Below are 72089 nucleotides of genomic sequence, written 5' to 3'. Positions count from 1 at the left end.
GATTTTCAACTGACCTGTATCATTATATTGAAATGAGTTTATTGTAGACAGCATGTAGTTGGGATTTGTTTTTTATATGGTAATTTCTCTCTCCAACATCCCTGCCATATCTGAGCCTGGTTCTGATGCTTCCTCTGTCTCTTCAAGCTGTGTTTTTGCCTGTTTTGCCTTGTGATTCTTTGTTGAAAGCCAGACGTAATGAACTGGGTAAAGGAAATTGCAGTCAATATACCATTAGTGATAGGATGGTAAGGGATGAGTAGAAAGGAAACATCCTGTAGTCCTATGATTGCATTTAAGTCTTTTGCTGAGCTTGTGAGCTTTTGCTGAGCTGTGACCTTCACAAGTGCTTCTTACTGACCTTTCCGTTGGTGAACAGAAAGTCTCAGAGGGGCTGGAGTTGGGTATTTTCTTTTCCCCAGGTTATTTAAGGTCTGATAAAACCCCAATAGATTCGGTTCTGATAAAATATTTTCTCTTGAGGGAAGACCTTGTTAAGAACAGAATGCTCTGGGCATGTTTCAGAATAGTTATTTTCTCCCTCATCCTGTGAAAAGCATGAGGTTTTTCCCCTCCAGTCTTCACTACAAGAATTTCATAGTGCTCCTGAAGGTAAAATACAAAAGTATCCCTAATACCAAACCCCCTTGGAGTTTTTAACTCTCAGCCTCATCCAAACTGAGCCTCCAGCAATTTGTAGATTACAATTTATTTTCTGTGGCACTTTCTGCTTTGGTAATTCTGTGTGTCTACTGGGCTATCTTTACAATTTTGAGGACAGCAGTTTGCCCTGTGACTTAAATTCCCTGATGGGGTTAAAAGAGTCGTTGATTCTCAGTTTTCTTCAGCGTTTTCCTTGTTAAGAAAGAGGGGTGGTCTTCAGATCCATCACACGCTCTACTGGAGACTGGAAGCCGGTCTCCTACTTTCCGGTGAAATGTTAGTTCTTTCACATTTAATCATTTATATGGTCGAACGTAAGCTCACTGTCTTGCTATTTGTTTTCTACATGTGCTTTATTCTCTCTGTTCTCTCTTTCCCTTTATTTTCTGCTCTAGGTTTGATTATCTTTTAATGTCTTGCTTCATGTCCACGTTAGCTTATTAGCAATACTTATGTATTTTTATGTTTGTATTTTGTAAAATACTTCTGTATTTTATAAGTTTATAAGATAGTTTTAACTTTAAACACTTTACCTTCAAATAAAATCATACCATTATGTCATTTTATATGTAAGAAACTCACAATAGCAATTTTCCCTTTTTGTTACAGATACTGTCTTAGATTAAACTAACTGTTGAAATATCCATGTATTTTTAGTAGTAGAGAGTGACTCTTTATAAAAGGGAGCAGAAATTAATGAATGATAAAGTAGTCTACTAAAATCTAGCACTTAAATTTTAAGTTTAAATATAAATTATTATAGAATTATTGCATAACAGAATATAATGTATTGAGAATAAAATATATTCACAAACATAGGACTTATATATATATCATTTTTTAATTGTTTGACTCACATTTTTATTATTTTTTCACTCAAATTTGATACAACTGATTCTTCAAACAAGTACTTTTCAATGTCAATTTTATGTTTCACAGGAATAATATTTTATCTCTAACATTTTATTTGCATTTCAGATATTTTATTAGAATAAAATTTATTTCATTTTAAAAAGAAATATAAAGAATAGAATGTCTTTACTATGTAGATTCAGTGTAACATTTCCTAAGCAATTTTATATTCAAAGTATATGGAAAAAAGTTAAGATCAGCTCTAAACTTATATCTCAGTCTCAAGTAGCCTGATTAAATCTCACTGAATAAAATGACATTCTTTCCATAAATTGAAGAAAATGTCTCCACGAATTCAATCTGCATTCTATCCTATGAACATTCTTTGCAATATTAAATTTTGACATTGTAAAGTGTACTTCCTCTACCATCGTTTATGCTTAGTATGGCATAGTTTTTAATCTGCAATCTAGAGTTTCATTCTCCTAGTGTATGATATTTTGTCTAAATTTTTCTGAGAAATGCTTTATTTTGTTAGGAAAGAATAAAATGAAGCTACAGCAATGTAAATAATTTCAGGGAGAAAAGAACAGAAATACTTACTGGTTCAGATACAGATGTGTCCTGTGAAATGTAAAGTAATGCTCCAAAATATGAATATGAATATTTAAACTTAAAAAAAATTCCTTCTCCTACCAACTATTAATACCACCCCATTTCTGTATTCACCTTTTAGTAAAAGTATCCATGAGTTGCTGTATTCAACTTTTTTCCACTTTTCTTTCTTTCTGTCCTCCTCACTCTTTCTTTTGGGAACTTTTTGTTTTGATCTACTTTCTACCATAAGTAAAAGTCAAATGAATAGTATGAGAAACTCCTACATATCTTACATATGAACTCTCTGTTTTTTTACACTTTTGCTTGGTTTGCTTTATTCTCTTTATCTGTCTCTCTACACATCCATCCACACACATACACACCCTCATAGCTTCTTTTTTTCTTAGTCATTTGAGGATCTGCAGCCATCCCCAAGGCTTCCTTTATCTTTGTTGACTTTGTCATCATTCCTAAATGAACTCCTTTCAGAAGTGTTTTCTCTACCACTCTCTTGAAGTAGTCCTCCTTTGTGAATAGTAATAGCCACAGAGTTAATTCTTTCTTTTTCCTGTTTATCACCATTATATGCATATATTCATTCGTTCATTGTTTAGTCAGTAAGTCATGTCTGACTCTCTCATGGCCCCATGGACTGTAGCCTGCCAGGCTCCTCTGTCCATGGGATTTCCCAGACAAGAATCCTGGAGTGGGGTGCCATTTCCTTTTCCATCCACAGTATTAACTCTAATGGGCAATTTTCCATCTCACCTGACAACAGCATTTGACACAACTGGTCACTCTGTCTTCCTTGATTCAAGTTAATAAAATCTTTCAGGACCCCACTGTCTTTTAATGTTTTTCCTGCCTCCCTTACCTCCTAGTCTCAGTTTTTATTGCTGGTTTCTTTCCTGCTCTGCCACCTCTTGCAGTTGGCTAGCCCCAAAGGCTCAGTTCTAAGGCATCTTCTCCTTCACCTACACTCACTCCCTAATGGATCTTATACCACGTCAGTGGCTTTATATTCCACCTGCTTGCTTGGTGTTCAGTTGCTAAAGTTGTGTCTGACTCTTTGAGACCCCGTGGACTGCAGCATGCCAGGCTTCCTTGTTCTTCATTATCTCCCGCAGTTTGCTCAAACTCATGTCCATTGAGTTGGTGATGCCATCCAACCATCTCATCCTCTGTTTAACCCTTCTCCTCCTGCCGTCAGTCTTTCCCAGCATCAGGGTCTTTTCCAATGAGTTCGTTCGAATCAGGTAGCCTAAGTATTGGAGCTTCAGCATCAGTCCTTCCAATGAATATCCAGGACTGATTTCCTTTAGGATTGACTAGTTTGATCTTCTTGCTGTCTGAGTGACTTTCAAGAGTCTTCTCCAGCACAGTTCTAAAGCATCAGTTCTTCGGTGCTCAGCTTTCTTTATGGTCCAACTCTCACATCCATAGGTGAGTACTGGAAGTACTAATCACTTCCAAATGCGCATTTCTACCCTAGAAAATTTTCACAAACTTCAGGCTCAGTTATCTCTCTACTTGACATCTTCATTGGTGCTGAGCTGTCTTCTAGAGTATCAGTGATATTCAGTGGCCAATTACAGTATTTTTTCAGTCCACCTCTCCCTGGATCTTTATATGCACTTGTTTCTGCTGACCAGTGCCTCTGGTTTAGAGCTTCAGTTCTTTGGTGTTTGCTCTGCACTCTTTTTGTTTTCCTCTCCTATAATTCTTTTGCTTAGTAGCTTTCAAGCCTTTTGACTTCCCCTCTCCCCAGCTTCAGCTTTGTTATTTAGCTACTTTTCTGTTTCGTCCTTAGCTATTTTCTTTTCTCCTCAAAAATTTTGGGTCATCTTAACTGAAACTTGTACTTTCCACCATTTTTTATACTGATTGTTTCCAAATATCTCTTTAGCGTCCATCTTTCCTCTGAGCAATAAACTCAAATATCCAATATTTGAGTTTTAGTTTTAGACAGTTTAGTATCTACAGAGCAAAAGCGTCTAAAACTCATTATCTTTCCTCCATTGCCTCTTAACTCTCCACCCGTCTCCTATATTGGAGGTTTTGTCTTAAATAGCCAGTCATTCAAGCAAGAGATTATGGAGCCATCCTACAGTTTTTCTCATCCTTTACACTTAGTTAGTTACCAAGCTTGGTTGGTTCTGCCTCATTGAAATATCTTATTTCCTTATTTTCTCACCATCTTAAACCAGACCTTTATGTTCTCACTAAGACTATGGGATAACAGTCTGTTATTCCTGTTCCTATTGTTAGAAATAAATACTGCTGCTAGAATGAATCCAGATGTTCAAATCGTAGGTTTATCAACAAAACTCATCTGCAAAACCATTTGCTATTGAGAAGATTTTTATTTTAATACAAGATTATTATTTTATTACAAAGACAGTAAATTTCTTTTAATTTAAATAGAGATGATTTGGGAACCTGTGAATTTCTACTCATTTTACAAGGAACAAATTTCCATTTGATTCTTTTTCACATAATCAAGCAATTATGCTGAAATAACTAACATTTCAGTATTTTCCAGAGGATTATTTCATTCAATTCTTAAGTAAAGAATTTGTTTATGTTTAAGCTATGTATTATTTGTTTTAACTGTAAAGCGTAATTAATGTGGTTTCCATGAAAAAACCAATATAATTCATTTAAGGTTTCTTTGGTAGCATGAATAAATAAAATAATGAATTCTAGGAAAGTGAACCCAGGAAGGGGAATTTCTTTTTATGTTTCCTAAAAAAATAATTCTTATGGTGAAAAATAGTTGACAAAAATCTGCAGTTTTGTTTTCTTGGTTTTTTTTCTTCTATTAAAAAAAAAAAAATCAGAGGAGTGCCAATTATCCCAGGAAACCAATGAAATGTTTCTCTTTCAGATTTAGTGTTGGTATCCAGAACAGGCAAATCCTGACAGATGTCCATCAGCAATTGTCAGAGATTGAGGGAGGTGGGACAGGAAGTCACTGCTAATAAGTATGGGGTTTGGGACTTCCCTAGTGGTCCAGTGGCTAAGACTCCATGCTCCCAATGCAGGGATCCTGGGTTCGATACCAGGTCAGGGAACTAGATCTTGTGTGGTGCTACTAAGAGTTCACATGCCACAACTAAGACTTGGCACAGCCAAATAAATATGAAAAAAAAAAAAAGCAAGTATAAGGTTTCTTTTAGGGGCAATGGAAATATTCTGAAATTAGTGTTGATGATTGCACCACTTTGTACATATACTAAAACACATTCAAGTATGCAGTTTAAAATAGTGAACTTAATGGTATGTAAATTATATCTCAATTTAAAAAATTGGTTTTGGTATCAAAATAGTTACATTATGTAGAATTCAAAAAGCACCTTTGGCTTCTGCCAGATTGACAGTCCTTTCAGCAATGAAGAAGTGTTCCTGAGGGCTCACATCTGGGACGCAAGTCACTGAGTGGGTTTAACAATCCTGTAAGGGAGTAAGAGTGCTCATTTGTTTATATATATCAGAATATATATATGTACACACACATATATATTTATACACACATATAAACACACACTTGTATTTAATGCTTTTATTTTTTGATATAATGAAAGCTTTTTTTTTTTTTTTTTCACTTTTTTGCCATTCTATGTGGCATATGGGATCTTAGTTCCCCAACCAGGGATTGAACTTGTGCCCCCTGCAGTAAAAGTGCAGAGTCGTAACCACTGGATGCCCAGAGAAATCCCTTTTTTCTGATATTCTTGACTCCAGCAAAGATACATTCAGTTTCTTCATTTATCAAGTTATGATATGCATCAGTGATAAAAAAATTAGAATTATGAGTTGTTAATAAAACTGTGTATAAGAGTGATTGAAATGTTAAGCTATTTATATCCTGCATGAAGTGGGTAACATTTAATGATTCTTCGGGAAATCCTCTAAAAGCTTAACCTCTGGGCGATGTTACAAAATGGCATAGCTGGTCATTTTGAAGAAATATCACTAGAGCAATCTTTAATGATGACTGTGTACTTTTTTCTTGAGGTCTTGATTCCATAAAACATTTTTTTTTTCCTTTCAAGTGACATTCTGTGAGAATTTATATAAAATTCTGTCATATAAAGGGACACATTAGAGGAGGTTAGTATTATTTTCTAAGTGAGTTCATTACAAGCTTTTTTTTTCTTTTAAGTCAGCTTCTATAGGACATTAAAAAATATATATTAAGTTGGATAGAAGGGAATTACCTAGTGGTGCAGTGGTTAGGACTCTCAGCTTTCACTGACGAGGGCACAAGTTCAGTCCCTGGTTGAGGAACTAAGATTACACAAATGACATGGCCCAGGGGAGGAAAAAGGCAGAAGACCCGAATAAACACGAATACACACACACACACACACACACACACACATATTGTGTGTGTTTGTATATAGTGTCTCCCCACAAGACTGATTCTTCAGAAACACATTCACTGTACATACAGATGGAGACTCCCATTCACATCAAGGAGAATTGCTCTGAAATACCGTGGCTCATTTTACACTTGAAAGGAATGATGTAAAACAATACTTTAGTATTAAGTAAATCTTTAGTCTTTTTTGTTTTTGCAAATTAAGGCATCTCATAGTTTACTGAAATTTATTTCCTAGCCTTCTTGATCACCTCTGACTTAAATCTAAACAGCGTTTCAAAATACAGAATTGTCTTTTCAGACTTGCATAAAATCAACCCCAGTATATTTCCATATACATGCACAGATCAGGATCTTAGTTCCTAAACCAGGAATCTAACTCTAGTTCCCTACATTGAAAGGCGGATTCTTAAACACTGAACCACCCGGGAAGTCCCTGAAATTTGTTGAAATTATCAGAGAATTTCCTTCTTATGTGCTTTGAAATGTCTCATGAATCCTTTAAATTTTTATATTCCTTTTGACTGTTTCTCAGTGCTGATTATATTTCTGTATTTAGATTAAAATCTATACAATACATTTTTATAATGTTCTAGTTTGTTTAACCATAAATTATATGTTGTTTTATAGATTATCATTTCTGTTTTTTCTCCATGCAATGTCTATTTTTTAAAAACATATATTGATAAAATAGTGTCAAAGTTAGTATATATGTTACTATTTATAGTAATATATACAAGTATATATGTTACAAGGCATCAACGGTTTAAATTGATGTCTCTGTGTGTAATTATTTTTATACATTTATATATATTTTTTATAAATATATTTTGTATTTTTATCTCCTCTCTAGATTCCTTAATATTGTGCTCAGAATCAAAATGACTCTCAATAAATGGCTATTTACCAAGTGCAAGTTAGTCAAGAGTAAGAGTTTTGAAAATGAAATAAATGTTCTACCAAAAGAAAGCTCCACATAAATGCTGAGTACAGAGGAAATCTCTGAATTGTGAGAATGTGACACAGCAGGTGGTTTTTACCTTTTGACCTTCAATGATTCCAGTCACTGGAATTAACAGGTTGAGTTTTTGCTGAGCACAAAGCAATTTCTGTGGCAACATTTTACATAGGGCCAAAGAGCAAACTAAAAAGCAGAAAGTGACTTTGTGTGATGTTCTGAGCAGCACAAAGGCATCATTGAATTGTTTCTCTTTGTACAGTGTAAGAAATGTTAGCTCCATTGTAACTCTTACCCCAGGCTTTCTAATTGTTTAGTCAGCAATGGAAGGTAGTTGGCACACTTTTCTAGTGCCTCTTTGGTTTATTTTAATAGGTAATACTTGAGTATCTAACAACACTTGTAGCTCTGAATTACTGAAAATGTTATTTAAATTTTTGAAGATGCAGTGAAATAGGCTTCCCTGTATCCTTTGAGTATTACAATTTTCAGTGGCCTAGTGAAGAGACATACATTTATTTAACTGTAATACTTCAACCTATAACTTTATATTTCATATTAGTTAATTTTTAATTCGGTGCTAGCTTTTGTGATCTGTGAATAGTGAAAACTGGTGGAGGAGGAAAGATTCATACAAAAGGAATGACTGTAACATGCAGGAGGATGCAATTAAACATCTGATTTATGTGGAAGAGAAGTGAATGCATCACGAGCTCAAAGAAAAAGACCCCATACCAGGCAAGGAGTCGTCGTCGAGGTTTTCTAAGGAGTGGTGAAAACTGCGCTAGATCTTAATAGATGAACATAGTTGGATAGGCAGAGGGGAGAGAGAAGGAAAGAATGTGTCTAGGCACAGGAAGTGGAATTCATTTTGCACAAAGCCTTAAGAATTATCTGTCCAACTATCTTAAGTTGAACAGGAGCTTCCTTTAGTTCTGTGGTCATTCTTGCAGTTTTTTTAGTTTAAAAATGACGCTGAAAGTCTCCATTCACGTGCAGTCGAAAAGTGCCATTGACTTCTCTTTTGAAGTGCTACTCCCGTCCATCTTCTTTTCCAGTCGCCTGCTGCACCTGTAGTTGTGATTCTTTCTCCTGCTTGATTTACTCCAAGGGCTTCCTAACACACCTTGCTTCTAGTCCATCCCACCTCACATTTATCCTGCGTCTTGAAATGCACATCCTATAAGTAATCTTAAAATGACTCTCTTTGTCCTATCATCAACCACAGCTTATAAAATTGTCTTAAAAGCCTAAGCTGTCATTTAAGGCTCTCAATATGCTGAACAAAACTGTGATTTTCCTATCACATCTCCCACCCTTATAGGCGTTATCTTCCTTTGGAAGGCTAATGTATATTTTTCTCTAAATATGTCAGACTCTTTCCAGACCTGGTGATTTTTTTCATGCTATGAATGCATTCCTGAAATGTACTCTTATCTCGTCTTCATCATGCTAAATCATATCCAGTTTTGAAGGTACAAGTCTTTCTCTCCATGAACTCATCCAAGACTATACCAATTCTAGTGAATCTTACTTCCCCGAAGTCCTACAATGCTATTAAAAAAAATTTTTTTTTTTTTGGTTTATTTCTTTTGGTCATGCTGTGTGATATGTGAGTTCTTAGTTCCCCAACCAGGGATCAAACCTCTGCCCCCTGCATTGGAAATGCAGAGTCTTAACCACTGGACTGCCAGGGGATGACCTACAATGCTATTTAATTAACTCACGTGGCATTTATACATATTATTCTGTCTTGTTAATTAACTTTTTAATATTTGCCTATCCTGTCTTTGTTTAATTTCCTCCAAGATAAGTACTGAATATCAATAATCATTTATATGAATATTAAGAAATGTCTAATTGAACTCTGTACATAGTAAGTAATTAAATACTTCATGCATTAATTGAGTGGTAAATGAAATTAGCTCTTCTAAGATAGGCCAAATTTGAGCACTTTCAAAATTTCTCTTTTTATGGTACATGAACAGGTAGAGAGAGGTCAGTGTTTTCCAGATTTTGAGTTTCAGATTCACAGACTAAAATCCAAACCCTAAGTGTCACAACTATAGGAAGTGTCAAGATCGTCTGACCTTGTACACTGCAAATTTAGTCAGCCAGAAATGGGAGAAACAACTTTCATTTCTAGCGTTAATGACAAGCAAATAAAAATTTCCTTTTATTACTATGGACTTCCTATCTCCCACACCTTTTCATATGACCTCTGAGAATGGGAGAGGACTTTTTTTTAAATTTATTTTTGGCTGTGTTGGTTTTTGTTGCTGTGCCGGCTTCTCCCTAGTCGTGGTGAGCAGGGGCTCTTCTCTAGTTGTGGTGTGTGGGCTTCTTATGGCAGTGACCTCACTGGTTGCTGAGCACAGGCTCAGGGCCCACAGGCTTCAGCAGTTGGAACATGTGAGCTCGATAGTTGTGGCTCCCGGGCTCCAGAGCACAGACTCAATAGCTGTGGCACACGGGCTTAGTTGCCTTGTGGCATGTGGGATCTTCCCGGATCAGTTGATGGAAACCCTGTCTCCTGCACTGGCAGGTGGATGCTTTACCACTGAGCCACCAGGGAAACCCCAGAGCCTCTTAATGAAAGCACTATTTATTTTCTTTTGACGCAGTCCTATTTGGGTAACAGAAATGCAGTAGCTTTGGTCTCCTTATTATCTGAAGTTGTTTCTATAATTGGGCTTCCCAGGTGGCTCAGCGGTAAAGGATCTGCCTGCCAGTGCAGGAGAAATAGGTTCGACCCCTGGGTCAGGGAGATCCCCTGGAGAAGGCAATGGCAGCCCACTGCAGTATTCTTGCCTGGGAAATCCCATGGGCAGAGGAGCCTGGCAGGCTACAGTCCATGGGGTCACGAAAGAGTTGGACACATTTTAGCGACTAAACAATAGAAACAGTTTTTGTAATTACTTGATTTAGCTACTCATTCAGCGGTTACAGAGTACCTGTTACAGCACTTACTCCAGACCATCCCTCTGAACAGGGATGGAGATACAGGAGGCAAAAAAACAAAGGGATAATTCTTCCTCTTGTGAAACTTACCACAAGATAATTGATATTTAATCAAATAAGTGGTTGGTCATCATGATATCTAATTCATTTATACTTTTAAATACATAATCTACTGACATTCTTATATTTAATGATATGTATCATACCTTGGATAAGATGGACTGAAAATTATTAATTTGTGAAAAAGTTACTCCCAAAGAGTAGAATAATGTGATGGTTGCTTTCAGTGGGAATCAATATATGTTCTTTTGCTTTCTTTAAAAAAAAATATATATATTTATTTGACTGTATTGGGTCTTAGTTGCAGCATGCGGATTCTCATCTGTAGCATGTAGGTTCTAGTTCCCAGACCAGGGATCGAACCTGGGCCCCCTGCATTGGGATCGTGGAGTCTTAGCTACTGGACCACCAGGGAAGTCCCTTTTCCTTTCTTTTTAAGTGCTATCAGTGTGTAATCCAATGTCACAATACTTGAATGCCATAAGATATTAAAGACCGGGCCATATGAATATTACTATCTGCTTTAAGCAAAGTCCTGTCTCCAACCTATTGAACCAATTTGAAGTATTTAAATATGTGTACTCTATCTTCAAATAGATTATACTTTCCTTTATTCCAAATCATATTTTCACATCTCCGTGTTTGGGTCTATGTCAGGTCTGCCTTTCTCTTTCTATCTATCCAGCTTTTGTGAAATCTGCTGGGCCCAACTCAAGTTCTAGTGTTGTTGTAAAGTTTCTCTGATGCTTTTAGTACATAGTACAATAAGAACTGCAGTAGAGCACATTTCCAAATGCTGTTTTGTTTTTTAATTATTTTATGACTTTTAAAAAATCCAGCCAATTTGAAGGCTTTTTGTGGGAAGAGATGTTTTTTCCCTCTGACGTTTTAAAATTTTGTCTTTGTATAACATTGTGCTGTTTACAAAGAGGTCAATGCATATTTCGTTCATAACTAAGAGGAGTAGCTTGGTATTACCAAACTTACGATTATGCTCTTCAGGCATGCTACAAGGCAAAGAAACAAAACAAGTACATAGGTGAAGATTGGAATGAATGTTTAATAATAACAATTATAATTAGTAGCAGGGATTCTTAATGGAAGATATTTATCTTTTTTCCCAGTGCAGTGAAAACCAAGGGTTTCGGAGAAAAGGGATATAAATTTATTGTTTTGCTTTGCTAAATTAAAGGAATCTGCCAAAGGCAGAGTTTCTAGGAAACCAATCTGGTTTTTAAATTCTTTGTGGGTGTGCTTAGTCGTTCAGTTGTGTATGACTCTTTGCGACCCCATAGACTGCAGCCTGCCAGGCTCCTCTGTCCATGGGGATCCCATGGAGTAGGGGGGAATGCCATGCCCTGCTCCAGGGGATCTTCCCAACCCAGGGATCGAACCCAGGTCTCCTGCATTGTTGGTGGAGTCTTTACTGTCTGAGCCATATTTATGTATTATTTTTTTGCTTTAATAAACATCTGCTATCTCATGATGAGATATTCCTTTAATTATCTGGCTTCAGTATGGAAATATACAGAAAACATTAGGTTAAATGCTCCCGTCCTTTTGCTACATTACTGATCAATATTATCAATAGCATGTAACCATAGTGGAAATTGCCAAAAAGAAAGCTGCCAGGGCACATACCCGGACTTACCTGCCGTGAGCATACCTTTTCAGTATTACCCAATTCTGCCAGATATAACAAATTTGAAATTAATTCAACAAGCTGTATAGAAAATTCAAGTGGGTCTATTTAAAACAAAAACACTAGGCCAAAACATAGTTTTCTTTACATAGCTCGTTTGTAAATGTTGGAAGACAATTTAAAGATATTTATTATTTGTGTTTTCTTTATTTCTTTTTCCATTTTTACTTTCTTCAACAACAAAATATGTTAATAAGAAAGATGAAATGTTTTACTGGATTTTTAGAAATATAAACCACTTATTCTCATCAAGTAATTAAAATATCTTATTTAAGGAGATAGTTTAATGATTTCAGGCAGTAAAAATACTGGGTCTGTACTAGTTATAAATATGTGATATATATGCTAAATAATGTACATTGTCTTCAGAGTCTGCACACGCCCTGTCTGCAAACCTTGGAGCAGGCTTCCAGCTTGCAATTATTTTACAGCATCTTAATTAGTATGATCTGTTGAAAACCCTAGTCTCAGTTAATATTTATACAGATGTCTATGCTGAGCAGCTGCCCAGTTATAAACAAGCGTAAATGAACCTTTGGTAAACAATATGTAACATGGTCATTCATTTTGCATGCACTCAAACTATTTTGTAGCATCACTACCTGCATTATTTATCTCTCTCCTATGCCTTGCTGATGTGAAAAGAGCTCAGAGTCAACTGTTTACAGGCTAAATCTCTTAATATATGCTCTTATAATGGGGTGAAATAAGACGGACAAGGTATTGCTAGGCAGTAACTGGTGATAAGCTTTGAGGATGGCATTTTTTGGAAGAGCATTTTTAATGCTGATCATCCACTCTTAACTATGTGCATCGTTTGTGGCACTGATTCATTCACATTTGAAATTTGGTGGAGTATGCCTATATGGGCGCCAGAGAGAAAGTCTCTGTATCCAAACGAATGTTTCTGCTTAGCAGTCCATATCCAACCTGAGGCTCTGCCATAGCTGAACCACTTCAGTGAGGTTACGGATAGCCAGCAGCTGCTCTGGTTCTGGGTCTAGAATTTTTTTCTTGGTCATCAGAGCTTCATCTTGGTTCTGCCTTTAACAGAATCATTGTAAAACTACACAGTGTCTTTTGGTTAGAAATTTGTTCTCATTCTCTGCTGAAATAAATAAATTCTGTAATATGTGTTTGTGTGCACATGGGTATCTACATGTACATAGCTTCATTCATTTTGAAATCTGAAACTGTTAGTGCTCACCTCAATATGAAAGGCTGTGTGTATGTGTGTTTGCTAATGGCAATACTTTTTTTTTTTTTTTAGAAATAACCTGCTCTGGTTCAGTTGAATGCATTTCTTTGCTTTTTGTAGGGACTTTTTCCCCTTCTCCTCTCTCAGTGGGCTCTTTTACCCCATCACAGAAATTTGGAAAAGGAGAAATGAAGCAAAGGTGCAGAGGAGACAAGAGCAGTATCAGCAGGGGCTATTAGCAATAAAATACTGAAAAACAACTGTTCAAAGTATTCTGCATGTAATTATAACTTGATGTAGAAGTTATACAATGCAATAGAATGTAGACCCTAACAGGAGATGCTTTCCAGCATTGTGTTTGTGTGTCTGTGTGTGCAGTTGTCTTCTAGGGGTCATTTGTTAACATTTGAATTAGTATTTTACATTTTCCCTTAAAGTCATATCCAACTATGGAAATTTGAATAGTGCCTTTTTTTCTCCTTTAATAGTCCCTCTGTCCATTCTGTGGTCTTTTATCCTGGCTTTTAAATACAAAAAACTGTCATAGAATGTATCATCCTTGTATCTTAGAATCTGAGATTTCTGAATTCGTATGATTTTGTAATAGTATACAAACTGTGAAAGGAATAATTCACTACATATATTTTATCTCTGTATTTATGGTGGGACAAAAATAGACTATTCTACAGACTGTTCCTCCCCTGCCACCAAGATACAGGGAAGAAATGACCTTAAAAAACTCTAGAAATTATTTTACAGTGTCTATGAACTTTTGAAAACAAATTCAATGGCTTATATTTCTTGGCATTTTCTTTAGCACAAAGCATAGTGCCTTGCTCGAAAATAGTCTTTGTAGTATGAATAAATATATGATTGGGTGGAGAGGTGAATGAATTATGCCTCTGAGTCTTCGGAAAAGGGAGTCTTACAGCCTATGAACAAATGGGATGGTAGTAGTTTTCTTAGGGCCAGCTACGTTAGTAAATGCAGTGGTCAGTTCATTTTGCCCACTCATGTCCTAGATGAATATTTCCTAATTAGTGGTAATTCTTTGTTCTCCACTGAGTGAATTCCTATTTTAACTTTTCTTGCCCTTATTGTGTAAGAAATGTCTCCAATGACACTCAGTTGCTCTTTGCCTAGAATTTGAGTGCAGAAACAAATTATATGCTTAAAATGGATTAGAATATTTCACACATTGGACTTGGATGAATACCCTGCTAGGAGCAGACGGCTGTAATTAGAATGTGCTCCTATGGCAGGGAATTTGATTAGAGATGAGAAAGTTATAAATTCTTCATGGGAAGAAATTATCTGATAAAATTAAAAATTACCTTTATTTCATGGATATTCTTTCTACTTCTTACCCACAAAGTTGCTAATGCTAAACTGTGTGATACAAAGGTACCTTAATAAACATGTAAAAATGAAACTGGCTAGCAGAAAATAAATTTAAAATATAAAAACCTTAGATCCAAAAGTAAAGACAGTGGTTAAAGATAGTGCTCAGAAGCAGCGATTTCTTCTGCAGTTGCTTTACATATAATCTTTTTTATGGCGTGTACACACATATATAAGAACAGCACCTATTTTTTTAAAGTTCTTTTAAAAATTATGTGGTTAGGAACAACATATAATAGGAGCAGTACTGGGGATTATTGAAAAACCTGGTAATGGGACGTATTTAAATATATTTTTGCCTGTAAGAGAAAAACACGCCATACCTACAAAAGACAAAGAGATGTATTCCCTTTTAAAGTTGTATATTCTTTCCATGCTAGTCGCTTTATGCTTCTGATCCTTTGCCAGATTCAACTGTAGTTTCCTTTCCAGCCAAGTGGAGCTTTCATTTGTAATGAAGAATTCAAGAGTTAGAAAAATTGTCCAGAATTTTCATATCATGTCTTCCCACGCAATTGAAGGGATTACAGGTGGTGAAAGTGTCTCTATTACTTAAATAGATGCCTGGGACATTTAAAGCAGATCAGAAAATCCTTTAAGAACACTGGCACTTCAAGAATTTGGAGGGAAAAAAAAAAAGACACTAAAACTTACAGTTTCTCTTTGGAATTGAAGAACCCCACTTTTCATAAAGGACTGTAGAGAATTTGACACCTTTTAGAAGCCAATAAGTAATGAATATTATAAACATTCAGTATGATTAAAGACTCCATAGTCATTATAAGATATTATAAAAAAAAATACCTGTCAACCTTTAGTTTCAAATTGTAGAATCCTGACTCTTAATAGCTAATCCAGTGGTGGGAGTGGAAAAGAGATATGAGGTGCTGGGGGGAGGTGTTCACTGAAGTCTGTGCCAGGCAACTGCTGTCTTTATTACCTGGCGTACTGCTAGCTGCTACCCCCTGACCACCTACTGTCCAAGTGACACCGATTCCCTTCTCTTCCCTTTTATTTTCCTATTGCCTTTCATTAGAAAATTAGCTCTAGGACAGTGGTTCTCAGTGGGGTATTTCCTCCCATCCCAGGGGCTTTTGGTGAATGTCTGGAGAGATTTTTGGCTTTCAGACAGTATGGGTGTTTGTGTGAGTGCTACTGGCATCTAGTGGTAGAGGCCAAAGATTCTTCTCAACATTCTCCAGTGTACAGGACAGCCCCCAAAGACAATTATCTCTCTGACCCATGATGTCAGTAGTACTGATGGTTGGATAAAAACTTCTCTAGGCAGAAAAAGCAAAGAATCATAATCCTATCACGTTGTAGAAATGCTCCTGCCAGGAGCATTTTTATGTTTGTTACATGTTGAGTTCCTCCTGAAGCAGACACTAAGATGGAGATGAGCCAACAGAGTATTTTTTAGGGAATAATTTAGGGATTAGCACCTGTGGAAGGATACCTTCCTTCCTTTCTTACCCAGAAAGCATATTGGGAGAAAAAGTTGAGCTGAAATGAAGTTCAGTGAGGGCATCAACCAAATCCACCAAGAACTAGGAAGTCGGGGTGAACTGTGCGGGCTCCAAGTGCTGAGCAGGCCAGTTCTCAGTACCCACCCTGCTGTTTAGTCGTGAGACGTGGGCTCTCCTGGGTGGAGCCATGGTTTGAGTAAAGCAGCATTCTTTGAAACATCCCCCAGCGAGACTTAACAGCCGAGGGCCATCTTTCCAACAGCACTTCCAGCCACTGGGGAAATAGGGACTTCCAGAAATGGGAATTCAGGTGGAGAGGTGCTGATTTTCTACAAAGCTCAATAGTGAAGCTTGTACCCTGTACTGCTCTAGAGAGAGATGATCTTTGTGTAGTTAAGAGCCTGAATCTAAGGTTCAGTGTTTTGATCTTTTGAGATAGTCAAGGTATTTCAAATGCCATTATACTTTTAAGTAATGTGATCATATGCAAAGAGCAACACTTGTTTTGAAGAATATAGGTATGTCAAAATGAAACTGATAAGAAGCAGAATAGAAAGACACAAGGCAAAGAAAATGAAAAATTATTTTCTACCCTATGTAAAACTGTGGTAGATATTTTGAAGAATAAGTTTTGCAGTTTATTTCCAATATTATTAATTCAGTTCAGTTCAGTTGAGTCGCTCAGTCCTGTCTGACTCTTTGTGACCCCATGAATCGCAGCATGCCAGGCCTCCCTGTCCATCACCAACTCCTGGAGTTCACTCAAACTCACGGCCATTGAGTCGGTGATTTTAAGTACTAATGTCACCATATTTTAAACTTGTCACTAATTATATCACATATGATGTCAAAGATACCAACACTGCTTTCTGGAAGCAAATATTATCTATTCATAATAAAACTTTAGCTATTGATGTATTGCTAATATAAACACTAAACATATGTTGGGAAAGACTTCATTAACAAGGGAAATATATAAAATAATACAATAAAACAATACAGTATAATTCAGTTAAATATTTACTGAAAAGCTAAAATGCTCAGGGTAACAGTAAATGTATCTTAGTGAGTAAGAAAGATATTGTTTTTGGTAGAGGAATATTCATAACCCAGCAGCATCATGAAAGGGATGCTTAAAAATAAAAAATATGATACATCAAGGGCTTCCTTGGTGGCTCAGATGCTAAAGAATCTGCCTGCAATGCAGGAGACCTTAGTTCGATTCCTGGATTGGGAAGATCCTCTGGAGAAGGATATGGCTCCCCACTCCAGTATTCCTGCCTGGAGAATTCCATGGACAGAAGAATTTGGCAGGCTAAAATCTGTGGAGTTACAAAGAATTGGAAATGACTGAGCAACTAACACACACATGATACACCCCAGAAGCAATATGAGTCTTGTCTCTGAAGATTTAGAAAGAAGGCTCACTGTTATGTTGAATTAAGGTGATCAGAGAGAATGCAAGTATAGACAGAATTTTGACATATAAAAATGAATGATATATGAGGTTATCTCAGGCAGAAGAAAAAGCATAAGCATTTTATTTAAACAAAGATACGTATTTTGGAGAATAATATTGGCTTTATAGAGAGTTGTTGTCTTTTTCACTTGACCTATCTATTTAATAAAATGAAAACTCCAGAATAGATAGTTTGACAGTTTTAAATATCTGCTGTAAAAAAGCAGTATTTCTTTGGGTTAAAAACCTTTTTCTCCATCTTTATAAGGCAGTACTTCAATGAGTATGTAAATGTTTTTGATTAGATATGGAACATCCACTGGGGAAGATTCATGAGAGGTTAACTTTTTGTTAGCAAGTATATACTTATCAGAACTAGGCTCAGACATTTTCAGGATGAACCAGATCAGAATAAGTTATAGTCAAAAACCCAGGAAGATACCAAAAGGATCAGGAGAACTGGAGATATTACAGTATTGGAATGAGACTTGTGATTGGTTATTCAGGAAATCAGTACAAAGAGATATGTTCCAAAGTCAGTTATGCTTCAGTTAGAAAAACTAAAGGAGAGAGATGTGTTCTAAACATTAGTCTGAAAAGCAGTTATCAGTTTACGAGGTAAATATAGATGTGGTACCAACATTATTGGCGAAAGATACAGACCAAGTTTAAATTCCAGAGTAGCAATCTAACCTGCTGTTGAAGCCAGTAGATGAAGATATAGCAGCCGGAAGTCAGTAAGTGTATACAGGGAGTGTTCATATTGAGAACTCTGTCCTTCACGCATCAATAAATAGAAACTTTGGTTGGTAGGGATGAAGGAAGTATGTATAGGAAATAAGGGCCAACTTAGCAGGAAAGTAGGTCCCCTGGTGGCTCAGAGGTTAAAGCGTCTGCCTGCAATGCGGGAGACCCGGGTTCGATCCCTGGAACAGGAAGATCCCCTGGAGAAGGAAGTGGCAACCCGCTCCAGTATTCTTGCCTGGAGAATCCCATGGACGGAGGAGCCTGGTAGGCTACAGTCCACGGGGTCGCAAAGAGTCGGACACGACTGAGCGACTTCACTTCACTTCTTCATTCAGATATACAGAAGAAGCTTAGAACATAATACTCAAGGAACCAAGCTATCCAGCAAAAGAGAAACAAACAAAAACTAAGAGGGGGCTGGAGAGAGAGAGAAAGTGGGAGAATAAAGTGGTTTACGAGCAGAATGAAATTCCAGGCATCTCATCTGATTTCAGGCTGAAACAGCAGATAGTGAATGAGTGATCTAGAAAAGCACTGTGGCAGTTAGGCTCTGAGAGTCCAGTCTCTTCCTTCTGTTGTTCATGTCCTGCTGTGATCCTCTTCTCCTAAATGTCAGTGGGAACACGTGACAGTTTTAAATATCTGCTGTAAAACCATATCTGCTGTTTCTAACCATAAAATGCAGCAAAGGTGGTCAAACATCACTCCATGTGATTTTGACTTCAGTCTTGCTGTCATACTCTCTCTCTGGCGCTCTCCCTTGCTGGCCCTGATAAAGTAAGCTGCCTTATGAAGAGAGCCATGTGGCGAGAAACCAAGAGTCAGCAAGAACTGTCGGTCCTCAGTTTGACAGCCTCCAAGGAACTGAATCCTTCCAAGACCTATGTACACTTGGAAGTGGTAGAGCTTGAGATGTGATGCCAGCCCTGATGGGCAGTGCAATTGCAGCCTTGTAAAAAACGCTGAAGCAGAGGACAGAGCTAACTGGTGTCCAGATTCCTTACCATAGAAACAGAGGGGTAATAAATGGGTGTTTTTCTGAGCCTAAGTCATGGTAATACATTCAGTTCAGTTCAGTCACTCAGTTGTGTCCAACTCTTTGCCACCCTATGAACTGCAGCACACCAAGCTTCCCTGTCCATCACCAGCTCCTGGAGCTTGCTCAAACTCATGTCCGTCGAATTGGTGGTGCCATCCATGCATCCCATCCTCTGTCATCCCCTTCTCCTCCTGCCTTCAATCTTTCCCAGCGTCAGGAGGATCTTTTCCAATGAGTCAGTTCTTCACATCACGTGGCCACATGAGCTTCAGCCTCAGTCCTTCCAATGAATATTCAGGACTGATTTCCTTATGGATTGACTGGTTTGATCTCCTTGCAGTCCAGGGGATTCTCAAGAGTCTTTTTCAACACCAGTTCAAAAGCATCAGTTTTTTGGTGCTCAGCTTTCTTTATGGTCCAACTCTCATTTCCATACATGACTATTGAAAAAACCATAGCTTTGACTAGACGGAACTTTGTTGGCAAAGTAATGTCTCTACTTTTTAATATGCTGTCTAGGTTTGTCATTGCTTTTCTTCCAAGGTGCAAGTGTCTTTTAATTTCATGGCTGCAGTCACCATCTGCACTGATTTTGGAGCCCAAGAAAATAGTCTGTCACTGTTTCCATTGTTTCCCCATCTATTTGCCATGAAACAATGGGACCGGATGCCACAATCTTCATTTTTTGATTGTTGAGTTTTAAGCCAGCTTTTTCACTCTCCTCTTTCACTTTCATCAAGAGGCTCTGTAGTTCTTCCTCTTCACTTTCTGCCATAAGGGTGTTGTCATCTGCATATCTGAGATTATTGATATTTCTGTTGGCAATCTTGATTTCAGCTTGTGCATTATCCAGCCCAGCATTTCTCATGATGTACTCTGCATATAAGTTAAATAAGCAGGGTGACAGTATACAGTCTTGACGTACTCCTTTCCCTATTTGGAACCAGTCCATTTTTTCATGTCCGGTTCTAACTGTTGCCTCCTGACCTGCATACAGGATTTTCAAGAGGCAGGTCAGGTGGTCTCGTAGTCCCATCTCTTTCAGAATTTTCTACAATTTATTGTGATCCGCACAATCAGAGGCTTTGGCATAATCAATAGAGCAGAAATAGATGTTTTTCTGGAACTCTCTTGCTTTTTCCATGATCCAGCTGATGTTGGCAGTTTGATCTCTGGTTCCTCTGCCGTTTTAAAATTCAGCTTGAACATCTGGAATTTCATGGTTCATGTACTGATGAAACCTTGCTTGCAGAATTTTGAGCATTGCTTTGCTGACGTGTGAGCTGAATGCAATTGTGCAGTCATTTGAGCATTCTTTGGCATTGCCCTCTTTGAGATTGGAATGAAAACTGACCTTTTCTAGTCCTGTGGCCACTGCTGAGTTTTCCAAATTTGCTGACATATTGAGTGCAGCACTTTCACAGCATCATCTTTTAGGATTTGAAATAACTCAGCTGGAATTCCATCACCTCCACTAGAGCTTTGTTTGTAGTGATGCTTCCTAAGGCCCACTTGACTTCGAATTCCAGGATGTCTTGGTGTGATTATCTGGGTCATAAAGATATTTTTTGTATAGTTCTTCTGTGTATTCTTGCCACCTGTTCTTAATATCTTCTGCTTCGGTTAGGTCCATACCATTTCTGTCCTCTATTGTTCCCATCTTTGCATGAAATATTCCCTTGGTATCTCTGATTTTCTTGAAGAGATCACTAGTCTTTCCCATTCTGTTGTTTCCTCTGTTTCATTGCATTGATCACTGAGGAAGGCTTTCTTATTTCTCCTTGCTGTTTTTTGGAACTCTGCATTCAAATGGGTATATCTTTCCTTTTCTCCTTTGCCTTTCGCTTCTCTTCTCAGCTATTGTAAGGCCTTCTGAGACAACCATTTTGCCTTTTTGCATTTCTTTTTCTTGGGGATGATCTTGATCACTGCCTCCTGTACAGTGTCATGGACCTCTGTCCATAGTTCTTCAGGCACTGCCTATCAGATCTGAAGCCTTGAATCTGTCACTTCCCTTTGCCTTTTCTATGTTAGGCAGCAGTAGATAACTAACAGACACTGAGTTGGTGATGAGCCTTAGTGAATATTGTGTTGAATGGCTTCAAAAGCAAACAGGAACTGAGGACAAGGTCATCTATATATAGGATCAGTCACTGTCAGCAGTACAGGGACAGGACAGGACAATTTTCCACAACCTCCTCTCCTTTTCTTGCAGGAGTGATACCATTTTGCTGTATGGACTTCCTGGTTGCAAGGCTGTAAACCAGTGAATGGGCAATGTACAAGGATCTACGTCTCTTTTAAACAAATATCACGTCCAGTTTCACTGCTGTTGCATAGAAACAGCGTTTTGGGTAAAATCCAGTTTTGCAGAATCCAGTGTTAATAAGTGAAAGACAATTCCAGTAATGTTCAAAAATATGTTCAGTGTTGTTAGTGAATTTAAAAATAAGCTTTTTGTGTGATGTTTTCAAGTCCTCAAATTCTTGATTCCAGTTTTCTTTTTCCTCCTCTAATCTTTAATGGAATCAACAATTTTTCATTTAGACCCTTAGAAGGGCAATGTGAAAAGTCTTGATCCCCAAAGGATATTATATTCTAATAGCTTACTGAAGTGAAAGAAGTAAAATGCACTTTTTTTTTTTCTGTGAAACAACACTATATTTTAGGAAATGAGCAGAAATTAAGGGTTTATTTGATACAGGCACGAGTGATCAAATCTGAATTAGGTTTCTTGTTCTACCACTGATTCATTTTGTAACCTTGGTAAACTTCTCAGCCTTGTGTGTGTGTGTGTGTGTGTGTGTGTGTGTGTGTGTTCCATGACACTGTTAGAAACGAAACACTATATAAAGCTGAAAGATTTTTGAAGATCTTTTCAGTATATTATGCTGTGTTTGACTACTTATTTGCGAAAGTTAGATCATAAGTTCTAAGGTGAGAGCAATGACAACCATATATATCATATTAGTTCCTTGTTATAGAACTTTTTTATATTTTTCTGTTTTAGTAACTGGAATTCCCTGGTAGCTCAGCTAGTAAAGAATCCTCCTGCAATGCAGGAGACCCCAGTTTGATTCCTGGGTCAGGAAGATCCACTGGAGGAAGGATAGGCCCCACTCCAGTATTCTAGGTGTCCTAGATTTAAAGGTAATTTCTTTTGTATAAAATTTAGTCACGGGAGCGGAACATCTCTTATATAGGTAATTAAATTCATGCAATGTAGAATTGTCAATATTTAGAAATATCTAATATTAATAGATTTTTCTTGTTTTATCTATTTTTATAAAAATCTTTCAGTTGAAAAATTGTGTCCTAATTATTTTAGTATGTTTGTAAATTTTTACTGTATTAGAGCTTGCCCTTGTTTATATCAAGGACACGTATTTTGTCGTATTGGAACATTTTTATATGGTTAGAGAAGAGGAAAAAGAAAATGAAACTGGAAAACCTAAATTAAAAATTGCTACTAAATCAAATCAGAAGTCATTTTTCACATAAACTAAAAGGCCTTTCCTCTGCAAAATAAACAAAATCTGATAAGAAATCTATAGTGACAAATAGCTTCTTTTCAAAGTATAGTACAATTGGCATTCAGTGTTTTTGGAAGTTGGTTGTAAACAACTTTAAGTAAAGCACTCCTATGACTTGGTTTTTGGTAAAGACTTTTATGAAGCATTGCAGAGAAAAATTCTTGTAGACTAGTAACTAGAGAAGCACAATTTTGAGATAATGTTTTCCTTAGAAGTCAAGCCAACATATATGCCTTCAAGAAGAGGTCTTTTTATTCAAAATGAACCAAGCCTGAAAAAGATATAATTATTAGTTGATATTTTATTTGCATGGAGTGCACCAGGCAGCCAGAGTGCAGATATATCCTAGAAACGATTCTCCGCTGATCTGAAAAATAGCCAGGGATGCTGGTGACTGTGATAACTCCAGACTCCCAGCACATTTCCATTAGTCAGAGTTTTATAGATGGTGATCTGGTGAATGTCTATTAAGTGCTTCTGCAGTACAGAATTCAGGGCAGTGGAGATGAACACTAAAACCCTTCCTGCTCTCCTGTCATGTACAGGTTACAGCTCCAACTCAGACTCCTAAAAAGGACCTGGCAATACAGTTGCTTCTGTGGGACCAGGTCGGACCTGCATCATCTTCTGGCCTATGTGGATTATATTTATAATTTTCTTTCTTGTTTTTCTTTTAAAAAAATTTCTGGCCTCCTCTATTGTTATTATCTGCTCTGTTGAGCCATTTATTCTCTTGTTTGTCTAGATCAGGACTTCTCTAGAATTAAAGTATGTCAGTCACTTGGAGATCTTGTTAAACTGATAGATTCTAGTTCAGTAGGTTTGGAGTGGGGCCTGAAGTTCTGTTTCTTTCATGCTCCTAAATACTGCTGCTGCTGCTCTGTCGCTAGCCAGTCTGAGCCTCGGCTACCCTGTCTGCTTCTTAAATGCTTTCCCATAACATCCTAAAGTGTTTCTCATGGTAGATTTCCCTGAAGCATCCTCGTGACTCCTACACGTGACTGCCCTTTTCTTCCTGATAGTGGGATCCTCTACGTTGACTTCTCAAGTTGTAGCTCTCCTGCCTGCCACTCTCTTTGTTACTGTTTTCATGTAAGTATTCTTCCCTACGGGCTTCCCTGTGGCTCAGATGTTAAAAAATCTGCCTGCAATGCGGGAGACCTAGGTTCGATCTCTGGGGCAGGAAGATCCCCTGGAGACAGGAACGGCAACCCACTCCAGTATTCTTGTCTGGAGAATTCCGTGGACAGAGGAGCCTGGCGGACTACAGACCATGGGGTCTCAAAGAGTCAGACATCTCTGAGCGACTCACTTTCACGTTCACTGCGTTCATTCCTCCATGCTGTAATTTAGTTTTGCTTGATTTCTTGAACTTTTAAATGAATGGTATTAATGAAATAAAGTCACAGGATGGCATCTTATGTGCCTGGCTTCTCTGCTCAGAATTATCCTTTGTGAGATTTATCTGTATTATTGTATACATTTGTTTTCTTTGCTGGATAGTATTCCACTGTAAGGATTATCACTATGTCTTTTTGGACTCTTGATGGGTGTTTGGGTTGTCTTTAGCTCCTACCAATAATGTTGCAATACACATTCTAGTTCATATACTAGAATACCATTTTAGTTTGGTATTTACCTAGGAGTGAAGTATTTATATATATATATATATATATATAGCGTAACTTTATATAGTATTAAGCTGCTTTTCAAAGTGATTAAATCATTTTATTGACACAACTTCTGGGTATAAGTGTTCCTTTTGCTGTATAATCTTATCAACACTTGCTATTGTCTATTTTTAATTTTAGAAAGTCAGGTTATATAAATGGCATCTGCGGTGGTTTTAATTAGCTTATTACTGAAGTTAAACACTTAAAAATATGCTTATTGGTTAGTTATAATATCCTCTTCTGTAAGACTTTGTTCATGTTTTCTATCAGTGTGTCAGTCATTATCTTTCTGCTTTGTAAATGCTATCTTGCGTGTATGTGTTGTAAATATTTTCTCCCACCTGCGGCTGACTGTCTTACTGTATTTCTCTGGATACAAAAAAATTCTTAAGTTAACACAGTTGAACTGAGCAATATTTAATTTTAAAATTCATTTTTTGGGGTCATATTTAGGTAATCTCCTATTCTAAAATCCTGTTGTGTTCTTGCCTGGAGAATCCCGGGAACGGTGGAGCCTGATGGGCTGCCGTCTATGGGGCTGCACAGAGTCGGACACGACTAAAGCAGCTTAGCGGCAGCAGCAGCAGCAGGAATAATTTAAGAGAAGGCAGTGGCACCCCACTCCAGTACTCTTGCCTGGAAAATCCCATGGATGGAGGAGCCTGGTGGGCTGCAGTCCATGGGTCACTAAGAGTCTGATATGACTGAGTGACTTCACTTTCACTTTTCACTTTCATGCATTGGAGAAGGAAATGGCAACCCATGCCAGTGTTTTTGCCTGGCGAATCCCAGGGACGGGGGAGCCTGGTGGCTACCGTCTATGGGGTCACACAGAGTCAGACAGCAGTAGCCTTATATTATCTTCTAGAGGCTTTATAAATTTGTTTCATTTAAAGCTTTTACTATACTTGAAATTATTGTGTATTTATGAAGCAGGAGTGAAGCTTAAAATACTTTTCCATACAGATATCCAGTTGACCCAGCACCATTTATTGAAAAGACCATTTTTTCCCATACTGCTGGTTTTGTCATACACTGAGTGTACATATAAACATGGGACTGTCTGTGGACTTTCTACTGGATTTAATTGATCTCTCTTTAAAAATCCTAGTGCCAGTATTATAACACACTGTATTCATTATAGCTTTCTTTTGAGTCTTGATATTGGGTAGAGTAAGTTCTCCCATCTCGTTTGTATTCAGGAGTGCCTTGACTGTTCTTGTCTCTTTGCATTCATGTATAAATTATCTGTAACTTTATCTGTATCTTAGCTTTACCATGTATAAAGTATCTGTCAATTAAAAAATAGCTGGGATATTTGTTAGAGTTCATTCAATCTGTAGATAAATTTGAAAGAAATGACATCTATACTACATGAATCTTTCAATCTATAAATATGTTGTATCAGTTCAGTTCAGTTGCTCAGTCATGTCTGACTCTTTGCGACCCCATGAATCGCAGCACGCCAGGCCTCCCTGTCTATCACCAACTCCCGGAGTTCACTCAAACTGACGTCCATCAAGTCAGTGATGCCATCCAGCCATCTCATCCTCTGTCATCCCTTTTTCCTCCTGCCCCCAATCCGTCCCAGCATCAGAGTCTTTTCCAGTGAGTCAACTCTTTGCATGAGGTGGCCAAAGTACTGGAGTTTCAGCTTCAGCATCTTTCCCTCCAAAGAAATCCCAGGGCTGATCTTGCTTAGATGTGCGAGCGAATATGTTGTATACCTCTGTTTATTTAGGCTTCTTTAATTTGTTTCAGTAACATTTTAGTATTCATGTAGAAGTTCTGGGTGTAAATTGTTAAATTTATTCCTAACTTTTATTCTTCCATAAATAGAATTTTAACTTCCCTTGTGTTAGAATTTGTTTTTTTATCAGTTATTACAATGTTTTAAAATTATAAATATAAATGGTATTTTTTAACAATTAAATTTTCTTTGTTGCTAATATAATTTGGATCTACTTGTATTGCAATATTTGCTGGTTATTTCTTTTAATTTTTCAGATATAAAACAAGCTTAGATGTGTATTTTTTGAAGAGGTAGGTCAAAGCCTACCATAACATCATTTGAGCGTATTATTCCATGTTTAAGTCGCCTGTTCCTACTCATTTACGTTTGTGCAGTTGCAGTGAAAGTTCATATTTTCTGCAAGCCCTGTTCTTGGGCATCTGCAGTGAAATGTAAGACATTTGATCCATAGCTGGCTCCTCCTCAAAGAGGCAAAGGTTAGTAATGCCAATAAAAACTTTTATACTCCTCTTGACGGATTCCTGCATCAGGTGATTGGACATATAGCAATAATAAATTCGGGTATAAACACATCAGTATATTCTATGATTCCACACTAAAATATGGACCTAGAGGACCAATATGTGTAGATTTAAAGAGAAATATGTCATGATTTAAAAGAAATTTTAGGAGAATAAACATAATAAAATAGAAAATCTTAATTATGTACCTCAATGACTTTATAAACTAATTATATTTTATAATAAAATATATTTAATATATTTTATATATCCATGTAACCCCAGCACATATTAAAATAAATTTACAAGACTACAGAAGTTTATCTTTTGCCTTTTCACCAATTGCATCCTCTAGAGAAAATTACTATTCTGAATGCTGTCTCTGATATATGATACTTGGGTATCATATATTGTCATTTTTAATGCATTGCTGCATTTGGTTTAAAATATTTTGTTTAGAGTTCTTAAAATTTATGTTCTAGCTGGTGAAAAATTTCTTTTGCTGTCCTTTTTTATCTTGTTAAGTATTTTTCAGTTTATTGAGACATATTTGACAAATGCAATTGTTATAATAATATATTTGCATGATGATTTTATATACCTATGCATTGTGAAAAGATCCCCACGACTGAGTTAATATATTTGTCACAGCACATATGTATCCTTATTTTTTGTTTTATTGTTCTTATCAGTTGCATTATCCTTAAAAACCAAAGTTAATTTTACCCCACAAAATGAGATGGGTAGTTTTCTTCTATTTTTTTCTCCTCTGAAAATTTTGTATAAAATAGAAATTATTGACATCTCCACAGACTAAATTTATCTATTATATTATTCAGATTTTTTTCTTGGATCCAATTTAACATGTTTTCTAGAAAATTACTCAGTTCAGTTTTGAAATACTCATTTAAAGTTTTAAAAGAATCCCATTGTGGGTTTTAAAATTTTTTAAAGAATTTCTCATATTATGTATTCTGTCCCTTCTTCTTTGGTTTTCTCAGCTCTCTTAGAATGCTGTATAGCCATATTCCATATTTTCTGTCTCTCTGTAGAACACTGACATACTCTTTCACAATTTTAATTGCAGAGTAGCCAAATCCAGTCCAGTGGAAGCTGCACATTTTTACTGCCTAAGGGAATGCATAGCAGTATGAAAGGAAAGCAGTGTACCACACATCTTCCCTGATACAGTGTTACTTTGGGTAATTGTTGTACCAGAGTCGTTATGTCAAGCTCACAGTAAATGTTAACAAAATTTCCGGCTGACTCTAATAAGAAAAATGAAAATTCTAGTACAGTTAATGGAAAGATTAAGAAGACTAAGGAAAAAAAAGAAGCATTTCAAAAAGTAAGAAAGTGGTGACGGTGGAGTGACTGCTCAATTATACACACAAAATGGAAAAGAAAAAAAGAAATGAGAGTGATGAAATATGGTCAGTGTTACAGTTCTCGAGGTGGATCATTTTAACAGACAATCAAGTCCAGAAAGAAGGGAGGAAGGCGGCTTAACACTCTAAAGTGAAAGTGTTAGTGGCTTACTGACTAACACAACTGTTAGTCAGTTGTGTCTGACTCTTTGTGACCCCATGGACTGGAGCCCACCAGGCTTCTCTGTCCACGGAGATTCTGCAGGCAAGAATACTGGAGTGGGTTGCCCGTCCCTTCCCAAGGGAATCTTCCCAACCATGAAAGAGAGGAACATGAGGAAACCTATCTGAGCAGATACAGAGGTGAGTGAGCCTAGGGATCAGAGGCTGAGGACCTCTTGTTGGAACACAATTTGGGACAATTGTGTTCTTATCAGTTACTTTGTGAGAGTTAAGATGTTACGGGCTGCAGAGACTGTGCCTTGAGAAGTGAGGGGACAACTGAGTAGAGCTAAGAGAGAGCCGAAGCCCTCTCTATTTTTGCTTGACTCCCCTGAGAGCGCCGGCCTTCTGTTTCGGCTCTGAGGGTATTTTCATGTTTACACTCAAGGCACCATCTGTTATTTTGCTGCCTGACTCATTATAAATCCCCCTATGTGCTGGAGCAACTGAAATCTCTGTCCTTTTACCCTCTCTGGGAGTGAACATTGTGAAGAGCTAGGAATTTAGAGCTGAAGGCAGTTTCGCTCCCTGATCCAGCCTGTTTGATGGGCTGGGTCACACGGGGTGATTGTGACTGCTACATCTCCAGCGGGTTGCTGCAGGCTTCTGCCTGGCCTGGCTAACGAGGGGTTGCTTTGGATCGGTGTAGAACCAAATGCAGCAGTGGATACTGGAGGAATGTGACCGACACCTTGCTCTAAGGGATAAGTAAACTGGGACTTTTCACAAGCATCCCAATTACATCTAAGAGCTCGAGTAGGTATTGGAGGTCTTCTCTTAACCATATTATCAATATTGAAGTGTAGCAAAAAAAGACAGGGAAATTAAGCCTGAGCTCCTCTTTCTTAATAAATCCTTAGGATCTCTGAACAGATTTTCCCAAGTCAATGTAAAGATAAATGTTTGCTTTCAAATGATAAACTCATGTAGAGGAGAACTGGGGAAGGAAGGGATTAAAAAGACTATTGGTAAAAATTTTGCAATTAGAGTGTAAGTTGAAGCTTCTTTATGCATATTCTTTAGATTAAGGCTTTTATTTTTCTGTAGGACTGGATAAAGGAATACAAATCATAAGAAGCTAAGGTTTTCTAATCTAATGACCTTAGTTTTAAGTCTAGAGTTTGTCTCATCTTTGAAAGATTAACTATTTATCCTCCAGTTGTTATTGTCTAAGAATTGTATTTCCTGTTTGTTAGAGAGACAGGTCAAAAACCTGAAAAGTTGGGACTCGGCAGTCCAGTAGTTTAGAATCTGCCTTGCAAGTGCAGGAGAAGTGGGTTCAGTCCCTGGTTGAGGAACTAAGATCCCACATGCCTTGGAGCAGCTGAGCCCCAGCCACAGCTAGAGTCCGTGTACTGTAACAAAAGATCCCACATGTTGCAACTAAGAAGCTCCCACAACAAAGACCTGACACGGTCAAATAAATATTAAATATTGTTTTTTAATTTCAAAAGTTCCCTTTTGAGATTTTGACATATATAAAGTACATGTTATATATAATGTATATTACAGTGACATACGTAAATGCCCCAGTGTATACACTGATTTATATATTTATAGGTGCTTCTAAATTTATACAATGCATTCTCCTCATTGATATCTGTATAAACCCTTCTTTGTTGTCTTCCCAGGAGTAGAGTGAGCTAGTATACACTGAGTGATTGAGTCAAATGCTTACACATTTTCCTCAGGATCAGAACCGGGTATTTTGGTCTAAAGGTTTAGAGAATGCTGCTTAACTGGAGGGTAAACATTTGATCTTTGAAAGATGAAAGAAACTCTGGAGCATAGTATAAAGAGATGATATTGTCATGAAATTCTCACAGATGATCATGTTCTACCAAAAAACTGTCTTTAGTTCATTGAATTTTCTATTTTTGATCTGAGATAATTTTCTCTGAAATGGTAGAAGGATATGTCAGCCTCTGAAGACATCCATATCCTCTAAGAGTGATAGGAGTCATCAAATTAGTTTTGCCTATTGATAAACTCTGGCTCCCACCTCCTTGCCATATTACTATGTAACTGTTTTTTCACTCAAGAATTCTACGATACTTTCTGGCCATCAGAGACTTTCCAAAGTCCTAGGAAAGCAGCACATTTCCTTGACTGGAACATAAACTTAGTTCTCATTTTCTTACTGCTTAATTTCTTAGTTCCAGATCAACAGAAAGCAATAAAAATAACCAGTAAACTAAACCAAAACATACATGTATATCTTAGTGTCTAATGAATTAAACAGTATTTTTAATAGACAGGTGGCATTGTGAATTCTGATACTTGCTAGTATGCCTTCTGTGTGCCATTCTGAAGAGTAAAAAATTAACAGAAGCATTTCTGTACTTCCAAGAAACATCAGCAAGAGTGTGAAATAATTCTTCCTTTCAGTCTGCTCAACTTGTACTTGGTTAGTCTATTATGCTATATAAAGACTGAAGAAAAGCACACTTCAAGTGTGGTGTCTGGCACATCCCAGACTGGGAAAGGGTACTAGACTGTTTGCTCAAGGATATAATTTTGCCCTTTGTCTTAATTAGCAGTTGAAAGATTTCAAGGCATAAAAATGGGGTGACATAGAAAAATAAATGCATGTTCACCTGCAGCCAACAGTGTTCTAAATTAAGTTATTTTCTCTTCTTCTGAAACTGACAGAGTCATGCTAGAAAAAGAATGATCTGATTTAAGTGTGAGAGAAAATGTATGAACCAGAAATATAGTACTTTATATAAGTAGAAGATCTTTCCATGAACCACATTAAATTCTTTACTCTCTACATCTTCTTTTTATTAAAGTCACAGTTGAGTAATGTGACTATTCTGAATTTATTTTAAAAAGAGAAAGCACTGCCTCTGACCTTTGAAAACCATAAGATACTGCAGAAATATTGTCAGTATTGTTATTTTGGTTTTTAATTATTATTACTGTTGATGAGATTGTGTCTAGAATCAGATTAGAATCTGACGACATCCAAAGGTTAGTGAAGGCTGGATATCACACCATTAAGTGGAATTGCAAAAAGTGACATTCAGTATTCAAATAGCCTTTATTAAACATTTCTTCTATGACATGACTGTATTTGGCATTTATCTCTAAGTAGTGTTACCAATTTAGCGGAAAGCAAATCAAAATGAAACAAACCAACAACCAGAACAGGCTGCCCAGTTAAATTTAAATGTGAATTTGAGATTAGCAGTGAATTACTTTATAATCATATTCTGTTTCCAATATTATTCAAATACTGCATAGACATATGTAAATTAAAATGATTTGTTTACCTGAAATTCGTATTTAATTGAGCATCCTGAGTTTATCTGGCAACCTTGTTTCAAAGATAAAAGTTGTAATCTCTGAGAAACTTAGTGTATTGAGGCAGTCAGTGTGTATATATTACTTGTTGGAGATGCAGTAGAAATGAAGCAACATGCTTTATGCACACAGAGGAAGGTGTAAACTAACTTGGGTGACCCAGCCCTTGATTTTTTTCTCCTTGCTAGAAAAGTACCTACAGCCTGCTCAAAGATAATTTGCTGTCCGCCAGTTCTACATCAAAGTTAAAGTGAAATTTGCTCAATCATGTCCGACTCTTTGTGAACCCATGGACTATACAGTCCATGCAATTCTCCAGGCCAGAATACTGGAGTGGGTAGCCTTTCCCTTCTCCAGGGATCTTCCCAACCTAAGACTGATTTTTCTCACGAAATCTACTCTTGGTAAGGTAAAGTTCTCAAAAACAACACTCAACTGGAAGTGAATAAGTAGTCAGTTCATCTCATCTCACCAAGTTTCCAAATCTCCCTTCCCTGGGTTTGTGGCTTCTGAAGTCCTATGACAGCAATACTGATCTTAAGCAACATTGAGTACAAAAGCAAATATTTCTAACGGATCTGGAAGTTGTTTCTGGTGACTTATTTCTTACTGTTAAGAATGGATGGTGCTATTAGAACTACATGTTTCTGTTTTTACCACCAACCCCACCAACCCTGGCTGAGTCCCTATCCAAATGCTGAATTTTTGTCATCAACTCCAAACGGCCAGATTGTTGACCTGCAGAGAGGTGGAAGTAGCCTGGAGCTAGACTTAGAATCTCTGCATTCTAGCCTTTTCTTTGCTTAATTTGCAACATGCTGGATTCTAAATTAAATTAGTTGAAATAGATGGTTTCTAAGGATTTTTGCAACTTTAGAAGTTCATAGCTTTAAGATTAAGAAATACAGACCTAGCCCTCTATTTATCCTTGATTTAAAGCTGGCGTCCCCAAACTCAAATGCCTGCAGGGGTTAGTTTGCTAACTAAACAAGTGACAGGCCAAATGGAGCCCACCATGGCTTGGAGAACACATTCAGTTTCAGACTGGGAGGTGACTTATCAGCTCCAAACAATGGTTATGATGAGGGCCTTTTTAGCTAGATCCGGAAAAGTCAGCCAAATATTTACAGAAGCTGAAAATATATATTATTACATGAAATCTTCTGATTATTAGATGAGAGTAATTAATAAAATAATTTTAAAAACTGAAGAAAAATTCTACCTTGTAGATGTGGTCTTTGGACCTTGAGTTTGTCTCTGATAAAAGCATCATTATACATCTATAAGTTTTTTTTTTAACCGCAGGTTTCAAATCACTGCAGTTTCTTGCCATTTATTGCCTTTTCTTATGTTATGGAGGAATATGCAGATTTTAAACAAATACTCTAGAATTTGCATGCATATATTAGTGTTATCTTCTTCCAATTAGTTATTTTGTAGTAATAATTATGATTGACATCTGCTGAACATTTATTTGTTCCAGATTTTGTTCTAAGTATATATATTTTTTCATCTTATCTTTACAAAGCTTCATTAGATACATGTTATTATTAATATTATCCCATTGCGCAATGTTTCACTTGATCCTTGCTCTTTAACAAACTACCCCCAAACTTAATGACTTAAAACAACAATTTGTCAATTCTGTTGATTCTCAGATGGCAGTCTGGATAGTTCTTCTGATACCTCCTGGGAACATTCACATTCCTGTCATCATCTGGTGGCTCAACTGAGGCTGGAGTGACCAAGATGGCCTGAATTTTGTGTCTGGCTATTGACTGTCAGCTAGGGTATTACATGTCTTCTTCACAGGATCTCTCACCCTTCAATAGGCTAGATGAGGCATCTTCACAGCATGATGGTCTGAGTTCAAGGAGGTAAAAATCAAAACTGCAAAGTTTCTTAATTCCTAGGCCCAGAACTTGGATAATGTCACATACTTGCATTATAGTCTGTTGGACTAAGCAATTCATAATGCCAGCCCAGATTCAGTGTGGGGGAAGACTCCATAAGGACATGCATTTAGAAAGGTGTATTTTATCCAGTGTTGTTTTGTAACAATCTACCATATACAGACAGCTAAACTGAGACCTGGAATGTTACTTGCCTTAGATCATCCCATCTGTAAGTAGCAGATGGTTTTACAAATCTGTATAGTACTCTGTGACTTTAGGCCAGAAGCTGTAATACCATTGCTATTTATTCATTGTAACTTTCTTGAAGGGTAACATTTATTTAGAGATATGTTTTTGTATCTTTGTTTCTCAAGTCACCTTATAATTTTTCTTGGAATGCCCATTTACTTAAAAAGCTCCCTAGGGAAAGTTTTAAACAATTACAATTAATATGTAATATTCTGCACTTCGATTTAAATGCCAAGAAAGAGAAAAATACAGATTGACGTTTAGATCTTCGTTTTTACCTTTATAGATAGAAAGAGTGAGTTAAATGATGTAGAATCAATTGCATCCCTTTGTTCCATCTAGAATAAAGTGAGGAAGGGGGAAAAAGGATGGTAGTATATTTATCTTCTATTTTAAACCATAACCATAGATAATTCTCAGAAATACATTATATAAATGTGTCTTCAATGGAGGTAGTGTGTCTTCAATGAAGGTAGGTGTGCATTTTGAAACGTGAATGTTTTATTGGAAATGATTTCTCTAAGCAAATAAAGATTTCATATCCTAGAAAATCAAATTGCTGACCAGCATGTCAGATTAGACCAATATGATATTATTTCTTAATATCCTAGGGAAGATATTGGGATGTTTAATTCAGGATAAAAGTATTCTTTGCTAAGATTGACTAAATGTTCTATTTTGAGACACTAATCAACCTACGAAGTTTAGTTAACAATACTTTATTTAAAGTGCTCAAAAGTTGACCTAATTTTTCTTTATCAAGTCTTAGGAAAACTGGCTTCACTTTAATAGGTCATAAATTATTTATAAATTGCTTGCTTTCTCCAAACAATATTGCATTTTGTGGGGGGGTGTGATTCTATTTTGATTCATATACAGGGGAACAAACTCATTGAGAGAGTTACATTGACATCAGTTTAATAAGAACATGAAAAAGTAGAAAATTTCTAGGGCTATAAGGAATTGTCAAGATTTTTGAGATATCAGAGTTCACAATTTAAGTCAAAGACACATTATTTATTCACTTCTTGGAGAGGAGAAAGCCTGTACTCCTAGGGTAAAGTAATAGAAAAATCAGGGGCTCTGTGTTCTCATTCCAGTGTTATAACTGACAGCTTTGAATTTGTCAAATGACTTTCCTTGACTCCAGTTTCTATCCTTTATAATGGCTGTAAATACCTGAGCTTGCCTTAGGGAGAGAGCATGGTATTTTTGTTCTTCCATAGATTTAAAATAGCCTCCTCAAGTGGCCGGGGGGACAATTATAGGACTCTTCATGGCTTTGCTCTGACACACACCTACCTGTGTGTCATCAGTGGTGAACAGTGATGGGTGGAGGTCAGGTGTAGATTGAGGTGGTGGTACTGTCCCTTCTGAAAGTGGAAGAGTGAACAGGGTCCCTGCAATGGACAGAATGGGGTGAATAGGCCATTTTTCCCCCTCCACTGCTTTGTGAATTTCTGCTCTCTCGTGGAAAAGTCTAGATGCTTCCAAAATGTGAACTTAATTTATGACTGAGGCAGATATGTTTTCTTGTCATAAAACAAGGTAACCTGAACTCTGATTTTTTAAATTAGGAACTATGATTTGGTCTTGTTACTATAGAAAACTCAATCTAGTGTAAAAACTCACACTTAGATTGTAAGAGAGACTTAACAGATTTTGAGGGGAAATGGTGTAGATGCTTTAGCAGTTAAAAAAAAAAATCATGAGAACACCAGAAATCTTTCAACTAGTATTAATTATTCATTTATTCAGCAGCTACTGATAAAACAATTATTTTATTTGGAGTACTAAATTTGACATTGGCGATACAGTTTTAAACAAAACAGAACACAGTCTCCAGGTTCGTGGGGCTTGCACATGAGATGCTGCTTGATTCCGAAGAAGTCTAATCCTTGCCAACATCAGTTGAATGAAAACCATCACCAGGATCCAGTGAATAATAGTCATCGTATAATGTGATTCTAAACTACATCATAATAAATGTGGCAGTATATATACAGAGAATGTTTTGTTTTATGTAACAGGGATATGTACTACAGTTTATTACAGCCTCCATGCAAGTAATTTTTGCTGAGGTATTTCAAAGGACCAGATTTAGGAATAAAAAAGAAAAGCAGCTGTATTCATTTGCATATATTTGCATGAATGCTGCACATCCCATCCTTCACTGGAAATTAGAATTTTTTAAAGTTACCTCCAAAGTGTAATTTTCAAAGTTTTCTTTTCTCAATACCTTCTTAGATACCTATTCATGGTTTCCCAAGTATCCACACTTTGGGCTTGAAATACTTCTTTAAAAGCTTTTCCTCACTAGCCATATTAAAAAGATACAATGTTTCCCTTTTATAAATGGCTTAGATGTGCAAACCTGCTGAAATCTGAGCCCAGAGAAAGGAAGAGCCAGAGTAGTTGGAGAGTATCTAGTGCTGGGGAGGACGAAAGATAAAATAGTGATCCCACATTATATCTTTCTTCCTAATCAGATTCAAAGATGTGATTCCATTTGTAAGTCCCTTTATATCCAGACAGAATAACTAGCCTTCAGTGTATTTTTGGGTAGTTTAGATTTTCATTGATGGTCATTCCTTTTTTTCCCCAACCATTGTGTAATAGTCAACAACAATAACAATAATAGGGTTCATATATCATTTCTAGTATGCCAGTCCCTTTGCTAAGTGCCTTTATCATTTTATTTAATTGATAGAAAAATTCTGTGAGGTGGGCAGTATAAGTATATTTATGTCCAGATGAAAAATCAGAAATTCACAGAAATAACCTGAACAAAGCCATAGAGTTAATAAGTAGGCTAGCCAAGATTCAAAGTGGACCTGCCTGATTCCAAATATCTGGACATTCACTTCTATTTACCCTCCTGAGAGAAGCAAACAATAGGCAATAATTAAAATAGAACAAATCATGCATGTAGGAAAAACAAGCCCAAACCGTTAAGATAGAAATAGAGATATGGTTAATATACATGTAATTTATCTATGTAAAGACACAAATCTTTATATAAATTTTAGTATTTTTGCAGAAATATGTTTTGTTGTTCACTTGCTAAGTTGTGTCCAACTCTTTGGGACCTCATGGACTGCAGCATGCCAGGCTTCTCTGTCCTTCAGTATCTCCCAGAGTTTGCTCAAATTCATGTCCATTGAGTCAGTGATGCCATCCAACCATCTGATCATCTGCTGCCCTCTTCTGTTGCCTTCAGTCTTTCCCAACATCAGGGTCTTTTCCAACCAGCTGGCTCCTCACATCAGGTGGCCAAACTATTGGAGCCTCAGTATCAGCCCATCCAATGAATATTCAGAGTTGATTTCCTTTAGGATTGACTGGTTTGATCTCCTTGCAGTCCATGGGACTGACAAGATCTTGATTCCAGCTTGTGATTCATCCAGGCTGATGAAACATATTTAATAGATAGTAAAATAGATTAAAAAAAATTCTCACCCTCTTTATTGAAAGCAGCAGTTCTGAAAAAAAGCAAAATCTAAATTATTTTAGTTTTTTTTAAAAAGCAAAATCTAAATGAGCCAAAGTGTTGGGAAAGCAGTGTATCTCTAATACTAAATCAGCCTGCCTGCCCCTTTGTCGCTGGTTTTTCAGATTGTAATAAAGCATACCCACTGCTTGAACTGAGAGTTCCAAAACGTATTTGTAGCTTCCATAATCCTTAAAATAAGAGAATCATAAAATTCACATGTTATAAAGAAGAAAATTAAAATAAGATTGCAAATCTAGAACTGTTCCATTATGGCTTGATTTTTAGTCCTTTAAATCATTTTGCTTCAAAAGAAAGTGACAATTTTCATAATGTAGGAACTAGTTGATTTTCTTGGACACTATGCTCAGATGTATTAAAAATATCTTCTTGTTTAAATCTGAATGTTCTTGAAAAAATACAACAGCAATCACCAGCCTGAGAAGCCTGACTATCCTAAAGAAACATTGCTTTTACATCTCCAGTGCTCCCAAACCTACAGTCATCTTCTCTATCAAGTCAGAAATATGGGTCAAGTTTCTCCACAATCTGACTTTGCTATACATGCCTCACCTTTCCTTTCAATCAAGCTAGCATCTTACCTCTGACACTTAGATACACATCCAGTTCCTGCTTCACACCATTGCTTATAACACACAATGTTTATCTATAATACTGATACAATGTTTGTTCTCCTTTCTTTTACCTACTAAAGATTCAGTATAAGTCTTACCTGCTACAGGAGACACATTCTGTAGAGTGCTGTTATAAGTCTTGGTACACTTATAATCATTAGCACAAAGCTTACTGTCTTGTGTGTATTCTGTGCCTCAAACCGACCTTTCTAAGCTCTGCTCCGTGGTACTAGGATGGAAATATGTGACCAATATCGGGTCTTGCCATCAGCTTTCTGCCTACAAAAGGCACCAGAGGGAGACAGGAAGGCGGGAGGCGGTGAGGTGGACATGCTCCTTCCTGTCAGCCTTGTTCAGGAGCAGCATTTGATTCAGCCTTTGTTCCATACCCCAGGCCTTGCTCGCAGTTCTTGAGAGTGAAATACTAGGACCAGCCAGGCAGCAACACCCACCCCTCTCCCCACCAGAAACACCCTCCCTGCCGCCAAACCCCAGCCCAGAGGTAGAAGTTCCAGGTCTCTGCGATCCCTCCTGAGACCTGTGAGGCAGCCTCCATCAATAGTAACTGCCCTTCTCTCACAGGTTTCCCAAGATTCTAGGTTATGATAAGCCCGTGCTCTTCCTTTATCCCAGTCCAGGCATGTTACCTGGGACTCCCCTTATGCCTGCATGTTGTCTTTCCAGGCCTCCAGTAATTTCCCCTGTTAAAATGCTGGCATGGTTTCTCTTTTCATGACACTGCTCTGACTGAAACACTCCTGAAAATGAACCTGAAATAAGATCAAAAGACATTAAAATTGTGAATAATGACAGCACCACTTGAATATTATACAGGAGAAAAGACAGTACATTGTTTTAAACTGCAGGCTTTGAAGTTTAACAGACCAAGTCAATCCTGGGCCAGTTACTTGGTATGGTATGACCCTGACATTTTGAAATATCTGTTTCCACACAGCTAAAATAGGGAAAATGCTTATTTTCTTGGGCAGATATCAACAGTGAATACAAGAGTAGATGTCAAAAATTTAGAAGTGTCTGGTGTGTAATAAGTATATAATAAATTGTATTTAACACACTAGAAGTGAAGAAAAGTTGACTAAATTAAAAGTGAATACGTGTGTTCAGGTTGATAAGTCATAAATTTATATTCTCTCTCTGTGTGTGTATGTGATGTTTCCCTTTAAGGACTTAATAGATTGTTGTATTATCATTAATACTAGATACTCAAAAGGATTACTGTTTTAATTTTTGAAAAACTTAGCACTGAAATTGAATTCTAAAATAATCTATCTAGTGAAGCTCATTTGCATATGTGATAGTTCTTGTCTACCGCTTAACTTGCTTCTCACTGTCTTCTTCTATTTTCCATTTAAATAAATTCTTTCAGTTCATATCCTCCTCCTCTATGTTAGGCATTTATTTGTATTTTTCAAGCCCTTAGTCTCTGTCCAGCATCGTTAGCAAGTACAAATCATGATGTTTGTTGGTTACTTTATCTTTACACCTTGCTAGATGTATTTCAAATAATTCTTTGATGCAATTCACTGAAATAAACTAGTGCTCCAGTTCTCTTTCACATTTGATCTAATCATTCTTGACAGTCCCTCTTCCATAGTTTTTCATAGGAATGGATAAACTGCATCATACAGACAGTAGTTTGAATTTTGGCACTTTTTTTTTTTTAAGTTCCCAGAAATATATATTATGAGCCTCAATACTCATGAAAAACTTGTTGTAGGATTATACATATTTTACAAACAAAGGAACAGTGATATTTTAAGTACCCTTCTCAGGGTCAGACACATTTATTGGAAACCAGTGAAGGCTTCTTTCTCATCATGTAATGTCATTCGATTATCTGCTCCATGAACTCTTAAGGTTACATAAATGTGAGACATTCCTCCTCGACTTTTACAGTCATTGACTTTTACAGTCATTTATAGTTTTTAAAGAAATGATTGAACCAAACTTTTATTTATGTTCAGTTTCTCTACTTTTATGTCTTATTCGAAGTAAGCAAAACAGGCATGTCTGAATCATCTGGGAGATTTTTGTTTTGCCCATGATTTTGGACAGTGTGTGTACATTTGAGGGGTAATTGAGGGGCGAATACAGGCAGGGCTCCGGACTGCTGTGTTAACAGTTGACAGATGAACTTATGGAATGTCCCTTCCTAAAAATGTTTTTAAACTAGACTATTTTGTTGCCTAAACTGGGTTTAAGTATTCTTGATTAAAGTTAGAGAAACCGGTTTATATTAAAACAATTTGAGATACACACACCCACCCTAATGTTTAATCTGCTTTAATATTGCTCTTCTATAAGGGTTTCAGAATACATTTCCAAGATCAAATGTTCATGAAAATTATTCATTTTGCTAGTTAATTTTTATCAGTTCTTCAAAGAGCCAGATGAATAACAATACAATGAATAGGATTATAAGATGCCATTTGTGAGGCAGTGCAGTATGGTTAGAGATAGACTTAACTGAAGATGAAGCAATTTAGATTCTCTTCCCATCTTCATTATTCTTTTTTTTTTTTTTTTTTTTGGCCTTTGGAAGAGAAGTGCTCTCAGTATATTATTTATCACATCTGTAAATTGAGGTGAATGAATGATACGGTGGATGAATAAAATTAGTGCTGAATACCCCAGCACTAATTCTCTAATTTATAACTTAAACAAAAAAATAGGTTTTCAACTACCAGATAAGTTCAGAGACATTCACGGACGTAACTGTCAAAACCCTGTTAACATGCAGAAACCACACACAGAGATACTACATGGGGCTGGTTTTATGGGTTCACATAAGTGAAAGGTATAAATGATTATTGGTTATGATACATATTTTATATTTATCTCTATCTCTATCTCTGTCTCTTGGTATACACACAGAGAGGTCAAACAGATCAGCCAGAGTGCAGTCTTATGAATTCTAATCAACAGATGAAAGGTTTAATTTGCTACCCTGCTCCATTGCCCCCAGAAAATGACTTCTATATGGGGAGCTGTTCTTTTTCTTAGGAAAGAAAAAAAATAACATATAATGTGTTGAAGTAAATGTCTGTGACATAAATGTATATATACCTCCCTGTGTGTATCTATCTTAATATGTTAGATGAACTGAGGAGTTTTCAACATATAGAAAAATTTCTCAAGATGATGTTTAACTAGACATTTCTCTCTCTCTGATATACATGTTGCATATATATGTAAAAAATCGATTGCATATACATATAAATATTTACTATAAAATTTATTTTTTTGTAGTGTAAAAAATTATTCTGTTAAAAGTCAAAAGTTCATTGCCTTTGAAAAATGTGATATAATGTACTTTTATTACATTCTGACAAACATCGTATTTCATATTAAGAGCAACAGAGGAGAGCCACATCAGAAGATAAAATATTTAGTTAGTATAATAATGAAACAGAAAGTTCTGAATTATAGACACTTTTTTATCCAAGCTTTATTTTGATACAATCATCTTCAAACACTCTGGTAAAACTTGGAAAGGGGTCAGAAAGGACATAAATTAGGCTGGCCCCAATTTGGTCTACTCCCAATGGTCCATGTGAAATAATCAGAGGTGATAAAGAGTAGAATTCAATGGAGAGCTCTGAACTCATATGTACAGAACAAGATAAGACTCTCTGCAGGTCTTAGTATTAGTTTATCTCTCAAGTTCCTCAATCATTCTGATAGAACCATTTGACTTCAGTATCAAATTAGATGCATTTATGAACACTATCTCTTTGTTCAGCTTGCTTCCAGTCTGTTTCCTGTTGTATCTTTACTGTTCTTAAGTGTACACAGTCAGGAGTTTTAAGTAATAACAGGATGAATTGTAACGCTTTTAAAATGCTTTATTTATTTGCATTTGAAGATCTTAAAACTAGGCATGTTAAAATATGCTACGCTTCTTGATACAGTTCTTTATGATAACTAAGAAATATCATTGAAGTAATTTGCTGTGAAATATTCAAGAATGACAGCTTAAATATATTTAAAATATTAGTTCTAAATAGTATTTTATAATCATTCTGTAGTTTTGTTTCCCTTTGTGGCAACTTGTCATGGTTTTGTCTCATGGATGGAAAACTTTTTACAGAATATGAAAAACAGTTAATTTCATTTAAAGTACTTTTTGATAAAAGTCTGCACCCAATCAAATTACATGTCTATGCATAGAAAAAAATCTTAATATTTTCTTTCTAGTCATAGCATCTCAATGCTCTGCTGCTTTAAGAGTTTTTGGTATTTTGTGCTTAAATTTATAACTTGACCTTTACCAATAAATGTAGGTTAAGATCTTAAAGATATTAAGAAATAATTATTGAGCCAAATAGAATTTTTTATTCCAGCACTGGAGTTTGAATACTTTGCATTGTTTCAGTTTCCGGCAGAGGTCATATTTACCAAAGAAAGCAGGAGAAACAATGGCTATGTATTTACTGGCAAATAAAATGAAATATCCAACACTGAGATTGAAGAACTATTCTCAACTCACTCTTCAAACTTTCCTTGTAACTAACTTCCCCCAAGACTGAATGAATGATGTTTAGTGTGTGCCATTTGCTCTCTTACCCAGTAGTGTTAGAAATCATTTGTGGGAAATATTTTTGTGTCCAGATATTTCAGAGGAAGAAGGAGGAAGAGGAATACAATCACTGAAATATAACTCAGGGGATTTGATAAAAGGAAGGTTTACTCAGAGTAAAATCTGGGTGGAGAAGAAAGGGGCAGTGGAGTTGAAGAAACAAGGTAAAAAAGTGACGAAGATGTTCAGAGAAAAATGTAAACTTTGGGTCTGAAAAGTTCTTAGTAAAATACGGTGAGAGATGTATAAGGAAGAACAATGGAAATTGCTTTATAAAAAGTAAGTTTCACGTTCATTTGAATGATTGTGAGAGAACTCATGCTTTACCCTTCGGACCTTGGAAGCATTCCTGCATCCAAGAGCTCTAACGCTACGCACACTACCTCCACTTGAAACCTGCTTTTATTACTGTATATTTCATCTGTGCCTCCCAAGTTATTACGATGGTAATTGTTGGATTTCTCATTACAGAAAGCCAGCCCTTCATAAATATTATATGTGGCTATTATTGGCAGACACAGTGTCAGTTTCTAGAGAAATATGAAAATTCTGTAATTTGAGGTGATTCATTATTTATCTTTTTTATAATTTTAATGAATACAAGTATCTCTTATTCATTAAAAATAGAACAACAAAAATATTCATCTAGTCATTATCCTCTTGATTAATCTTCCCCATTAAGCTAAAGATCCAAGCAGAGCACCTGAAAGCACCTTAATTCTTCTTCAGAGATTATCATCACACTAAAATTATTTGCTTCTGGAAATCATTACTTTCTTTTTATGGATATGAGATTTTTTTTTCTGGATTGCAGTATATTAACATTCGTTTTCATTCACCCCATTCTAGGAATTCTTAATAATAAAGCAGAACTAAATGGCACACATTAAACATCATTCATTTAATCTTGCGGGAAGTTAGTTACAAGGAAAGTTTGAAGAGTGAGTTGAGAATAGTTCTTCAATCTCATTGTTGGATATTTTATTTTATTTGCCAGTAAATACATAGCTATATATGTTACTAATACATATCAAGAGGTAACAAATGATCACGTAATTAATTACTCATCATTATTATATGCTAGAAACTCTTGAGATTGGCACGTGAACCCCTTGCTCACCTTCTGAGGCGTCTCCTGGCTTCAGGAGTGTTGCCACTTGGTGATCCTTAGAATGACCAGCCACTTCCAACTAAAGTCAAATGATTCTGCATGAATTGCTGTTTTGACAGTTAAGGAAGGACCCACTTCTAAAGATGGCTGGTGATGGGAAAATAATTCATGTGATTATAAAGAAAATACACAGCTTTTAAAGTAGTAATCCTCACTTCTCATTTCTGTACTTTTTCTTAGTTACCATATGTCCCAAGTATAAAGCGATTGTTTTTTGGCAAAATTATTTTTTGGAAGACAGCACTGTCTGTGTCCTTAAGAAGCCTCTCATATAATAGGTCTCTATCATTTCATTTTAAACAACAAAGTTCAGGTTTGACTGAAATAATTTCAAGTTTCCTAGATTTTGTTGTTTTAAGAGTCACCTTACCTAGTGGGTGAAGAAGAAGGAAATATATATCAAAAAAACAGATTCAGTGATTATTCCTATGGGCAAAGTCTCACAATTGCAAATGTGGATGTGATTGTACGTTAGTCTTTTTATAGTCACTTACTTGAAAATGTTGCAGAATGAAAGCCTTTGTTATTACCGTCTGGATCCTTTGGTTCCTGAGAACTTGGAAGAACAGAATGCTAAACCCCAGTGTAAGAGTAGGACTGTCTTCAAAGAAAATGAAGCCAAAATTTCTTTTTTTGAAAAATTTTTGTTTAGCCAATTTTTGTTGTTGGTTAGTCACTAAGTCATGTCTGACTCTTTACAACCCTGTGAACTGCAGCATGCCAGGCTTCCTGGTCCTTCTCTATCTCCAGGAGTTTGGTCAAGCTCATGTCCATTGAGTTGTGATGGGAATGCCATCCAACCATCTCAGCCTCTGTTGCTCCCTTTTCCTCCTGCCCCCAAATCAGGGTCTTTTCCAGTGAGTTGGCTTTTTGCATCAAGTGGCCAAAGTATTGGAGTTACAGCTTCAGCATTAGTCCTTCCAATGAATATTCAGTATTGATTTCCTTTAGGATGGACTGGTTTGATCTTCTTGCTGTCCAAGGAACTCTTAAGAGTCATTGCCAGCTTGAAAGTTCGAAAGTATAGTTTCTTTGGTGGTCAACCTTCTTTATGGTCCAACGTTCAACATCCATACATGACCTCTGGAAAAAAACCACAGCTTTGATTATTTGGACCTTTGTCGGCAAAGTGACGTCTCTGCTTTTTAATATGCTATCTAGGTTTGAAACAGCTTTCCTTCCAAGGAGCAAGCATCTTAACTTCATGGCTACAATCACAATCTGTAGTGATTTTGGAGCCCAGTAAAATAAAATCTGACACTGCTTCCACTTTTCCCCTTCTGTTTGTCATGAAGTGATGGGAACAGGTGCCATGGTTTTAGTTTGTTGAATGTTAAGTCTAAGCCAGTTTGTTCACTCTCCTCTTTCAGCCTCATCAAGAAGCTCTTTAGTTCCTCCTCACTTTCTGCCATTAGTGGTATCATCTGCATATCTGAGGTGGTTGATACTTCTTCCAGCAGACTTGACTCCAGCTTGTGATTCATCTAGCCCAGCATTTCACATGAAGTACTCTGCGAAGAAGTTAAATAAGCAGGGTGACAATATACAACCTTGACATACTCCTTTCCCGATTCTGAACCAATCCATTGTTCCATGTTCAGTTCTGACTGTTGCTTCTTGACCTGAATACAGGTTTCTCAGGAGGCTAGAAAAGTGATCTATTATTCTCATCTCTTTGTGAATTGTCTACAGTTTGTTGTCATCGACACAGTCAAAGGCTTTAGCATAATCAATGAAGCAGAAGTATATGTTTTTCTGAAACTCTCTTGCTTTTTCTGTGATCTAGTAGATGTTGGCCATTTGATCTCTGGTTCCTCTGCCTTTTCTAAATCCAGCTTGAACATCTGGAAGTTCATGGTTCACATATTGTTGAAGCCTGGCTTGGAGAATTTTGAGCATTACTTTGCTAGCGTGTGAGATGAGTGGAATTGTGCGGTAGTTTGAACACTCTTTGGCATTTATTTTCTTTGGGATTGGAATGAAAACTGACTTTTTCCAGTCCTGTGGCCACTGCAGAGTTTTCCAAATTTGCTGACATATCGAGTGCAGCACTTTCACAGCATCATCTTTTAAGATCTTGCGTAGCTTAATGGGAATTTCACCATACCTTTCCACTACCTTTATTCTTAGTAATGCTTCCTAAGGCCCACTTGATTTCACTCTTCAGAATGTCTAGTTGAGTGACCACATAATCATTGTTATCCGGGTTGCTAGGACATTTTTGTATAGTTTTCTGTTTTTTTGTCACTTTTTCTTAATTTCTTCTGCTTCTGTTAGATCCTTAGCATTTCTGTCCTTTATCATGCCTATCCTTGCATGGAATGTTCCCTTGATATCCCCAGTTTTCTTGAATGATCTCTTCAGTTCAGTTTAGTCTCTCAGCAGTGTCTGACTCTTTGCGACCCCATGGGCTGCAGTACGCCAGGCCTCCCTGTCCATCACCAACTCCTGGAGTTTACTCAAACTCACGTCCATTGAGTTGGTGATGCCATCCAACCATCTGTCGTCCCATTCTCCTCCTGCCTTCAATCTGTCCCAACATCAGGGTCTTTTGCAGTGAGTCAGTTCTTCGCATCAGGTGGACAAAGCATTGGAGTATCAGCTTCAACATCAGTCCTTCCAATGAATATTCAGGACTGATTTCCTTTAGGATGGACTGGTTGGATCTCCTTGCAGTGCAAGGGACTCTCAAGAGTCTTCTCCAACATCACAGTTCAAAAGCATCAATTCTTCAGCACTCAGTTTTCTTTATTGGAGAAGGAAATGGCAACCCACTCCAGTACTCTTGCCTGGAAAATCCCATGGACGGAGGAGACTGGTAGGCTACAGTCCATGGGGTTGCAGAGAGTTGAACACGACTGAGCGACTTCACTTCAGTTTTCTTTATAGTCCAACTCTCACATCTGTAGAGGACTACTGAAAAAAACCATAGCTTTGACTAGATAGACCTTTGTTGGCAAAGTAATATCTCTACTTTTTAATATGCTGTCTAGGTTGGTCATAACTGTTGTTCCAAGGAACAAGCGTCTTTTAATTTCATGGCTGCAATCACCATCTACAGTGATTTTGGTCTTACCTATTTTATTGTTTTCTTTTATTTCTTTGCATTTTCCACTGAAGAAGGCTTTCTTATCTGTCCTTGCTATTGTCTGGACTCTGCATTCAGTTGGGTTTATCTTTCCCCTTCTCTCTTGCCTTTCGCTTCTCTTCTCAGCTATTTGTAAAGCCTCCTGAGACAGCTAATTTGCTTTCTTGCATTTCTTTTTCTTTGGGATGGTTTTGGTCACTGCCTCCTGTACAGTGTTATGAACTTCCATCCATAGTTCTTCAGATACTCTTGTTTACTAGGTTCTAATCCCTTGAATCTATTCAGCACCTCCACTGTATAATCATAAGGGATTTGATTTAGGTCATACCTGAATGGCCTAGTGGTTTTCCCTGCTTTTTCAATTCAAGCATGACTTTTTCAATAAGTAACTCATGATCTGAGCCACAGTCAGTTCCTGGTCTTCTTTTTGCTGACTGTATAGAGCTTCTCTGTTTTCAGCTGCAAAGAATACAATGTCTGACTTTGGTATCGACTATCTGGTGATGCCCATGTGTAAAGTCATCTCTTATGTTGGTGGAAGAGAATGTTTGCTATGACCAGTATGTTCCATTGACAAACCTCTGTTACCCTTTGTTCTTCATTTTGTACTCCGAGGCCAAACTTCCCTGTTTCTCCAGGTGTCTCTTGACTTCCTGCTTTTGCATTCTAATCCCTTGTGATGAAAAGAACATCTTTTCTTGCTTTTAATTCTAGAAGGCCTTGTAGGTCTTCACAGAACCATTCAACTTCAGCTTCTTCAGCCTTAGTGGTTGGGGCATAGACTTGGATTACTTTGGTGTTGAATGTTTTTCCTTGAAAATGAACTGTGCTCATTCTGTCATTTTTGAGATTGCACCCAAATTCTGCATTTCAGACTCTTTAGTTGACTATGAGGGCTACTCTCTTTCTCTTAAGGGATTCTTGCCCATGTAGTAGATGTAATGGTCATCTGAATTAAATTCACCCATTCCCATCCATTTTAGTTTGCTGATTTCTAAAATGTTGATCTTCACTCTTACCATCTCCTGTTTGACCATGTCCAGTTTACCTTGATCCATGGACCTTCCAGGTTCCTGTTGCTTACAGTATCGGATTTTGCTTTCACCATCATACACATCCACAGCTGAGTGTTATTTCCACTTTGGCCCAGCCTCTTCATTCTAGAGTAGTTTATTGACAAGTGAAAGTGAAAGTCTCTCAGTCATGTCTGACTATTTGCGACCCCATGGACTATACAGTCCATGGAATTCTCCAGGCCAGAATACTGGAGTGGGTAGCCTTTCCCTTCTCCAGGGGATCTTCCCAACCCAGGGACTGAACCCAGGTCTCCCACATTGCAGGCGGATTCTTTACCAGCTGAGCCACAAGGGCAGTCTAAGAACACTGGAATGGATAGCCTATCCCTTCTTCGGGGGATCTTCCTGACCCGGGAATCCAATCGGGGTCTCCTGCATTGCAGGCGGATTCTTGGCCAAGTTTATTGACAATGTTGTGTTAATTTCAGGTGCACAGTGAAGTGACTCAGTTTTATATACACATGTATCCACTTTTTTTTTTTAAGATTCTTTCCCTAGATACGCCATTTAAAAGCATTGAGTAGAGTTCCTCGTGCTATACAGTAGGTACTTACTAGTTATCTATTTTCTATATAGTAGTGTGTATGTGTCAATTCCAATCTCCTAATTTATCCCTGCCCACCACCTTATTCCCTGGTAACCATAAATTTGTTTTCTACATCTGTGATTCTACTTCTGAACTTTTAGAAAAAGTTTCTTATTTATTTGCTGCATCAGGTCTTAGTTGCAGCATGTGGGATCTTTTGTTGTGATGCACGAACTCTCTTGTGGCACTCGGGCATGGACTTAGTTGCTCTGTAGTATATGGAATCTTAGTTCCCGGGTCAGGGATCAAACTTGCATACCCTGCACTGCAGGGTATGTTCTTAACCACTGGATCCCAGGGAAGTCCTGTTTTTTTTTTTTTTAAGCTTCTGAATTTCTTATTGTGCATCTCCTCTCCTCAATCTCATTTGAGACATAAGAATCATGGACTTTTCTTGTTCTTATGCCCCTATCTTTACTCATACAATTTTTCAACTTTCTTTGTATTTTAAAACAACTTAGAAGTCCAAAATTACATGCTGTGGAAAAGAAAAAGTAACACATCTAATGCCATTGTTAGACTTGTTAAAGATGGTGAAGATAATATTGTCTAAGATGGATGTGGCTTCCCTGGTAGCTCAGGTATCTGGTAACGAATCCACCTGCAATGTGGGAGAACTGGGTTCGATCCCTGGATTGGAAAGGTCCCGTAGAGAAGGAAATGGCAACCCACTGCAGTATTCTCGCCTTCTGAATTCCGTGGACAGAGGAGCCTGTCAGGCTACAGTCCATGAGGCTGCAAAGAGTCAGACATGACTGTGCAACTATCACTAAATCACTCACTCAAGGTGTATGTGGACAGTTTGAATGAGAGTGAAAAAGAATAATGTTTCCCAAAGAATCTTTAATTTTATATCGCTGTGTTGTCCATTGTGGTAGCCACTAGTCATGTGAGGCAATTGAAATTATTTAAAATGAAAGAAATGTAAAAATTTAGTTTTTCAGTTGCATTAGTCACATTGCAGGGGCCCAGTACTACACATGGCTAGTAGCTACCACGTTAGACAGAGTAGATACAGAACATTTTTATTATTGCAAAAAGCTTTGCTGTATGATGCTATAACAGAGTATAACTTTAAATTTTTGGGTAATGAAAATAATTAATATTGTAAATAGACATTTGACTGTTTCATTTATATATTGACATTTCAAGTTGATGAAAAAAGGTTTGGAATAAAATGGGAAATTACATTTGAAGTCATTTTACATTTGGGCACACAAAGAGATATATTTAAAATATGAATTGACTGTTTATTTTATTAAATGTCATTGCCTTAAATTCTCAGTACGTTTTGTTAATTTTGGGACATAGCTGATACTGACACCAAACTTTGAAAAGCAAGTATTAAAGACATCAATTCTAAGGCAGTGAATACAGGACTTCATATTTAATGAAAGTTTCACAACTTACATAATCCTGGATTTCATTTCATCCTGACATTTACTAAGATAGGCTTCCATTCTGCAAAATGGCCCAGGGGCATCAAATAACGTGTTATATGAAAATGTAATATAGAATAGTAAAATTTCTATATAGGAAAGAGTCAGAATTGTATTGCCTTTAAAACATTTTCTCCCTGGACTTGATAAGCAATCCTTGCAATATTAGTTGTTTCTCCTCCTAGTTGATACAGAGCACAGCCTCTATAACTGAGTCTTAATGGAATTTAGAAAAAATTTTTAAGACTAGTTTCTAAATTTAAAAATATAAACCTGCCCGGCATTCTAATCTGAAATTCAGAAGGCTTTTTGGCAAGTAAATTTCTTTGGTTTTATGGATTTCTGGAAGGAATATTGGCAAAAGCCTTTCACTGTAATGAATCTCTGAGTCTTCTCATACAATTACTTGCCAACTCTGAAAATCTATTTAATATTTGTTATAGTTTGTTATATTGATATTGTAGCTGTGTAGCTATAAATCCTCCTTTTGCTACATTTTGCTTTAATATTTGTGTGAAGAAGTAAACTGATTAACTTGTTAGCATCTCTCTCTGCATCCAGATCACTTAGCGTCATTTCACTCTTCTATTTTTGAATTTAGAAAAGACAAAATTTGCACAGTGAACACCTTCAGAGATGAAGAGTCTTCCCAGTGGAAGTCTTACATACCTCCTCCCCAAGGTGTTTCCCTAGGATGCAGAAAGGAAGCTGAAGAGGAATAGCAAGAAGGGATGAAAAAGCCTTCTTCAGTGAGCAGGGCAAAGAAATGGAGGAAAATGATAGAATGGGAAAGACTAGAGATCTCTTCAAGAAAATCGAAGATAGCAGGGGAACATTTCATGCAAAGATGGGAACAATAAAGGGCAGAAATGGTATGGATCTAACAGAAGCAGAAGGTATTCATAAGAGGTGGCAAGAATACACAGAATAACCATACAAAAAAGATCTTAATGACCTGGATAATCATGATGATGTGGTCAGTCACCTAAAGCCAGATATCCTGGAGTGTGAAATCAAATGGACCTCAGGAAGAATCACTACAAGCAAAACTTGTGGAGGTGATGGAATTCCAGCTGAACTATTTCAAATCTTAAAAATGCTGGTGTTAAAGTCCTGCACTCAAAATGCCAGCAAATTTGGAAAACTCAGCAGTGGCCATAGGACCAGAAAAGGTCAGTTTTTATTCCAATTCCAAAGAATGGCAGTGCCAAAGAATGTGCAAATTACCGCACAGTTCCACATGGTAGCAAGGTAATGCTCAAAATCTTTCAAGCTAGGCTTCAACAGTACAAGAACCTGGAACTTGCAGGTGTACAAGCTGAATTTATAAAAAGCAGAGGAACTAGAGATCAAATTGCCAACAACCATTGGATCCAAGAAAAAGCAAGGGTATTCCAAAAAATATCTACTTCTGCTTCACTGACTACACAAAAGCCTTTGGCTGTGTGGATCACAACAAACTCTGGACAATTTTCAAAGTGATGCAAATACTAGACCGTCTTACCTATCTCTTGAGAAATCGGAAGAAGCAACAGTTAGAACTGAACATAGAACAACAGACTGGTTCAAATTGGGAAAGGAGTATTTTAAGTCTGTGTATTTAACCTGTTTATTTAACCTCTATGCAGAGTACATCATGCAAAAGGCTGGGCTAGATGAATAACAAGCTCAAATCAAGATTGCTGGGAGAATTATCAACAAATACACAGATGATACCACTCTAATGGCATAAAGTGAAGAACTAAAGAGCTGTTTGATGAGGGTTGAAAGAGAAGAGTGAACAGCTGGCTTAAAACTCAGCATTCAAAAAACTAAGATCATGGCATCTGGTCCCATCACTCATGGCAAATAGATGAGGAAAAAATGGAAACAATGACAGATTTTCTTTTCGTGGGCTCCAGAATCATTGTGGGTGGTGACTGCAGCCATGAAATCAGAAGATGCTTGCTCCTTGGAAGAAAAGCTATGACAAACCTGGGCAGCATATTAAAAACCATACCCATCACTTTGCAGAAAAAGGTCCATCTATTCAAAGCTATGGTTTTTTTCCATTAGTCATGTATGGATGTGACATTTGGACCATATAGAAGGCTGAGCAATGAAGAATTGATGTGTTCGACCTTTGGTGCTAGAAAAGCCTCTTGAGAGTCCCCTGGACAGCCAGGAGAGCAAACCAGTCAATCCTAAAGGAAATCAACCCTGAATAGTCACTGGAAAATGGATGCTAAAACTGAAGCTCCAATACTTTGGCCACCTGATGCAAAGAGCGGGCTCATTGGAAAAGAGCCTGATGTTGGCAAAGACTGAGGACAGTAGGAGAAGAGCACCGGAGGATGAGATGGCTGGATGGCATCACCAACTCAATGGACATGAGTTTGAGCAAACTCCAGAAGATAGTGAAGGACAGGAAGCCTGGTGTGCTGCAGCCCACGGGGTTGCAAGAGTTGGACAGGACTTAGCAACTGAACAGCAACAACAAGCAGGCCATTCTGAGAAGAGGTATACATCTATTAAGTATTAACTGAGCCCCAGTCACTTTACTGTGCAGTATAGAGAGGCTCCACCTAAAGCAATCAGCTGACACATAAGCTCCTATAACCCTGTGGAGTCAACTGTCTAGTGACAGACAGAGACATTTTAATCATCCCACAGACATATTCAGGAAAACATTTTCAATGACTGTGGCTGACACACAGAGTTCTTTCTGTGTTGTTTATTGCTATTTCCCAGTAGGACTCTGCCCTCAGCAGACATTTGTTCTAGATGCATGCAAAAAAGCAAAGGGATAAACCATAGGATGTTAGTCTTAGAACAGGGTTCTAAGAGAATGATCTATATATAGACTGACGAGAAGAAGCAGCAGAAGTTTCTGACTTGGTCTGAGAATTTGGGCAAGTCTCCTATTAGGGAGTGATAGTTGAGCAGCACTTCATTTATTTTGGCTGTGTTGGGTCTTCTTTGCAGCATGTACGCTTTCTCTAGTTGGGGCACATGGGCTTAGTGGCCCCGTGGCATGTGGGATCTTAGTTCCCCAACCAAAGCTCGAACCCATATCCCCTTTATTGGAAGACGGGTTCTGAACCGCTGAACCACTAGGGTAGTCCCTTGAGCAGCACTTTAAATGTTAATGAGGGGTCAGCTGAAATGAGGAACTAATGAGGGAAGAAGAGAGATTGAGAGAGAAAGAACATAGTATACATCCTCTGAAAAATCCTGTAAAGAGTGGGACAAGGCACAGTGGAGGAAGCAGAGAGAGATTGAGTATGATAAGAGAGGGTAAATGGGAAGGGTGACTGAAATGGCAGTGGAAAAGTAAGCGGAGGACAGGGGTCATTTGAGATCATAAAGGCCAAGGTAATGAGTCTGGATTAGAGTTTATTTCACATGCAATGAGAGTTTCAAGTTGCCAGAAGGGGGGAATCAACTGGGATAGGATGCGTGAGATGAGTTAAGAAGCTTTATGACATCAGATGAGAAATGGGCAAACTTAGATTGGGTGTGTGTATTTTAAAGTTATTTTCAAATTAGAGTAGTTGACTGAATTATATATTTGGACTGGGAAGCATTAAGTAAACCTTTAGAATTAGCCAGTGTTTGAGAGTAAATCTGGAGAGGAGATGATTATAATGGAGACGGGATGATTCTTGGCAAGAAACGGTTCCTGTCCTTTTGGATACAATGGCTTATCATAGACTAAAATGTTATAGATGTCTCACATAGCTGGACTTACCGCCAAACTGTTTAACGCTTATGTTCAGTGTTCTACAAATGCTTTGTAATTAAATCCCACATCATCACATGAAGTAGATACTATTGTCACTATAGATATTACTGTCATTTTTAAGAAACTTTTTATTTTGTATCAGGGTATAGCCAATTAACATTGTTTTAATAGTTAGAGGTGAACAGAGAAGGGATTCAGCCACGCATATACCTGTATCCATTCTCCCTGAGAGTCCCTCCCATCCAGGCTGCCACGTCACATTGGGCAGAGTTCCTTATGCCTTACAGTAGGTCCTTGTTGGTTATCCATTTTAAATACAGCAGTGTGTACATGTCCATCCCAAACTCCCTAGCTGTCCCTTCACCCAGTCCTTCCCCAATAGCAACTATAAGTTCGTTCGCTTAAATCTGTGAGTCTGTTCCTAATGTTTAGTGTGTTCATTTGAGATACTGTTATTGTTTGTATTTAATGAAGAAATTGAAGTTTAGACAGATGAAGTAACTTGTCGATGAGATTATATAACGCAGCATCCTCGTTTTATAGATGAGGGTTCTGAAGCCAACAGGTGATCCTCCATCTCCTTGTGGTGCGTTGGATTATTGTTAATTCTGCACTCTGTCCTGTGCTTTTGCAGAATGAAGATCAGAGGGATGATCATCTGGAGGTGATCACTGATGATGAAAAAGAGGCCGAGGAACGAGGGGATGGCAGAGATGGCTTCCATGGTGAGGATGGCTCTTGAGCACATAATGGGGTTTTGAAATCTTGTCCAGTTATTTCTTTACCTGGGTACTTGTCTAAGATTAAAATTTTCCCTGGGGCCTCTCTCCTGGTATCTTCAGCACATGCTCCCTGCTCTCCCCAGCCTCGTCCTTCTCTTGCTCGTTAATTCATACTGTCCCACTCCCAGTCCCGTTTTCACTTCCTTTGACATCTTAGTAGTCATGTTACGTCTAACTCTATAATTTTTGCTTTCAGTTTTGACACTGGCACCCCACTCCAGTACTCTTGCCTGGAAAATCCCTGGACGGAGGAGCCTGGAAGGCTGCAGTCCATGGGGTCGCTGAGGGTCAGACACGACTGAGCGACTTCACTTTCACTTTTCACTTTCATGCATTGGAGAAGGAAAAGGCAACCCACTCCAGTACTCTTGCCTGCAGAATCCCAGGGACGGGGAGCCTGGCGGGCTGCCGTCTATGGGGTCGCACAGAGTCGGACACGACTGAAGTGACTTAGCAGCATACAAGGATATATGATTTAAAATAAAAGGGTGTTTGTCCTTGTCTCTGATATTGAACTTGACCCCATAACTTCATTCAGCCGACACAATTTTAGTAGTACTATGCGTAGAGCATTCCATAGTGGCGACTTCCCTTTTGCCTTGACCCTGAAAGAGAGAAAGGAAGCAGAACCACAGCTGGAGTCTAGTCCTGCGAACCTGCGGGCTGGCTGGCAGAGATCTCTTTTGAGCTATGACTAACACACCTTTGTGCGTTTTATACATCACATGGCAAATGAACTCATAAATTTTACCTAGAAGCAATTACATTGTATGTGAAATTTTATATCATGCTTTTCCACTTGTAATTATAAAGCCTTTTACCCTATTTCTACAGTTCTTATAGTTTTTAATGGATGCTACATTAAGTGAATTAATCATAATTTACAATTTACTTCCTGATAATGTATTCCATGCTTGTTCTGAGGTAGAATTACTGATTGAAAGCGTGTAAAGTCTTTCAGTTATGTTGCCAAATTGCTTTCCATATGGTTGAAGAAATTTCGGATGGTCCCAGCAATATGTGAAAGTCATTCTACTTCATTGCTGTTTTAATGTAAAACTTTTCCTGTTTATCAAGTTTCAGCACTCCCATATTTTAAAGCCAATGTCTAGTTAAAATGTGCTGTTTTTTTTGAATTGCATATTCATATCTCTTTTCTATTTAACTAATGAATTTTTTCTGTTATTTTTCTAGTTTGTGTGGTTTTTTAAAACATAAAAAGTCTCTCTTTTGTTGCTATCCTCAGATCTATTGATGCTTTTATTAGTTGATGAAGGAAAAATTCAGGTAGAGATTTGGGGAAACAATCATAGTCTATTTTTGTGTATTTTAAAAGCACTTTAAATAGAATTATTTTGGTTTATGGTATGAAGTATGGTTCTAAATGAATTCCCCCCCTCCCAACCCCAGTTGCAAAGCACTTAATTCAAATAATACTTACTAACTACCCCTTCCATTCTGCACAGTTTTGTGATGTCTTTTTTAGTGTACGCTAAGTTGTTACGTAGGTAATTTTCTCTTCTTAGGTTAACTTTTCCACTTGTTTGCATAGCTATTCTTTAATTAGTTTTTTTGTGAGGAGAAAATAGAAGTGGCATTTCTTTTCATTACTCAGTATTCTGCTTGGGAGACAGTCAGTAAATGTTTATTGTTGTTGACACTGGAATAAAACACAGAGAAGGGGAAAAAAATCTCTGCTACTCCATTCTGTACCCTGTATCTGTTCCTCTCACTTAAGTCAGCAGTAACACAGGCATTTTCCTACATTAAGGAACAAAACACTGATTATGTGGTAATCTCCGAGATATAAATGAATCTCACAGGTGGGTCCAGTTGCTGAACATTGAGACTTATTTAGGGAGTTTAAAGTGTACTGAATAGGGAAGGATTTGGGAAAGATTCAGAGCCATGGCCCTGGAACAAAAAGATAATTGGAGTTTTAGAAAAGCCTGATGCAAAAACGAAACACATAAAAATGAAATCAGTGAGGATGCTAAGAACCATCAGTTTTAGTTTCTTTGTATGTCAAAAGAACATGAACAGTAAGGAAAGCAATTTAAGATTCCATTTAATCTTTATAGCTTTCGTATTGTTTTTATTTTAAAAAACCTCTTTATTTTTTTCATGTAGTATTTGTTAGTAAAAATTGTTTTCAGCTCAAAATAACTTCTAACTCTTAAGGACAGAAGCAAGTAGTGTATTCTTTGTGTCTCTGAAAGATGAAAGTCTGAGTGCTGATAACAAAGAAGGGGCCAGGTAGAGCAGTCATCAAAGCCCAAAGAAAAATCACAAGAGAAAGCTTTGGAACTATCCTAGGAGCAGAAGTGGTGCTGAGAAGATGTGAGCTTCCGGGAGGCCTGGATGCATGTCAGGAGCTGTTTGGTGTTTCTCTTCCCTTATGCATCCCTCTGGGTCCTTTTCTTTCTTCTTCAGCATTTCTTGCCTGGTGGATGTGTTTATGTCTTGGACCTTTCTTCAGTTTAAAATATCTTGCTGGGTGATATCAACTAGATGAAAATCATCTTAAATTTATGGCTCTGAGTTTTGCTATTCAATTAACTTATATGTCCCAGACATTGCTTCTGGGATAATTTTTGTGAGGGCCGCACAGGTGACTCAGGTTTAGTATTTTCAAAGCCGAGTTCATTATTCCTCACCATTCTTCCCCAGCTACTTCTATATTCCCTTTTCTTAATTAATAACTGCAACAGCCACACAATCAGTCAAGCGAGAAATCTTACAGCTTCCCCAGTTTCCTGCTGTTTCATACCTCAGATTCAAATGTTTAAATCCCATATTCAAGTCGACCCTCCTCTTTGAATTGTCTCTCAGTTCAGTCTTACCATTTTTATAAGCACTTTTTAAAAGTCTTGCCTGGAGGATCACTGTAAGTTCTTATTTTACTCATCTTAATCTTCTCCATCTTTGATCCACTCTTCTTTCACTGGATATTTTTTCTTTTCTATAATACATATCTGATACTGATAGCTTATTTTAAAATAACCAGTAATGTCAAAATCCAAAATTGGCCTCCACCTACCTTTCTACTTTATTAATTACTGTACCTGTGTGTGTACTCTAATCCTCACCATTTTTTTTTTCTCCTCTCTAAATATGTTAAGCAGTGTCAGTCTTCCTGACCATATGATTAATTCAAACAAACTCATCCAAGTAGGTTTAAGCCACTCACTTTTGTTCTCCCATAACCGAGTCTTTTATACCGTGTAACACTCAACATTGTTTTTACAGTTTATCTTTTTTGTTTGTTTTCTGGCTGCGCTAAGTGGTATGTGGGACCGTAGTTCCTGGACCAGGGATCGAACTCATGCCCCCTTCACTGGAAGCAGGAAGTCTTAACCACTGGGCTGCCAGGGAAGCCCCAGTGGTGTTTATTTCTGTACATTACAGAAATACACGCTCATGGAAGGCAGCTAGTGTGATCTCTCCACTTTTACACCCTCCCATGTCAACAAAGGTCTGTCTAGTCAAGGCTATGGTTTTTCCAGTGGTCATGTATGGATGTGAGAGTTGGACTATAAAGAAGCTGAGTGCCAAAGAATTGATGCTTTTGAACTGTGGTGTTGGAGAAGACTTTCGAGAGTCCCTTGGACTGCAAGGAGGTCCACCCAGTCCATCCTAAAGGAGATCAGTCCTGGGTGTTCATTGGAAGGACTGATGTTGAAGCTGATACTCCAATACTTTGGTCACCTGATGTGAAGAGCTGACTCATTTGAAAAGACCCTGATGCTGGGAAAGATTGAGGGCAGAAGGAGAAGGGGACGACAGAGGATGAGATAGGTGGATGGCATCACCAACTCAATGGACATGGGTTTGGGTGGACTCTGGGAGTTGGTGATGGACAGGGAGGCCTGGCGTGCTGCGGCTTATGGGGTCGCAAAGAGTCGGACATGACTGAGCAACTGAACTGAACTGATGTCTTCTATAAAATTTATTATGACAGTTTGCACACAGGAGCTATCCAGTGAGTATACTTTATTGAGTGGAATGTCATCACCCTGTGTTCATCTAAAATATTCTACATTGATCCCTAGTTCTTACCTGTTCTCCTCTACAGGGCTTAACATTTCAAAACCCAGATACATATGCACAGAACATAACTCAAAATGATACACAAAAAATTCCTAACTGTGATTACTTCTGGGAGGAATATTTGGTGGAGGTGAACAGTGGGAAACTGAAACTTTTACCTCTGTGCTCTGCACAGTTTACAGTATTATACTATCTATTTTGGAGAAGGAAATCGCAACCCACTCCAGTATTCTTGCCTGGAGAATTCCATGGACTGAGCCTGGTGGGCTACAGTCGGTGGGGTTGCAAAGAGTCGGACACAACTGAGCAACTTCACTTCACTATCTATTTTATAATCAAATCAAATTGAATTCTGCAGACCCTGACAGACACAGTCATATTTGTTTAAATACTTGAATATACTTCAGGCCAACTAATGTTGATTCAGGGGTACATTTGAAGAATGAATGGAGAAGTATGCAATTCTTCTTCTTCTTTTTTTTTAAATCAAACAGTTTTCCTCAGCCAAATTATAGAGGAATAAGGGACAAGAGAAGAGTTTCAAATTTATTACTGAATGTACATATACATAAAATATTATTTCAGATTTTAAAACAGGAAAGGAGATAAGATTGAATGTATGTAGCTACTAATTGCTGAAACTTTTGAATATTTAAAAATATAACTGATTTTTATAATTATAATTTAAGTAACTTCTGTTTAAGAATTTTTTTTTAAAAGTAGCTTTCCATAAGGCTAAGAAGAAACTAATTGTGGCTCATGTATTTATCCCATGATATATTGGGTCATTCATGCCTTTGTTTTTAAAAACTAGTTGTTTAGAAATGCATATAATCAATCTAATTATAATTGAAAATGTATAAACAGTAAGACCATGAAAGTCTTACCTCTACACACAACAGAGTTAATGAGCCATAAAGTTATCCTGAACAAAAGTAAGTGCTGGCTTTGGATGAGTCTTATACATAATTCGTAATTTCAGTGATATGATCTTCCTTCTTCCTTTTACCATACTATAATTAGAGATGTATAAATTATTCTTTTCATTTATTGTGCATGTTGAAGAATTACATGTCATAAAATCCCTTGACATTGTCCTATTTTATCAACAGTGATTGTGGGATATAAAAGATGATTTTAAAGAGCAGCTTGCACTTCTCAGAAGTCAATGCTAATCTCTTGAGACCAAATATTGAAAGAAAGGAGCTGGGAAACGAGGAAATTACCAAGGAGGCTTTAATCTTTTCAGTAGGCATGCAACATACACCCTAAGTGTTATTTCCTTCTATAGGAAACTCTTCGTTATTTTAGAAACATAAAGGACATTAATTCTAGCATTTTTGTGAGGTTAAAATTTTGGTGAGTCTGGTCTCTTTGATATCCTAATTAAAGCAGATTTTGGATTCTTGAAAGAAAAATAGTTTCATTGCACTCCAAACTGGAAAAAATATACTCTAGGCTTAATCTACCCAGCTGTTTTATTGTACTGCTCTTATTTCCGCATTTTGACATTTGTACACAGAACTTGTTTCTGTAAGTACCTGCTGGAACCGAAATTTTCTGTGCTAGACTAGAATCATTGATGCAACAGTTTCAGATGATTACATAGTACTTGGATGACAGCACTAGTTGGTAACTTGTTTTTGCAAACCACTGATATCATAAACATCAAAATACTTACCACTGCAAAATGGGAAATAGAGATCATTTTGTTTATTTGGAGTTCAGCAACATAATAACCAAAGATTTAATTTGACAAGAAATGGCTAGTTTATGTTTTCCTTTCTTCTCTTGCTAAAAGAATATTAATCCCATGATTTTTGTTTCTTTTTTTTAAATTGAGGTATAACATATATAATCATCATGATAAAGAGAATTAATGTATCATCTCATATTTCTGAAGACTGAAAAGATATGTAACATCTCAATAGGGTGCCTTAAGAGTTAGATATATGTGTGCATGTGTGTGTGTGTGTGTGTGTACAGTGTTGTAAGCTGGTAGGTAGTGTGGAGTAAAATTTGATCCAAGGTAACCTGCTTGCCATCTTTTTGCTCTTAACACTAAGCTCTTACCATCTCTTCCTTGAATCTTTAAAGAACAGACCATCTGTCTATTTTTTGAAGCTTTGTTTTTGTTGTTCAGTTCTGAGTCTGACTCTTTGTGACACGACGGACTGTAGCATGCTTCCCTGTCCTCGACTGTCTCCCAGAGTTTGCTCAAGTTCATGTCCATTGAGTCAGTGATGCTATCTAACAATCTCATAGTCTGCAGCCTTCTCCTCCTTTTGCCTGCAATCTTTCCCAGCTTTCCAATGAGCTGGCTCTTTCTATCAGGTGGCCAAAGGGTTGCAGCTTCAGCTTTAGCATCAGTTCCTCCAATGAATATTCATGATTGATTTCCTTTAGGGTTGACTGGTTTGATCAATCCAAGGGATTCTAAAGAGTCTTCGAAACCATCAGTTTTTCTGTGCTCAGCCTTTTTTATGATCCAACTCTCACATCCATATGTGACTACTGGCAAAACCATAGCATTGACTATACAGACCTTTGTCGGCAGAGTGATGTCTCTGTTTTTTAATATGCTGTCTAGGTTTCTCATTGCTTTACTTCCAAGAGGCAAGTGTCTTCTAATCTCATGGATGCAGTCACCATCCGCAGTGATTTTGGGGCCCAGGAAAAGAAAATCTATCACTGCTTCTACCTTTTCCCCTTCTATTTGCCATGAAGTGATGGGACTTAAGTATTTCTGAAGATACGGATTGGCATTCTGCTTGATGATGACTTCACATGGTGTAATACTTGGATATCAGTAATAGGCAGAAATTTGGAGTCAATCAGGGAAAGTAAAAATGTGATTGACAATGGGAAGCCAGTGATATATAATGTATTACGTGTTCTTATCACATTGTTTTCCTTACGTATTGGGTTGGCCAACAAGTTTGTTTGGGTTTTTCCATGCTATCTTACAGGAAAACCTGAATGAATGAACTTTTTGGCCAATCCAATACAAATACAACTTATAGACCAAAGGATACGGGTGTTGTTCTAGTTACTAGTCTTTTTAAAGCTTCCCTCATTTTCAAGGAAAAGAATAAGACGGGCGAAGGAGCACATTTACCAGTGTAAAAAATTCTTAGAAAGGATTCTGTCACTGTATCTGTAATCCTGAGTTTGAGTGCTCGGTGGCTCTGTCGTGTCTGACTCTTTGTAACCCCGTGGGCCGTGTTCCGGCAGGCTCCTCTGTCCATGGGATTTCCTGAGCAAGAATACCAGAGTGGGTTGCCATTTCCTCCTCTAGGGGATCTTCTCAACTCAGGATTTGAACTCACATCTCCTGCATTGCAAGTGGGTTTTTTACCGCTGCGCCACCTGGGAAGCCATTCTGGAGGATATCAAACATTATTTTATATCACAAGTGACAGGATAGTATAATGATGCATTCAGTGAATCTAGAAACAGAAGACCTCCACTGTTTACTGTCTGGGTAAGCATGGGCAACTTACTTTTTTTCCTCAGGGCTTTAACCATTTCATTGTAAATGAGGTATATGGATGAGGTCAGGAGTCAACAGCTGTTTTTCGTAAGGGCCAGATAGTGGTGTTTTTTTTTTTCTTTGTGGCCCCTGTGGTCTCAGCTGCAGCTACTCAGCTCTGCTGTTGTATTGCAAAGGCAGCTGAAACAATATTTAAAGAAACATGTGAATGAGCATGAAAGTATCTGTCTTAAAATGAAATTTATTAAAACCAGGAAATAGTAGTTTGGTAACCCCTGAACTGGATGGTTTCTATAATTCCTTCCAGTTATAAATGCTGGTTGTTGCATTAAGAGTGTGCTTACTTTCCAAGTGTTGGAAGTTGTCATAGAGACATCATAAGAGGTGATTTAGTTCTTTTATCTGCCTGAGGCAAGATTATACTAAATCCCTAAAGAAGACAGCTATCCAGGTACCTGATCTAGTAAAAGGATAAATCTCCCTCTACTTTTTTTTTTAAATAAAATCACTGTATAATAGGTAATATATCTAAAGTTAGTGCAAGATTTTGGAAATAATCTTTAATGGTTTTAGATTGAATATCTTGCCATTTTAAAAATTGACTTTACACATGATAGAAGACAGTGAGATGATATATCTCTTTTTCATTATTCTTATGGCTTCAAACCCTAGGAAATCATCCTTTCTCTTAATAGATCTAAATATTATAAAATTTTTCTTCCATACAAAGAGATTGTCATAAATTATTTTTTTAGATATGCAATATAGATTTAATAGAGTAGGAACCATAGCTCTTCTGTCAGCCCTTCAAGCTTTTCATTCTGTTTATCTTTTTCATTTAGTCATTTTATGAGCTTTATAAACAAAACATGAAAAGTGCCTAAGGCAATGTAGTAATCAGATTTCATGTAGTAAAAACTACTGGAATAATCTAAAAAATCATTTATAATAATTGTTGTTTCATAGTATAAAAAATTCATTCATTAAGATATAACTGATCTTAATTCAAAGTAGAAAAAATGCAATACAGTTACATGATATGTTATAGCAACTAAAGTTAACATTAAGTTTTACTTTTCCATTTTCTGCCTTGATATCCAGTAGCTTTTTGGAAATGATTCCAAGTATTTTGGAAATGATTTCCTTAAATTATATTTATTGTTTATTTTCTATTTTTTATTCTCATATTAATTGGATAAACTACATAAAAACACATTGAAACTAAAAAGGACAAATGCTCCTTAGGATTAGGTTAAATTTACTCCAAGGCCCACATGTATTTGCATGCAGCATATAGTGAATATGATAAAACATAAAAAGTTATTGGAAGTCATTCCTGTTTTCATCTTCAGAATCTTCCTTTAATTTTTGTTTTCTAATAAAATCCAACCCCCAAATCCCTAACTTTCATTACTTAATCTTACGAAGCTTTGGCACCAAGTTAACAGTGAATTCTCTCAGGGCTGGAAAGAGGTCTGTTTTATATACTCCCATGTTGTCAGTACCTAGGAGAGCTATGTAGCTTGTATAGGTGCCTTATAAAGCAGGTTGACTTGACTTAAAATAGCATCATCTTATCAGCATCATTGGGCTTCTCTGGTGTGGCTCCAGAGGTAAAAAATCTGCCTGCAGTTCAGGAGACTTAGGTTTGATCCTTGGATCAGAAAGACCCCTGGAGAAGGGAAAGGCTACCCACACCAGTGTTCTTGCCTGGAGAATTCCATGGACAAAGGAGCCTGGTGAGCTACAGTCCATGGGGTCGCAAAGAATTGAACATGACTGAGCAACTAACACTTCCACTTTTTTTTTTAATCACCATTATTAAATTACTGTCCTACTACTATGCAATATGTTGTACTGACCACTTAGATCATTTATAATTGTGTGGCAAAACTGCAGACTGAGTTTCTTCATTTTAGATTTTTCTGTTTTCTCCCACCTTTTTCATTTTGTTCAAGTTATTAAAATCTGCAGTAAATTAAATATGGAGCCAGGATTTGAACATAGCTAGTTCATTACTTCACTGTACTGTTGTATTTCTCTCACATTTTCAGATGCAACTGGCATCACACTATAAACCCAGATATGTCTTAATTTGCTCTATAGAAAAATATCTCTAAGTTAGTTATTCAGTTTTAAATATTTGGCTACTGTCCCATATTGTACACAAAAATTAACTCAAAATGGATTACAGACTTGAATGTAAGACCCAAATCCCTAAAACTCCTAGAAGAAAGGCAGTCTTCCAGACATAGGTCTCGGTGGTGATGTTTTGAATCTAATACCAAAAGTAAAAGCAACAAAAACAGAAATAAGTGGGACTATATCATACTTTTCTGCACAGAAAAGGAAACCATCAACAAAATGAAAAGGCAGCCCACTGAATGAGAGCAGATATTTGCAAACCATATACTGATGAATGGCTAATAAGCAAAAAATATAAAAAGCTCATACAGCTCAGTGGCCAAAAATCAGACAATCTGAGTTAAAAATGGGCAGACGATCTGAATAAACATTTTTCCAAAGAAGACATACAGATGTCTAATAGGTATATGAAAAGACTCTCAACATCATTAATCATCAGAGGAATGCAGATCGAAAACAACAATGAGCTATCACCTCACGTCTGGGAATGGCTAGTATCGAAAAGACAAGAAGTAAGAAATGTTGGCGAGGATGTGGAGAAAAGGAACCCTAGTGCACTGGTGGGAATGTAAATTCATGCAGGCATTATGGAAGACAGGATGGGGGTTCCTCAAAAAATTAAAAATGTACTATCGTATGATTTAGCAGTTGCACCTTTGTGTGTTTATCTAAAGCAAACAAAAACATTAATGCGAAAAGATATTTGCACCCCCATGTTATTGTAGCATTGTTTACCGTAACCAAGACATGGAAACAGCCTGAGTGTTCATCAATGGATGAATGAACAGCGAAATTGTAGTGTGTATATATACATATATTATCTGTATATCCATACACATACATACACATAATGGAATATTATTCAGACATAAAAAGGATAGAAATCTTGCCATTTGTGACAACATGGATGGATCACAAGGGCAATATGCTTACTGAGATAAGTCATAAAGAAAAACAAATACTTTACGATTTCTATTTTTTGTGGACTCTGAAGAAACAAAAACCCCAGCTCATCGATACAGGGACCAGATTGGTGGTTGCCAGAGACACAAGGTTGGAGGTTAGACGAAATGGGTGAAGGATTAGGTTAAAACGGGTCAATGAAAAGGTTAAAAAAAATTAAGTTTCCTTCCCTATTTACATAAATAAAAATAAAAACTATGGCTAAAATTACCAAATACATATTTATATATAGCACAGGTTTAACAACCATACAGACAAGTAGAGTGGCTGCCTTAAATATGCAATAAAATGTCTCATTCGATAAAGGACAAACATTTGTATATGTTTCAGAAAGTCATCTCCTTATAAAGATGACAAAGTTATTTTCCAAAATAATATTTCTCAACATTTGAAAAAAAAAATCACACAAAATAGGTAAGTAGCTCGGGGTAGATAGAAGATGTCCAAAGAATTTAGCTCTCTGCTTCTTAGGAATCCAGTCTGAATTTCTTCCCTGACTGTGCCATGAAAGTGCTTTCTTATCTGAGGATCCATCTTTCTCTATATCATTTTTCCTGCAAACATCTAGGAAGATATTTCATCACAAAGCTGATGTGACTCTTACCTATTTAAAGTTAATTTTTTGAAAAAAGGTTAAAAGCAATGAAGCATGAAGCAGTGCCTTGGGTGTTAGTGGTTACTTAATTGAAAGTAGCACCATTGTCAGAATTAATACAAGGACTGCAGCTTGTTGGTGTTAAACCTACAAGTCTCACAACTCAAAGAGAAGCTTCTTTCAATTGATGAAGTTTCTCAGGGATGATTTCCTTTGTTTTGCAAACTCCTAAACTTGACTAAATGTGTTGGAAGAATTCTTATTTAAAAGCGCATTACCTTAAAAGAATGAAAAGTGAGAGACTGTACTCATGTATATGTACCTATATCCATGAATGTTCATTGTAACAGTGTAGGTGTGTGTGTGTGTGTCCTTAGTCACTCAGTCATGTTCGATGCTTCGTGACCCCATGGACTGTAGCCCATCAGCCCCTTGTTCATGGAATTCTCCAGGCAAGAATACTGGAGGGGTTAGCCATTCCTTTTCCAGGGTATCTTCCCGACCCAGGGATTGAACCCTGATCTCCTGCATTGCAGGCAGATTCTTTACCCGCTGAGGCACCAGGGAAGCCCTGCGGCACTGCACAAAAGAGGCCAAAAGTGAAAGCTACTGGAATGGGAAAGTGACCTTGGACAAGATACTCCCCTCTGTGTTTTCTGTTCATCTGTAAAAGCAGAAATCATAATAGCACGTTATTATCATCATTATTATTTATTAGGGTGGCTTTGAGGGTTAAACAGTGCCTGTTATATAGTAACTGATATGTAAATATTAAGATGAAACAAGAAAGATTCTGTTGTCTTAGCTTTCTGCTGTGGCTGGAGAACATTTTGCTTTTGTTCAGAACTATATGGGGAAAACTGACAAAGGAGAAAAATCCATGTTTGTACGGCTTGTCTCATCATCAGTCAAAGAACATTCATTAATTGTGTCTCCACTGTGGCAGGTGTCATCATTATCAAGTCAGACAGCAGCATTTATTACCTGCTCCTTGTGTGCAGGTGCAGAAAGGGGTATTTAGTAAGTGTCCACTTTCACATGTGTCATGGTCTTTCTAAACCTAGTTAGAAAGCAGAGTCCCTGTTCCAAAATAAATTTGTGATTTACAGTTGTGTAAGAATGTAGCGGCTTTGAATAGCACCCTGCACAGTGTGAATTTGAACTCATAATTAATGACAGACATATTCTTCTATTACTTAGCACTTAGAATGATGCTTCTGTATGCCAGTTAGCAGCAGCATGCTGTCCAGGTGTAGTGCAGTTGAGACTATAATATTGATCAGCTCAGTTAAGTCTTCCGTTCTCTGCAAACGGAAGTATTCATGGTCAAGGACCTTATTATTAGCTGGTGTTCTACTTCATCATTTTAAGAACCATTCAGTTAGAATAGATACAGTGCTAGCTAAGGTGCAGACTGACATGGAATGAGACATAGCAGGGCAAAGGAGATTTCTGAAAGACTCTTTATGAGTGGTTCTGAATCTCAGTGCTTATTTCAGGAGCCTTGGTCAATACTAGGGTGGAGATGATGGCTGGAGACCAAATGGTGTTCTCTGTGACTCTGAGTTGAACTCATCCAGTGTAGATCTTTTATAGACGTTGTGTAGATCCTGAGTAGGATCTTGATGAAGTTTTCTGCACACACGCCAGAAGACTTTGATTTCAGTTAGGGACTGATAGATAAGTTAGAAGGGTTCTTTCCAGTTAGCTTGTTTTGGTGTGTCTGCTGCTGCTGCTGCTGCTGCTAAGTCGCTTCAGTCGTGTCCGACTCTGTGCGACCCGATAGACGGCAGCCTATCAGGCTCCACCGTCCCTGGGATTCTCCAGGCAAGAACACTGGAGTGGGTTGCCATTTCCTTCTCCAATGCGTGAAAGTGATGTTGCTCAGTCGTGTCCGACTCTTAGCGACCCCATGGACTGCAGCCTACCAGGCTCCTCCATCCATGGGATTTTCCAGGCAAGAGTACTGGAGTGGAGTGCCATTGCCTTCTCCGAGTAAGATACAAAACCAGTGGGAGTGGTACCCGCTTCCTTACTAATGAAGAGATGTAAACCCTTAGCTGGCATTCTTTGAAATCAAGAGATAATTTAATTTCTAATTTTTTACCTTTAAAAGTATGTTAATACTTTATAGATTTGAATCTATCTTTTGAGATTATAATTCTACCTTTCACAATTTTTATGCAAGCTAATTACTTCTAAACCTGAAAAAAAATATTAGAATTTGAGAAGGAATACCAATTTGTTAATTCAAGTTACCTCCTTCTGGATATAATGTACCCTCGTTGAGTCCTAGTTTGCACATTAAGAACCTCTCCGAATAGAGTATAGTGTTTTCAAAATATCCATTGAATCTATTCATTTATCCTTTCCTTAATTAAGCAAATATTTAATGGTCACCTATTATGTACCAACTATTTTTGCAGAGACTAGCAGTAGAACAGTGAGAAAGTCATCCGAGGTCCTTGCTATGAAAACGTTTACATGACAATGACGGGGAAGGGAGAGGCAATGGACAAGTAACCAAATACATGAACAGGATAATTTCAGGTGGTGATAAGTATAGTGAAAATGATTAAATAAATGATATTCCAGAGAGTTCCTAGGGGTTATGCAGCTGTTTTATATCACTAAAGAGGAATATTTGTACTGATGTCTAAATAAGGACCCAGCCATGAGTTCTGGAGGGGGAGTGTAGTTTATTGCTTGGATGTCCTTCATTCAATTTGTTAAAGGACACAATTGGGTGATAAATTCTGTGACTTTATCCTGGAATTCCAGAATTGTGTAAGTTGATGAAAAGCTGTGTATATACTTGGGCATATACATGTCTGTGACGCAAACTCAGCAGCTCCTCAAATCTCCCTGCATCAGTGAGCAACATAAATTCACAGATGCTTGGTTCTGAGGAAGGAGGAGAGAATCCATGAATAAGCTTCATCAGTCACGTCTTTCCTTTAAAATCTGATTGTTCCACAAGCATGCACGTGGGTGGGTCGATGCTAGAGGACAGGGTGAGTTGAAACAGTGCCCTGGGGTGGTTGAGCCAGCTAGGAGCCTTCTTTATTATGACGTGGTGACGAGCATGATTTACTTAGGCATCTTAAGTCATCTGTGTGTGTGTTAGTCCCTCAGTTGTGTCCTTTGCGACCCTATGGACTGTAGCCCACCAGGCTGCTCTGTCCTTTGGGATTCTCCAGGCGAGAATACTGGAGTAGGTTGCCACGTCCTCCTCCAGGGCATCTTCCTGACCCAGGGATTGAACTTGCGTCTCTTACATCTCCTGCATTGGCGGGTGGCTTCTTTACTCACCAAGCCCCCTGGGAAGACCTAAATCGTCTGTAGCAGCTCCTGGAAGGAGGTGATAAAGAATGCAGCAGCAGGAGGAATGGAGAACATAATCAAGCAGACAGCAGCATTTTGGGAATTACGGGAAACCTTCTAAAAGAGGAGATATTAAAGCCAAGGCCTGAATGATAAATCTTACTGAAGAAGGTAAAAGGGGAAAAGGAGAGATTCAGGTTGTATGATTATTTGAAAAAACCCAAGGGAACAAGAGAAGAAATTTATTTGATAAACTCAAAGAGTTTCATTAATGTAAAATTTAGGCTGCCAAGAAGTTCAGTACAAGGGTTTGTTGTGAGGCTGAGATTATAGCCTTATGCAATGACTAGACCATGAAAGACATTCTGAGTGGTGTTAAGGAACTTATACTTCATCCTGAGGACACTGGGAACCTATCAAATATTCTGAGTAAGAGAACGATGTAATCAGATTTATGTTCTAGAAACTAATTGAATGCCAGTGGGGAGAGTGGACTGGAAAAAAAGTCAGGGGCAGATGTGTAAAGAGGCTATAGCATTATTCTCAGCAAGATATTAACATGTAGTCAGAAATACAATAATGGAAGTGAAAACAGAAGTGGAAGAATTAGATAGTTAGAAGGAAGGAGCAAGACAATTGCATGATTGTATTTATAGAGAGTGGTGATGAAGGGAGCAAAGGTGATTTCTAGGTCTTTTGCCTGAACGCGTGTATAACACAAGAAATAGGGAGCATATATCAAGACTGTCAAGCCTGTGTTGTTTTTGTTGTTTGTTTGGTGGGGGAAAGAAGTTGAGCCAAATTTAGACTTTCGTTCCTTTATATACATAAGTATTCAGCATTTAGTAAATAAATCAGCCCCTGTTATATGCCTGGCACCATGCCTGGTCACCAGGGATATAACCAGAAACTAACAGGCAAGATCTTGTTCCACGGAGCTTACATACTAGTCAGGGAGAGAGAAAGCAAGTGAACACATGAAAAATGTTTTTTATAAAATGTCAAGGTGGCATGTTGAATTTGAGGAGCCTGTGGTATATTTATATGGATAATATACCCAAAAGGCTTCCCAGTGGTAAAGAACCTGGCTGCCAGTGCAGGAGATGCAGATTCATAGTAATTTCACCCATTCTGTAGGGTTGTTGTAAGTATTAAAGGAGTTAGTATAGGTAAGGGACTTAGACATACACCTGACATATAGTAATCATTATGTACTCATGTACTAGATTGTATTACATATATTTGCTTTGTTGTTAGTGTTGTTATTACTACTATATAGCTTACCTTAATTGGGTGGTAAGTTCCTAGGGACCTGGGTATAGTTTTGATATGTCTTACTATACTAAGTTTCTAATGCTCATTGGATCTGTGATGAATATTTTGGAATGTGGTTGTTTCACTTGAAGAGTTACTTCATTGAAAAAAACTACATTATTACTGTAATATTTTAGTGGGCATGTATTTTTCCCTTAATTCATTAAGAGTTTCTAAATTTTGTGTTTTAACCAAGAAATCATAACGGATTCGCTAAATGCAAAAAAAAAACTATTTTTCATCTATATTTTATAAGTTAAATGTAAGAATAATGGAAAAAATTGAAAACTCTCATGTGCTTCCAAAGTGATGCGGTTTTATAGAATGTGGAGATTTGACAGGTGTATAATTTATTGTAGAAAGCTGAAATGATGTCGTCTGCTGCCTTGCCTTCTTCCTTCTAACTCTGAATGAAGCCATACATAAACAATGTTATGAAGCAGGGTTAAGGTTTGAAAGAGGACATCATTTCAGCTTGTATATAACTTATTAAGGATCTGGAGAAAGTTCCTTGTCCTGGTAACGATAAGCAGTTTTAGGAAAAAGTTACCTTATAGTCCTTCTCTGCCAGAGTATAAACGTAGCTTGGCAAATGACAAATGGTTGTAGTTTCTCCACCGTCAATTCTTTTCTCATGTGGCTTTGTATAAAAGCCAAATTTAGTTCAATCAGTAGTAATATTTGAGATAGTTTTTTTTTTTTTCAGTAGATGGAAATACATTATGTGCTCAAAAAAGGAGATAAATACAGAAAAGTAGAAGGCTATGGAAAATGTATAGTAATGTATAAATATTTTGCTTTTGCACAAGATTAAAAAAATGAACCTTAAAGCAGAAACTCTGTCTACCCACTGATAAAAATGGAGATTTCATTTTAGTTCAGGTTTGATATTTAAGGGACTTGAATTTACATTTAGAATATTATAATTCATTCTTTTTACTGGAATCATTCTTAAAATGAGAGGAATATTTTTAAAATTTCACATATCCTTTTTATTCTCTTTCCCTCTAGTCATATGATATTGAATATATTTCAGCCCAATGAATTTCAAATTTTATTTCATGTTACAAATGTTAGCTTTGTAAATTTAGCCCTGCCTCATATATCCTATACTTAGCTTTTTTTAGAGATTATTTGGTCACATTTTTAATAGAAAACTCATAATTGCTAATGTTGAACCTCCTGAAACCAAAATCTGAATAATGATTTCATAAGTACAATCATTTTGCTTATACAATTCTGTGGAGTGCATGTGACTATTATATTTATCTATTTACCATTACAAAATAAGATAAGGTTTTGTAAAGTAAGGTTTTGTAAAATATTATATGGTGACATTAAGAATGAAGTCTGGACTCTCAAACTTACCTCTAAGTCTTTTGAAGCATTGGGTGTTTTTCTTCTTTCCCATGAGCTGGCCACACTTAGTGATCTGTGGAGTTCTCTAGGGCTGTATTCTTTTGAGATAATCCCAAAATTCCCTCCCTCCAGATCATCATTATCGTGTTGTTTACTACATCTATAATTTCTTTATGCTGTTGATGTAACGGATTACACTAATTGATTTTCTAGTATCAAACCAACCTTGCATACCTGGAATAGATTCCAGGTATGATCGTTGTGTAGGAT

Source organism: Budorcas taxicolor, chromosome 24 (assembly GCF_023091745.1).
Source record: "Budorcas taxicolor isolate Tak-1 chromosome 24, Takin1.1, whole genome shotgun sequence".
NCBI classification, from domain to species: Eukaryota; Metazoa; Chordata; class Mammalia; order Artiodactyla; family Bovidae; genus Budorcas; species Budorcas taxicolor.
Note: the sequence above shows the minus strand (reverse complement) of the source record.